The sequence below is a fragment of the Physella acuta genome, unplaced genomic scaffold (assembly GCF_028476545.2).
Source record: "Physella acuta isolate Inbredline_101_S28 unplaced genomic scaffold, ASM2847654v3 ptg001054l, whole genome shotgun sequence".
In the NCBI taxonomy this organism is placed as follows: domain Eukaryota; kingdom Metazoa; phylum Mollusca; class Gastropoda; family Physidae; genus Physella; species Physella acuta.
In genome coordinates this window covers 146-72234 of record NW_026732571.1, presented here as the reverse complement: position 1 = coordinate 72234, position 72089 = coordinate 146, and the positions used below count along the sequence as shown (strand labels likewise).

General features: G+C 35.5%; 2 protein-coding genes across 2 annotated transcripts; both read left to right on the top strand.

Moving 5' to 3' along the window:
• The first annotated feature begins 35436 nt into the window (after positions 1 to 35436).
• On the top strand, positions 35437 to 55185 carry LOC131955088 (protein PRQFV-amide-like). Its single transcript, XM_059319045.1, has 2 exons — positions 35437 to 36856; positions 54388 to 55185. The coding sequence occupies exons 1-2, from the start codon at positions 35455 to 35457 to the stop codon at positions 54408 to 54410; spliced, it is 1425 nt and encodes a 474-aa protein (XP_059175028.1). The 5' UTR covers positions 35437 to 35454; the 3' UTR covers positions 54411 to 55185.
• Positions 55186 to 62999: 7814 nt separating this feature from the next.
• LOC131955089 (uncharacterized) lies at positions 63000 to 71021 on the top strand. Its single transcript, XM_059319046.1, has 2 exons — positions 63000 to 64572; positions 69909 to 71021. The coding sequence occupies exon 1, from the start codon at positions 63348 to 63350 to the stop codon at positions 64554 to 64556; it is 1209 nt and encodes a 402-aa protein (XP_059175029.1). The 5' UTR covers positions 63000 to 63347; the 3' UTR covers positions 64557 to 64572; positions 69909 to 71021.
• Positions 71022 to 72089: the final 1068 nt, after the last annotated feature.

Here is a 72089-nt window from a genome sequence, read left to right as displayed (position 1 = left end):
GATAGAGGTAGTGGTTGGTTAGGTAGTGGATTGGGTAGTTGTTGGTTAGTAATTTGTGGCATATGTTGGTTAGCATATTGTGGCAGCTGTTGCTTAGTTAGTGGATTCTGGTAGTGGCTGTAGTTAGTTAGTTAGTGGATTGTAGCAGTGATTGGTTGGTTATTAGATTGTGGTAGTGGTTAGTTAGTTTTTGGATTGGGGCAATAGTTGGTCAGTAAATGTATAGTAGCGCGCTAGATTTTTTAAGTTAAATTAGTGGGTTATGACTGTCAATTTAATAGAACGTATTAGTAAGCGGATGTTGTGTGTATGTTAACAGTTAGGCTCCTATGTTGTTTCCATAGTAACACTCTGATTTGTTCCGCAGTATTAAACCGAGTATAAATTATTGTGGGCTGACGATAAAAAAGGAAGGAACTATTTCATCTAATTTAATGACCACGTTATCAAAACATTTGGTGAGAAGAAAGACGCACAACGAGAGCTGCGCAAAAGGAAAACTGCGCACAAAAAAAAGTTCTCCTGGGAATTTTTGTTTTCTTAAATCAAGCATTTATAGACATTAATATTGCGTTACTACATACACACTGTAGCATAATAAAACATATTGCCACGAAATATGACAAAATTTACGCGTATGAATATAATTAGTTTGTATTTGCGCATTTTTATGTTGGTGCAGTTTTCCGTTGCGCAATTTTCTGATTTGCGCATTTTTCTGGGAACCGCTAAAGTTCTGTAGGCAGCGACTTAGTACCGACTTTGAGTTCTCCCGTGTCATGCAATAATTGCTCAAGCGTGACGATAGGTTTGCTCGAATCCTGCTAATTATTACAGGCATGTTTGACTGGGGGTTACCATACAGGAGGTAATTTTATCGAGGTGAGTTCTAGACTTATAAACTTCCGGTAGTCGTGCGTAGCCTGAGGGTGTCATGGGTTTAGCCGATACATTTAAAACATATTTATATTAACTATATCATGCTAAAATCATACTACCACTCATACCACCCTACTACTGTTCTTTTTAACTGTTTGATGCATCTTAAAACCGTGATTTCGACTTACACATTTTAAAATTCTTACCCTAACTCTAACCCTAGTTCCTTGAACATTGGTAGTAGCTGTGTGCGTAAAGGATGTTGGAATTATCGTTGTTTATGAACATTTTAATTATTTACTTCATGTTATTTTCTTCTTCTTCTTCCTGGTTTTTAATTGTAGAATCTTAGGGATATCCTTAAACATAATTAAGTGTTACGTTTCAAAATATTATGCGAAATATGGCCCGTTGACGGTGGCTATAGCCTGCTTGTCTTTATGAGTTTGCTTCCATATGGTACTTCCACATCAAAAGAACCTGCAAGGCAGAAGTTGTTTAATTTTGGAGTTTTCTTTACTAAATGGGCTATGGAGTCTCATCTTCCCGGGGGATCCGAACCCAGGACTTTTGGAGTTAGCAATTTTCCAATGTCAGGTAAATTGGGCTGAATAAAAAAAAAAGTATTTTATTTCGCGTTGTCAGTAAATTCTAAAAACTGACGAGAGACTAACTCCTGGACAGGAAGTGCCGCTTGTCTGAGATCGGCGTCAGACAAACGTCTCAAACCCCGAGCTTAGGTGCGAGGTTTGGAGTCATATTACGTGTGACGCTTGTTAGTTTTGTATCGAGATGACGCCGAATGGGTTAGAGGATGTTGAGCTGGGGCTGATCAAAGATACCACGGGTCAATTTATTGACTGGCACCGTGCTGTGGACTGGTTCTGCTGATTACTTCATGGCAATTATAAAACGGCTATCTTTGTTGTCAGATACATGATCGTTACATATTTCTGAGAAAATATATATATATATATATATATATATATATATATATATATATATATATATATATATATATACATACATTATATATATATATACATTATATATATATATATATATATATATATATATATATATATATATATATATATATATATATATATATATGTTTAAATATATATATATATATATTATACATATATATATATATATATATATATATATATATATATATATATATACCTTTATACGTATATATACACACATATATATATATATATATATATATATATATATATATATATACATAAATACATATATACATATATATACATACATATATATATAAATGCATACATATACACATACATATGTATATATATATATATATATATATATATATATATATATATATATATATATATATATATATATATATATATATATATATATATATAAAGAAAGAGAGATATAGTATATGTTTGTATAAATACAACAGGCGAATATAGATTTCCAATACTAACTAATAGGACATAACTGATGAAGGAGGGGATTGAATGAGATGAAGACAACGACTGGAGACATTGGGTCGATGCCACGTAATCTTATTCGGGCCCCAATTAACGAAATCTGAAAGGAAAACATTAGTAGCGGTGCTCTCCCTTTGTCTTTCCCTCGGCCAATTGTTTTCATGCTAGAGATTACATGGTTTGTGGGGGAGGGGGGATTGGGGAAGGGGATGAAGGTTCCAACGATTTTTTAGTCACGTAACATGCGTCCTTTGACCTTTGTTTTTGAGTCGATTTGATACTGCTGAGAGAGGAAAAGGTAGAGTAGAGGTGTGAACTTAGGAGGTAAACAGAATCCGCCATCATCTGTTCCCGTTTGTGCCCAAGACACATGGGGTAGATGAAGTAGAGTTCAACTGGGCCCTCAGCATATGAAGGGAAAGTGTGGTCAGCACTTTACCCAGCTGCATTTAGTTTCCCTCTAACGTGAGTTAGGTACCCATCAGAGCTGGGTGGACTCAGGGACGTTCTACTGATTTGAACCCCTATTCGAACTCGAGACTTTCGGGTTAGCAGTTTAGCGCTGGACAGTTTTGAAAAATTTAGATGAAATGTGATATCTCTTTTCAAGCGTAATTTGATTTAAATTAAAATAAAGTGATATTTATACAATTATCTTGTAATAATCATAATTTTCAAAAATTTACCGATTTGTTTGTCTGAAGGATAATTTTAAAAACTCTACTTCCTTTGCTCAAATACAGCTTTAGGCATCTGCTGAGTAACTACATATATTTATCAGGAAATTTAGTAGGCAAACACTCAAAAAATATTTTATTGATTTGCTAGAAATTGAATCTTTTAAAATTATAAGCATTCTTTCCACTTTTTAAATAAAATTTATTAAATTCTTTAAAAAAAACAACGCTTTTAACCCTTAATACAATATGAATAAAAATGATATTTAAAAAAAAAGAAAATAAAAGAAAATAAGTTTTAATCCTGCTATTACTCCACAAAATTTAATATCGCTTTTCATTTTTCTTTATATCTTTTAAAAAAGATGTGGTAATGTATTTTTATCAATAAAAATTCATCAATTTAATGAATATTAAAAAATAAACACTATATAAATAAATAAGTAAATAAATAAATAAATAAATAAATAAATAAATAAATAAATAAATAAATAAATAAATAAATAAATAAATATATATATATATATATATATATATATATATATATATATATATATATATATATATATATATATATATATATATATATATTTATCATTACGGTATATCATGACTTGTAATTTACAGCCATTGCCCACGGCGACAATAATGTATTGTTAAAGCTGGCCACAGATTAATTAAAGTTCTAAATTAAATCAAGTTGACAGGGGACATGATTTGTAGAAGGAGAGATATTTTTTGACGGAGGCTAATTTCATTTGTCTGGAATGTTTTATTGTTTTCTCTAGCAATCGAGTTGTATATTTTAATTTTATTTCGTCTTTTTGTTGTGGATTCAATTTTTGTAATAATTAACCTTTGAGAAAATTATCCTTGCGTTTATTTTACAATTGTGTTGTACTTTAGTGTGTTAAAATAATGACATAGTCGAGTTGTTTAGATCCCGTTCACATTTGGTTTTATTAAATATCTAGAGAAGCAATAAAATACAAGAACGAGTGTAATCTGAACACGCCCACAGCTTTTGGTTTTTAAATCGCCCTCAACCGATCGTGAACAACAAATCACAATTTTACACTTCTTTTCTTCAAGATTAAAAATCGTTATGTTCTAATACTATCGTTAATCATTTTCACTCACAATATTATTATTTTTTTTCTTGTATGTATAGTTAGAGGACGTGTTGAAATATCATATATGTTTATGTATATAGACGAATTTATGTAGGCCTATGTGTATTTGTATTAAACGAGAAATTAAAATGATCGTTATGTACGTGAATCAAGCTTCAAGCATAAACAAAATTATAGCATGATTTCAGACCACAATTACTTTGGGGCAGATTAAATAAGTTTGTCTTATCTGGCCAGAATGTTTACTTCACTTTCCCCAATTGATTCCGGGTACTTATTAGAGCTGAGTGGAATCGAAACGAACTCGATGCTTTTGATCTAGTAACCATACGCTCTACCTCTCGGTTTCGCGATTACATCTTATGTAATTTCGTACTTACATATTCTGATGTAACTGTAATTTGGAAAATATAAAAAAAATTCTGTAGGTTATGTGAGGTGTAAGTATAGTGAATAAAATCCATGACAATAAATATGAAAATATGTATGTTAATTTTTAATGTTGCATTTCTTAAAAAGTTAGTCTATAAGCAAGAGGCCATTAACTTCATGTTATAAGCGTTCACATTAAGTTAGTATATCTGTTTACTTCGTTACAACTTTGTCAAATTATTCGATGTATAATTGTCGAACAAAATAGCGTAGTTTTTCACACTATTATTTGCAAGGGTTACAACACCCTGTTTCATCGAAATAAAGGGGAGAGAACTCCAATTATTTTATTTTTATTTTTTGTAAGAAGTTTTTGTTAAAAGGAAATTGAAAATTATTTGCCAAAAATGTCTATTTTGATTTAGATTTTTGATGGTTACTGAGCATGCCCTAGTATTAAATGAAGTGTAATTTGCGTCGTCGAATTCAGATTTTTTTTTAATAATAACAAAATAAAACTCAAATTCAATTTTAGGAAACAACAGAAATGACAGTTTGTTGGTTTTTTTTGTTCTATTGTTGCCCACACACGAACAAGTGCCTAAACTCTATTCGACTTTCAAGCGAATTGAACACTGTATTGGGTTGTGTTGTGGAGAAACAATTACCGCCCTTGATTTAAGAGGGACTTGCTCCATTGCTTCAGGCGACTGGTCTTCGTTGATTCGTTGGGTGGCCGGAATTAAGGCAGGTTGTTGTGGGTTGGTGGTACAGAGCTAAGGCGGGTTGGTGTGGGTTGGGTGGCCGGAGCTAAGGCAGGTTGTTGTGGGTTGGTGGTACAAAGCTAAGGCGGGTTGGTGTAGGTTGGGTGGCACAGAGCTAAGGCGGGTTGGTGTGGGTTGGGTGGCCGGAGCTAAGGCAGGTTGGTGTGGGTTGGGTGGCACAGAGCTAAGGTAGGTTGGTGTAGGTTGGGTGGCACAGAGCTAAGGTAGGTTGGTGCTGAGGTTGGGTTGGGTGTCTGAAGTTGTTAAATAGTGCTATTTGTTTGTTGTTCTGTGGGGGCGTGGTAGTTGAGGTACTTTGCTGTAGTGCGGTACTTTTGGTAACAGAGATAATTTGTATAAGTGTGGTACTTTTGGTATTAGAGGTACTGATGTTAGTGTGGTAGTAGAGGTACTTTGTTGTAGTGTGGTGCTTTGGTCGTGGAGGCAACATATGTTGTTGCTAGATCTTGTTCCTAGTACCGCATGTTTTCAGGTAGAGAAGCATTCCAGCTGGCTGTCTTATTAAAACTCCATTTCCTATTGTTATATTGACAAGATTCGCATGATTCTCCTAAGACACCGTCTCTAACCAACCACACCGTGATATATGGCACCAATACAGGCTTGTGGAGTGGAACTGTAGAGTCTGGTTCTTATAACCTGATAGTCCAAAGTTTAGATCCCGGCATCTTCATATATAAAGTCCCTGAATTCTCAGTTTATTGATAGGCTCAACAGTGGTGCCCCAACTCACTCAACAAAGGTAAACAAGTGCCTTTTCAAACCTGACGGTCTACGGGACAAGTGAAGTAGAGTTCACTTGTTTCTGTGACCTCGGCATGTGAAGAGGTAGTGTAGTCAGCACTATGCCCAGCCGCCTTTACTTTCCCTAACGTGAGTTAGGTACCCATCAGAGCTGGGTGGACTCAGGGACGGTTTACTGACTTGGACCTGGATTCAAACTCGAGACTAACGGGTTAGCAGTCCAGATCTCTACCACTAGGCCACTTCGTCCCATAACTCAACAAATGTTATGGGATCAATTAGGTTAGACTGGACAAACAAAGCAGAAAGAAACCTTCATATAATAGTGTCCTCGTGATCAGATGCTACTGCTATTATGAATACAACACCAATTTTTTTCTGCCCAGTCTACAATCAGAAATCTAAAAACTTTTTTTTTTAATTTAAATTATAATTTCCTGTTGCGGGTTTTTGTTTCGTTTTAGTAAATGATTTATATTTTTTATTTTTAAATTCAAGTGTCAGGATATTGATATTTTTTACTGAAAGAACTGCACTTGTAAAATAATAAGACACGAGAAATAAAAAAAACTTCGGTATTACGATATTAGAGGCATTGAACTGAATGAAAAATGTTCGATTTATCAAAAGAATTAGAGAGAAATGTATTAATTATAGATAAATACACACTTCAGATTGAATGGTGTCTGAATAATTAATATGATTCAGTTGTAAGCAAATACTGGTGGAAAATGAATTGCTTCATATCAACATAGTGGTTGTATGTGCCTTTGTTATACGTCAAGGTCTTTGTTAATTGTCTAGGGATTATATTGATTGCATAGTATATACCGCTGTGGTTTAAGAATTTCAAAACAAAAGAAATTGAACACCATTCTCTGTGGGATATTTTTATTTTTTGGTGCTAGGTGTTAACAAAATCTCCGTCAATATTTTATTATTTAGTGCAGTGGTTTTAAAACTTTGATCACTGCCTTCTTCTTTGATGACCCACGAATTCGTGGCGCTTTTTCTACTTGCTCATTCCTTAGTCTAATGTTATTGGGCTTGCCTCCAACCTAATTAAGTATTACGTGTCAAAATGTTATGTGCCATATTGTAAAGTACATCTATTAAATATATTTCATTATATATATATATATATATATATATATATATATATATATATATATATATATATATATATAGTATCCGTAAATAGGCTTGAAAAGCTGATTCCAAATATTTCAAAAAATTTTATGCCAGAAAGAGTATTTTTCAACCAAAATTGAATATTTATAAGGTTCGTGTAATAAATACAAAATTACTTCCGGTTTCGTTAAGGCATGAAATGTTCAAAGAAATAATTACTAGTAATGTAACAATAATTTAGTAAACACTTTTACTTTTAATTTGGATTAGTAGAGTCAGGGTGTTGTGGTGATTGGGGATGTTATATTATTTAATATAAATACAATACTAAGCTAAAAAAATTGTTGTAATTTTCATTTTTACTCTCCCTACCATTCCGCTTGACTTCATGGAAAGGTTGATGGCGGTTATTGAAAATATTTAATTTTATAAAATAATGTAAAACGGCTTTTTAACGGCTTATATTCAGAACAAAAATATAAACACGAGTGTAATAGATAGTTCCCAAACAGCTGTAACTATAATTTTATCGTTTGCAATATTTTTTAAGATTTAAAATATGTTGTATGATTAGATAGACTTTTCAATGCTATTGTAAAAATATCATAAGCTCCATAATGCTACTTTGCGATACCTATGCGAAACCTTTTTTTTTTTTAAATATCATGCGGGTCTTATTTCACTTCCAGAGATAGAAAATATTTGAGTGGTGTTTTAAAGCGGGTCAAATCAAGTACCAGACATCGTTGAATCTCTGGAGGAACGACATGTACAGGGACCTAGAGCAGTGACCTAATGGTTTTCTTGCTGACCTTTGGCCCCTGGTTTAATTACATTTACCGTTTGGATGGGTTGAAGATAAAGCTAATTAGTCGGATTCAATCTAGATTTGAACTCGAGATTTTCAGGGTTTTCTGTTGGTTAATTGGGTCAGGGTTAATTATTTTAAAAAGTAATTATCATTTAGGTTCAAGTGAAATGAGATAATAATTAGTGTTAATTGCGATTTTATAATTAAAATTGTCATTTCTTGGATTTGTTTATAGCTTAAAATTCTTGAAATTGAAGTATAATCCAACTTATTTTAATCTGATAATGGCTTAATACTTAATCATGCTACCGCAATCCCACATCCATTTAAACATGCTTGAAACATTTTTGGTAAAAATTTGACACTACTTGACTCCATCTTGACAACATATCATCAAACCTGACAATACCTTGACAACAGCTTCACAACAGCTAGAGAGGCCTGGCACCATCTTGATACCATTTGAATACCTTATAGACACGACCACAACAAAGGCGAACACCATCACGACACCTTTTCAACAAGTCTGACACCATCTTGGTACTATCTAAACACCTTGTAGACACCATCGTAACAAGCCTGACACCATTTTTGACACCCTTTAGTACAGCCCGACTCCAAAGGAGCTCCATGACATAATCTTGACACAATCTTGACACAATCTTGACACAATATTGACACAATATTGACACAATCTTGACGCAATCTTGACACAATATTGACACAATCTTGACACAATCTTGACACAATCTTGACACAATCTTGACATAATCTTGACATAATCTTGACACAATCTTGCCACTATTGTGGTAGCATCTTGACACAATCTTGACACAATCTTGACACAATCTTGACACAATCTTGACACAATCTTGACACAATCTTGACACAATCTTGACACTATTGTGGCAACATCTTTAAATTATCACCTTCTCATATTTGACACCTTCACGAAAGAATCTTGACACAATCTTGACATCACCACGTCCTAATCTTGACACCATCTTGACACCATCTCTACATTTCCGACTCGATATACTTTGTGTTAGATTATCGATTTTAAATTTTATTGGCTGCCATATCGAATATAAATTATAGATTATCAATGCATCGTTAGGTCGAATAGCTTGTATAGATTCTAATGCCATTGTTCGTGTTCAGTGGCCTGGGAGAGAAATTTTCTAAAAATAGAAACATTTCAAAAGTAAATTTGCAGTAAACGAAAGAAAAAATTTATATCAAGATTTACTAGTACTTTTTCTCGAGGTTAGAGTGAACAGTTTTTTGTATTGTCTAGGGTCGGGGGAGAACGGAAACGACTCGAGTTATTCGCCCTTGGGGTCGGTAATGATTAGTGTAATTACATTAACCTAATTGAACACGAAGCAGGAGGGAAATAGCCCAATATTTCTGCGCTCCTGGGACCCAGCGGGTACTGTGGGTGCGGGACTTATGATCCGGGGGGGTGGGGTAATGAGAAAACTGATGTGTCGATAGATCAAAGATCAGCATAGCATTAAGCTCTTGTTAGAAGGTTATGTATGTATGTAAATATATACATGTAAACATGTATCTATATATATATATATATATATATATATATATATATATATATATATATATATATATATATATATATATATATATATATATATAATATGCTTATAGATGTATATCATAGATGTAAAGCCTTTATCTTTCTATATATTTAATACATAAATATATATATTTATATTAATATATTCGTGTATATACATTTATACACACACACACACACACACATATATATATATATATATATATATATATATATATATATATATATATATATATATATATATATATATATATATATATATATATATATATATATATATATATATATACATCTATTTATATCTATCTTTTACTATTCCGGTAACACTATAGACTTTGCTCGATCAAGGAATATTGAGGCAAGCTTGACATAACCCGACAAAACTTGACAAAACTTGACAAAACATGGCAAAACTTGACAAAAATTGACAACCATCTGACTGCTGATGTCCTCAGTGTACTGTTGTATGTAGCTGAGGGTTATTGTACAAGCGGTAGGGGTGAGCTAGAGAGTCTGGGTTTAGGGAAGTTCCGCTGGCTTAAGCTCAAAATTTGTCTGCTGTAATTTTCGGGCTCTCCAAATTTGGTGGTTGAAGGTCGGAATTTTATTGGCCAAGGTTAGGTTGGTGGGAATTTTATTGGTCAAGGTTAGGTTGGTGGGAATTTTATTGGTCAAGGCTAGGTTGGTGGGAATTTTATTGGTCAAGGTTAGGTTGGTGGGAATTTTATTGGTCAAGGTTAGGTTGGTGGGAATTTTATTGGTCAAGGTTAGGTTGGTGGGAATTTTATTGGTCAAGGTTAGGTTGGTGGGAATTTTATTGGTCAAGGTTAGGTTGGTGGGAATTTTATTGGTCAAGGTTAGGTTGGTGGGTCAAGGTCGGGGTTTAATGGGCCTACGCTATGATCGGTGGGTCATGGTCGAAATGTTATAGGTCAAGTTTAGGATTCGGGGACCTACTTTAGGATCGATGGGTCAAGGTATGAGTTTAATGGGTTGGCCAAACAAGGAGTTAAACTGGCCAAGTTTGGGATTGATGAGCCAAGTTTATTAAGGATTCATTGATCAAGACTTAAACTTTGAGGTTTTTTGTGTACTATTCAGGTTCTACACTTAGAGCCTTAACACGAGCCAGATAAAGGTTAAAATCAATTTTTTTCAAAACAATAATAAAATGTTTTTTTTTCAAGCAAGTAGTACACATTGGTTAGATAACTAAATATAAGTAAAATACCAAATTAGAAATGACAGTTCAAGTCTGAGACAACGGCTTCAGGCGACACTTGTCTTAATTGGAACTTAATAACTACCCTCCCCATCATAGTCTGCATACTTAGGTCTGGCAGTATTCAAAGTCCAAAGGTCAGAAGTTGTCTAGACAAAGCACTACTCTACAAAGTGTTCAATGTATGACCTGACATTTATTGGTTTCCTGCTCCTAGGGTGTTCGCTCGTGGCTGTTATTAATATTTCAGTGGGCTGATCAAGAAAAAGGAAGGGAAGCCAAAAATTGCTTGAAATGAAAGCGGTTCCGCGAATAGGTGCGTTCTGTTTATTGATGAAATTTTTTTTTAGAAAATGGATTGGAGAAAGTACTCATAAATTGGATGCCTATAGTGTACATAAATTTAAAAAAAAAATTAGAATGCGTGACAATTGGCAATAAAATCCGGAAACTTTGTGAATGGAGCTATTGTGTTATGCCGGCTTTGGCAATGTATTCTGTGAATAATCTACTGCCTAGCAACCGGGCTTAGAACTCATAACTTCCGGATTAGGAAGCGCGTATTCTACCACTAGACCACACCTTCCACACTGTGGTACCAGCGTATACGAGTCGGACTCGAAAATTTGATTCTGGAATTTCAGAATAATTTTTTTTTCTGATTAAAATGGCAAAAGTAAGCCGCTCACTATAAGATAGATATTTGGTTCATTTTATTTTTTACACGTAATAATTCCTTATTGTCCACGTTTCTAAAGAACAACTCTGTTTTTTCTATACACAAGATAACAACACTTTTTCCTGTAATGGAGGCTGATTAAATGTTTGTAATGAAACATTGATGGGTTGATAAAAATAGCAATAATTCGGTAAACTACGAGTAGTAGACAAGTTGTTGTTTTGTATGCAGTTCGCCTGAGATAATGTGTTCTACCATTTAGCTATTTAATTTTTTTTATCGTAGTAAAATAATAGAGCTTTAACAGTGCGCGAGAAGTATGTAAATTGTTTTCCCCCATTCAGATCTATCTGTTGATTGTTTCTACCGTAGTTGAGTGCTCTTGTTTGTAGACAAGTTTTTTTTTCATTTGCAGACTAGTTTAAGTTTTCCTTTGATAGTTTGTGTTGTCCTATTTTGACTTAGTTTTAGAATTTATTTGCTTCCTTGTTTGTGTTTTTCTTTATGGATTACTTTCTAATTTATTTGCGGACTAGTTTGTGATTTTCTTTGCTGACTACTTTTTATAAATTATTTGCGTCTAGTTTGCGTTTTTCTTTGCTATTTTGGGTTGCCTTTGCGGACTACGTTTTAATTTATTTGCGGATTAGTTTGCGCTTTTCATTGCGGACTACATTTTTAATGTATTTGCGGACTACATTTTAATGTATTTGCGAACTTCGTTTTAATATATTTGCGGGCTTGTTTGTGTTTTTCATTGCGGACTACATTTTAATTTATTCGCGGGCTAGTTTGTGTTTTTCATTGCGGACTATATTTTAATTTATTCGCGGGCTAGTTTGTGTTTTTCATTGCGGACTACATTTTAATTTATTCGCGGGCTAGTTTGTGTTTTTCATTGCGGACTATATTTTAATTTATTCGCGGGCTAGTTTGTGTTTTTCATTGCGGACTATATTTTAATTTATTCGCGGGCTAGTTTGTGTTTTTCATTGCGGACTATATTTTAATTTATTCGCGGGCTAGTTTGTGTTTTTCGATGTTCCTGTTGTCGCTTGCGGACACGTTTTTGTTCCAATTCACAGACTACTTTTTATTCTCAATGATGGACTGCTTTTTCTCTAAAGCAGTGGTTCTTAACCTGTGATCGATCGAACCCCAGGGATTCGTTGAATCAGTCTCAGGGGTTCGGCTGAGGTTAAGACACACCCGACTCATGATTTGCGATCGGCTTTTGTCAGTGGGGACGATATAACTTATAATTTTGTCGAGCAAATAAAAAAAAATGAAAGTGGTTGGACGAATGTACAAAATGGATTCACATATACAACAAGATAGCAGCCAGCGTCCTAACTGTATGATTTGCAATGTCAAATTTAGCAATTCTAGTCTAGCGACGGCAAAACTAAGAGAACAATTCCTTATGCTGCATAGAGATGTAAATTACAATAAAAACGCTTAGTGAATTATATTTTCTGAACAGCGGAAACTACACTAATTTGTGGTATTTTAATGGTTTTGTTCATTGAACACAGTGATGATGAAGTACGGCTCAATTTGTGCATCGGTAAAATATATATTTATGTTTTGAATTTTAAAAAATACAAGTTTTCCCGTAGAGTCCGTTGAATGCAAACTTGGAGCTAGAGGGTTTACGTCATCTCATTTTCGCCGTTCGTGCCCAAGACACAAGGGGCAGATACAGTAGAGTTCATCTGTTTCAATTACATCGGCATATGAAGGGATGCTGTGTTCAGCACTATGCCCAGCCGCCTTTATTCCATAACGTGAGTTAGGTACTCATCCGAGCTGTGTGGACTCAGGAAAGTGGTAGTGAATTGAACTCAAGACTTTCGAGTTAGCAGTCTAGCTCTCTACCGCTAAGCCACGCCGTCCCGTTGGAAGGGTTCGGTACCTCCAAACAGGTTAAGAACCACTGCTCTAAAGTACACATCACTGTTAGGGTGGGACCTCTCTCTGCAAGAGTTATCCTTTCATCACAACGCTGTGTTGACATCACAATTGAATCCACTGTCATTGTTGACCCTGGATAAAGTACGGACCGTAGTTAAGGCCTTTGGCATTCGTGTAAATTGGACGCGGCTAATGAGAGAACAGTTGTCTCCGTGTAGAAAAAAAGGCTGCTCAGAGATGAAAAGTGGTGGCGTCTGTGTATCAGTAAATACAATGGAGTATGCGGGGTGGTTGTGGGATTTTAAAAAGAAATTATAGAACAATTAGATCTATGTGATACTTATCATCATTATCATCATCATCATCAAAAATACCATCATCATCATCCTATTCATCATCTTCCTCTTTTTTCCCTTTTTACTGACCTCGGGATATAAAGGGATAGTGTGGTCAGTACTATACCCAGCCGCCTTTGCTTTCCCGAACTGGAGTCAGGCGCTCAGTAGAGGCGCGTGAACATAGAACTAGCTAAATCCAGCCATCAAAACATTCCATACCATGGTCTATAAGCTACAGTGCTGTTGTCAGGATCTAGACTAGTTAGTGCCAGATAACCGTAGACGTTTGTTAAATTATGTTCATTAATTTTTTTAAAGCTTGTTTTGAATAGCCGTCAAAAGCTGTTTTTTTTTTACAAATATCAGGTATACTGGGATTTTTTTGTTTGTAAATGGGGTTTACTGATATAAAAATTGCTTGGTATCTTTGTGATTATGTAATTAGTTCTGCTGCTCCAAGACTAACGTATCTCATTGTTAGTAATTATTTTTTGTGTGTATACAATATGGAGCAGTTGTATATGATTTTCGCTTACAACTAAATGCAATTTAGACAAAAACTTAAACTTTGAAAATCAAATTAAATTGAAACAATTCTCAGATTTCAACTTACTATTTGTTTTTAAAGAATTTTCTTTGTTTTAATATTACAGAGTAAAAAAATTCACAAAAAGCATACAATTTTATAAGTTAGATGTATAATTTTTAAGACAAAAATGCAAGATCATTTTTAGGTCTGATTTTCGTTTGTCTCTTCTCTAAATTAAAAAATATTTTTTTTCAAAAATATGGCAAGCGATAAAATTATAGTTATATTTGTAAAAATTAAAGCCGTTTATTGATTTTTATATTTTCGTATCGAATATAAGCTGTTGAAAAGCAATTTAGAATCATTTTATCAATTCAAATATTTTCAAAAACTGCCCTCAACCTCTCCTTGAAGTCAAACGGAATGGCCAGGGAGAGTAAAACAATAAAAGTCAGAACAGTTGTTCTCCATGATAAAAATTCATACTAGTGATCTATGGTGTATAGCGTAGTATTGTATTTATATTAAATAATATAACATCCCCAACCACCACAACACCCTGACTCGACTAATCCAAATTAAAAATCAAAGTGTTGGTAAATTACCATTATATTACAAGTAATTATTTCTGACTATTTCTAGCCTTAATACAACACGAAGTAAATTTGTACTTATTACACAATTGTTTTTATATATTCAATTTTTGTTGAAAAATACGCTTTCTGGCATAAAAGCTTATGAAGGATTTGAAACTAGCTTTTCAGGTGTATAGACTATAGACTTTTTTTTTCGCCCCAGACACGTAATTTATAGCGTCAGTTGTTTGTTCGCTTTAGTATAACAGTTTTCATCATCGGCTTGTGAGGACTGATACAGATTTACAATAGTAATATTTCTTTCTTATTTGTAGTAGTCTGCTTTCATTCATTTAAGATGGTTTACTTATACATAGATCTAATACAAAACGTCTAAATATAAAGAAAAAAGAAAAATTAAAAACCAACCTGAAACTGAAAATGCAAATGTGTAATTAAATGATGATTCAAGGGATTTTTTTTCTCGGCGTGCGTGGTGGGCTGAGGGGACGAGGGGGGGGGGATTTGGGTTTTTAAGTAGAGCTGAAACAAAAATTGGGATTACCGAGAATTAAAATTATACACATTTTAAGCAATCGGAAAAGTTATGTTATTACAATGAGACACATCAAAGCAAACATTCTTCCCTTTCAAACATCTATATCTATACAGTCCTCAAACAGTTTTTTTTTATTAATTCAATTGTTTTAAACATTTAAATCAGTACTAATAATATATTTGATAGATTTTACACAGCATCAAAGACATGAACAATGAACATCAATTGCATATATAATAATCAAAGGGAGAAAATATAATGGCATAGACTATAGCAGGGGTCGGCAACCTGCGGCTCGCGAGCCGCATGCGGCTCTTTTGATATCAAGATGCGGCTCTCCAGCTCCTTGAACAAATACTAATAATCTTAATAAAAAATTAAAATATTTAAAATAAAAAAAGTGTTAGTGGCTCTTTAAAACCAGGGAAATTTTGAAAATTGTAACTTTTGGCTCTTCCGCTTCAAAAGGTTGCCGACCCCTGGTCTAAAAGACTATTTTTCAAGCCTTACTTTGTAGGGTAACATAAAAATTAATGATTGACTATTGTATACACCAAGGGCCGGCTACCGGCGACTCACGAGCTGCACGCGGCTCATTATAATTATTTGTGCATGTAACTAGAGACCCGCATTTTGACATGTAAAGGGTTCGTGGGCCGCCGGTAGCCGACTTTGGTGTATACAATAGTCAGTCAATCATTAATTTTTACCCAAGCCAGTAGTCTGAGTTGACCGTGTTTAGGGTTGCTTGGCTATGCGGGACACCTCCTGAGCCGGTGATGTCCGTAAAGAAAGAAAAAAAAAGTTATTGGCTCCTAAACTGGATTTGGGATAGTCGTATAGTTATATTATTTGATTACTAATTTTATCATAGCAGAGCTAAATAAAATACTTTAATATGTTTAGTGCGAAATATTAGTAATGCTTTTTAATTATAAAGATTCTTTCATATTAAAAGCTATTTATCTCAAATAAAAATTCAAAAGTATATATCTAATCCTAATCAAATGCCAAAATATTGAAATAAACATGTTAGTGGCTCTTTAAAAACTGGGAACTTATGTAAATTGTAACTTTTGGCTCTTCCCGCTTAAAAGATTGCCGACCCCTGGACTATAGGCGAAATGCAACACAATAAACACTTTACATGAATACCGTTTTGAAAGATCCCCTTGTATTCTTAGATTTGAAATGTTTTTTCTATTATAGTTTACTGTCTATAAATGTAGCATTGGTTGAGAAATTTTAAAAACTATTTCTCAAGTTGCTTGTAGTACGAACATGAGCAAATCTCACGGGCAGAGCTATCGTACGACGGGGACTTTATCGTAATTATTTATTGACTGGTTTCTCTAGTTACTTCGGTTGAAAAAAATAAAATCTTTAGGTTATCTCCCCTACTAAAAACTCGGCCCGGTATTATCTCCCCTGACTAAACTCCCATCCATCCGTCGTTAAGACGATTAGGGCAGGGATAATTTATGCTACTCGACGTCACGGCGGGATTAATGACAAACGGTCGTTTTCACACGGTCGGTCGGAGATAACGGGCGTTTCTTGTGGCATTTTGGTGACGTCACTAGACGATAAATCAATGGCACCCAGATGACTAGTTAGGACAGGGGACAGTGTCCACGTTACGTCCACGTAGACAGTGTCTAAGTTACGTCCACGTAGACATTGTCTAAGTTACGTCCAGTCGAGACAGGGGACTGTGTCTAAGTTACGTCCAGGTAGACATTGTCTAAGTTACGTCCAAGTAGACAGTGTCTAAGTTACGTCTACGTAGACAGTGGCTAAGTTACATCCAGTCGAGACAGGGGACTGTGTCTAAGTTACGTCCAGGTAGACATTGTCTAAGTTACGTCCAGGTAGACAGTGTCTAAATTACGTCCCCGTAGACAGTGTCTAAGTTACGTCCAGTCGAGACAGGGGAAAGTGTCTAAATTACGTCCAGTCGAGTCAGGGGACAGTGACTAAGTTACATCCATGTAGACAGTGTCTAAATTACGTCCCCGTAGACAGTGTCTAAGTTACGTCCAGTCAAGTCAGGGGACAGTGTCTAAGTTACGTCCAGGTAGACAGTGTCAAAGTTACGTCCAGGTAGACAGTGTCTATATTAGTTTACGTAGACAGTGTCTAAGGTACGTCCAGGTAGACAGTATCTAAGTTACGTCCGTCCAGTTTAAACACGGGATAATGTGTTAAGACAAAGGGCCTTATCTTAATCTAAAAACTTGGGTAACTTTGTTCATTTGATACTTTACAATTAATTACAGTTTTGTTTTGCAGAAATTTTTTCTACGATACAAGATGAAGGGGGTGGCAAATTGTTATGTTAGAAGTCCATTCTCACTTATTTGATTAAATATGATCTAGGTACCCAAACGAGCTGAGTGGACTCAGTCTTCTTACTGGGATCTTTTGATTGAACCGTCAATATAGCCGACATCACAACTTTTCATTGAAACACATGGTATTATACTTTATCAGACTTCACCGATTTTCTAGCTATATTGGTACTATACTTAGACTTCACCGATTTTTTTCTAGCTATAATGGTATTATACTTAGTGAGACTTCACCGATTTTCTAGCTATAATGGTATTTCAACCTAGCAAACTTTACCGACTTTCTATATTAACAAAAGACAACTTTAAAAAAATGTTTCCGATAACGGTTTCCGTTAACTTCTCCTCGCACTCTCTATGTCTATAACATACAGCCACAATTTCCAGACAGTTTCCGCATGTCATGGTGCAACTTCCGAGTCTATTCTAGAAATCAAATTCGTCTGAGACGGGCGTCACGTGATAAGAGTAAATAAGATAAACAATTGTGCTGAGTTGGGTGAATTTTTTAAACAACATTGTTTAAAAAATCACAAAATTGTGAAATTTGTATTAAAAAATTAATATTTCTCATAAAGGTAAACTCTATTTACTATTTAAATACCGAATGAAAGAGAATTTAAGGGGAATTAACTCACAATAAAAAGTCGAAGCTTTTATTTTTATTTATTTTTAATTTCATGTTTTCATATGAATAACCGAATTCTGCAAAGGAAAAAAAAAAACAACATAATGTATTTTTTTTAAACAAATAGTAATTAAACACTTTATGACTCTATTGAACATTTATATAATTTTTAAAACAGTATGATACGATTTCACTCTAAATGATAACAGTATCGATATTTTTCTAATTTTGCTTAAGAAATGTGATTGGTACCGGCTGACAACGATTCCAGTTCTGGAATATTGCATGTTCCGCTCTCTTTTAGCGTTGCTCGAAATTAATATTTGCACATAAAAACAATAACAAAAACAAAGGAAGAGGTTGTCTTCATTTTCCCATAGCCATTTTTAGCATCCCAAATCACGTGATTTGTGCAATTTATTTAGTCACCAAAACAAGGTAGTTTGTTAAAAACTAATTAGAGCACTACACCATCGACACTGCAAGGAACAACATGCTTGGAAAGTAGAAGTTACAGCTGATGAATTGAATTATTTTTATCAATTAATCAGCTTTCAAGTTAACTATTTTTATAGATCTGTACAATAAAGAATTGCTTTTTACATTTCTAATAGAGTAAAAAGAAATAGAAATATTTAATATTTGCTAATTAAAAGTTTTAATTTAATCTCGAAATTAAAAGATTTTAATCAAAACTTTAAAAACGACACACGTTTTCTTATGTCTGTTGCATTTTTATTTGAAAGACAATGATTTTTTAACGTATGACTGAATTCTTTAAGTTACCGACAGCTTTACATACATGTAGCATATATATATATATATATATATATATATATATATATATATATATATATATATATATATATATATATATATATATATATATATATATTTCTGGGTGACACAATTTAAATTTTTCTCATGTTAAAACGTTTGCCTCTGAAATCAGATCACTCGTAGAATAAACTCCCTTGTATTGTTATGTTTTGACTGACACACGCAGTGACACGGATGGGACTTGCGTCAGTGTGTAATGTCATAGTGACACTTGCGTCACGCTCTGCTGAGCAGGTTAATTAATACAGTTGATACCAAACCCCCTTGTAGCCGCATCCACTGGTGTGGATAAGATTTTTGACGTATCCACAATTCCATGTTAATCCCCCCAGCGACTACTGTGATTGTGATATTTTTGTTAATTTATGAACCTGCATATTTTTAATCTCATCTCTTTCATAAATTTCCCATTGGTTCTTGTGTGTTTATTCAAGACTTGTTAACAAAAAAATAACAAATAGAGGAAAACCTTAAATGATTTAGGTTAGTAAATATAAACAGAAAGTTATATTTCGACACCAAGGGTAGACAGAGGTACAGAATATAGTCCAAGTAGACGCAGAGCAGTTAAAAAAAAAACAACAAACGGGATCCGTACCTACCATTCCACACGGCACCAAATCGCCTCGCCTTCCATGCATCAAGTCAGACGTGTAACCATTTCAGCCAATCATCTCTATAAAAATAGAGCTTTCATGGCCGACTTGATCTAGATTTATATTTCAAGTCAATGAGAGAAATGATAGTCATTTTAAAATTTTGTTTGCTGTTAAGTATTGTTTATAACCTGCAATCAGAAGTTCTTATAGTTTTCTCCGTGGGGTGGAGGAGAGGGGTAGGGCTTGAAACTTTCGGGTGAGGGCGGGGGGAACCTGCAACTTTCGGGTGGGGGGTCGGGGGGGCTGAAACCTTTTTGGGGTGTGGGGGAGGCTTGTAACTTCCGGGGACGGGGTGGGGGTGTTTAAAGGTGTGGACACTGGTAAAAATATAAAGTTCCTATTTACATTCTATTTCGTTCGGGTGGGGGTGGGGTGGACTTGCTGTGTATTAAGTTAAAGTAACAAATATAATTAGACGGACAATCATTGAGGGTCCATTAATTGAAACATTTCTGATCATGTCGAAGTTCCATGAATGAAAAAAAAAAAATTATTATAAAACTTAAGGTCAATGCCCCCCACAGCTTAAATTACCCAAGGTATAATTAACCAATCAAACAACCTCTAAAACAATGGCCGCCGCCATGTCGAGATCTTCCGGAAGTGGCGTAATTCTGCGAGTCTTTGATGCGCGCGCGATGACAGCTGCGCTAATCCCGTGGTTGTGTAAAGTGTTCCAGTCATTACTGCAGACAGCAGGAGAGCTGAGAGATGCCGGGTCTTGATTGACAGCTAGATTCTCGGTGAATCGAATTCGGGGTCAATTTTTTTTTTGTAAGGTTCGAAGGTCAACCTCTTCGTGATTGTTGAGGTGGGGGAGATAAAAAGAAAAGTATAGGCAATCAAAAGACAAGAATTTCTTTTGGTTTTTATGTTCTTGTTAAATGTGACAATTTGTAAAAATAAAATCTTTCATGAGGTTATAGATATTGTATTGTAAAAGTAAAATGAAGTGTTTTTATAATGGAGTGGAGTAAGCCTATACAGCTAAATTAAGTTCAGTTACTTTAATTCTGTTTGTATCCTTTATAATGACGATGATATAATGGATTGGAGTAAGCCTATACTTCTAGATTAAGTTCAATTACTGTATCTTTGTTTGTATCCTTTATAATGACGATTATAGAATGGAGTGGAGTAAGCCTATACTTCTAGATTAAGTTCAGTTACTGTATATTTGTGTGTATCCTTTATAATGACGATGATATATTGTTGAAAGGTCACTCTATTGTGGAGTGGAGTAGGCATATACTGCTAGATTAAGTTCAGTTACTTAAATCTGTTTGTATCCTCTGTATCCTTAATACTGACGAAGACATTGTTGATACGTCACTCTATTGTGAACCTTTGTTCAAGGTCTTAAAGAAGTTGGATATTTCCCATATATTTTATGTACCGTCTTGACTGCGTGGCCTAGCGTTAGAGAGCTAGACTGTTAACCCGAAAGTCTTGCGTTCGAATCCGGGTTCAAATCAGAATAACATCCCTGTGTCCATCCAGCTCTGATGGGTACCTAACTCACATTAGGAAAACAAAAGATAGCTGGGCATAATACTGACCACTCCCCTTGTATGCCGAGGTCATTGAAACAGATAAACTCTACTTCGTCTGCCCCATTTGTCTTGGGTACAAACGGGAAAAGATGATGAAGCACTGCTTGATTTCAATTAGCGAAAGTAAAGTGTTGCAGTTGTTTAAAACAGGCTCCGTGTTTATTTAGCTATTGTACAGGTGCACAACCTATTTTCGTTCATTTAGCTAGACAACAGATTCTATATTGCTCCTGTTCATTATTTAGGAATCGCAATTTGTCGTGTTAATCATACATAGAAACGACATTACTGCACGTGAATTTATTTTTTTCTAATTTTGTTTTCTTAAGCTCTTAATTATAATCAAAATGGCCACGAGTATTTATTTGTTAATAATTCCGCATTCCCTTGATCTAGGTTACCATATTTTTAAATTTATACTTTGTTCTATTCAAATTTTTTTATTGATTGATTTCTTTCTGGTTTATCCCTACCATAACATTAAGTCGAGTGTTGTTTTTTTTGCTTTGATATTTGAAAACAAGCTAAATACACCATATGGTTAAGGCATACGGCTGCTAACTTGAAGGTCTAGAGTTCGAATCCCGGGTTTTTGAGTCCACCCAGCTGTAATCGGTAGCAGACTCACATTAAAGATGGCTGCGAATAGACCTGACTACACTATCTCTTCATATGAAGAGGTCTAAGAAAAAGGTGAACTCTACTACCTCTGCACTATGATTGATAAATGGTTCGACAGTAAGTTTACTTTTTTATAAGGTTAGGGTTAATAAAAATAGAAACTAATTTGAACACTTCAATATGGCATACACCGACAGCAGTTAATATCACAAAATACGGATGTAGATGGAATATGAAAAAATGGTTTAAAAAAAACGCAAAAAAAAAAATCTTTTATAATAACGCGCTTTTAAATTCACAAATCCAAGATACTTTTTGTAAAGATTTTCTTTACCTATAATCATCATCATCATTATCACTGGGCGCCCCTTAGCGGAAGAGGCATCAACAAATGAGCGCCTTTCTGTGGGAAAGTTAGGCCGCCTTCCTTCAACACTTTCTCCATTGATCTTCTTTATTTTGACCGCCCAAGTTTTCTCTTGCAATGTTCTAACCGAGTGCAGTCTTACCTATAATAGCAAAAAAGGTTAGCATTAAAATAATAATCTGTATATTTAGAAGCTTTCAAGGGCGGTAACAGCTAGTATGATAGCATAAATGGGACATAACCTTATGTTTTCCATGTCTCACTACTAGAAGAACTCAACACCTTTACTTAGTCTTGATTTTAATTTTAACTCAAACCCACACCAGTTGAATTTTATTTTCGTTGATATTCTTACGCTAAGGGCTGTCCTTTGTGCATGGTAACCATAGCAACAGCCAGGAGAGAGATTTCAGACTAATCTTGATAGACTGTTGTGTCAAAGATATTTTATATCGCTAAGGACACGGGATTAATTTGTAATCTGATATTCAATAAGGATCTCACAATTACGTTCAACTTCGCGTGAAGGGAAAGTTGGAAATAAAATATTTTACAATAAGCTTGTGTCAACTTTATTATTTTTTTTTAAATATTGGAAATAAAATATTATGACATTGTTATGCAAACTATATAAAACATTTTTTTTAAAAATATTGTAAAATTGTTATGCAAACTACATAAAAATATTGAAAATATATAATACGAGCCGGCCCGCGGCATAACATACGCCGCTATTTAGTTGTTTCTACTTTTCAGTAATTCATAATTTGTGAATTCGACAGTACCAACGCTGACACTGAAAATTTTTCTTTAAAACACTATAAGTAGCTCGTTAAGGACCATAACCCCCCACCTTCCTTCCCCCCCCTCCCCCCCCCCCCCCCCTACGTTTAAAATCGTTGGCTCTGCTTGTAAACATTTAGAGTGAACACAGCTCACTAAAACCATGTAGGGGTGGGGAGGTAGGGAGAGCGTTTGCAGCTTGTTTTCTAACGGCTCGAAGAGGAGAATTATATATATAGATAAAATTGTTATTCAAACTAAATAAAAAACTATATAAAAGTATTGAAAATTAAATGATATAACATTGTTCTGCTAAATATATTGAAAATAAAATATTATCAAGATGTTTTGCAAACTAAATAAAAATAGTGAAATAATATGTTACAACATTATTATAGAAGATGTGTTAAAAATATTGAAAATAAAATATGTTTAAATATGTTTTTTCCAATTTAATAAAAACAAAATTGAACATAAAACATGCTACAATTTATTTGTAGCAAGTTAATCCAAATATTCCTTGTCTTACTAATATTAAAACCAGCTTCAATACTGTTTTAAAAAGTTCTAAAGCGAAGACTTGCTACAGTATAGGTTCTTCAAAAATTTGAATGGGTTTCTGTAACATCTAAAAAAGGTATCCTTTATGTTTGGTTTTCATTATCATCCTCATCATTATCAACATCATTATCGTCATAATCATAATCATCATCCTTCATGATTATCATAACATAAAAAGATAACCCAGGCTTTATTTACTAAAGTGAAATCTATTTCAACAAAGTAACGATGGTAAAATGTTGCTCTTTAATGTAAAATCTATTGCAATAAAATAACGATGGTATAAAGTTTCCACTCGTTCAAGATTGTTTTAAGTGACAAATTTAAGTTAACCTAAAAGGTAATGCTCATCTACATATAGAACATAGCACTGTGCTGTGTACATGTAATAATCATCTACATATAGAACATAGCACTGTGCTGTGTACAGGTAATGATCATCTACATATAGAACATAGCACTGTGCTGTGTACAGGTAATGATCATCTACATATAGAACATAGCACTGTGCTGTGTACAGGTAATGATCATCTACATATAGAACATAGCACTGTGCTGTGTACAGGTAATGATCATCTACATATAGAACATAGCACTGTGCTGTGTACAGGTAATGATCATCTACATATAGAACATAGCACTGTGCTGTGCGCATGAGATGAAAACAGAAACAAATATTTGACAAATGAGAATAGATGTGCTTGCATTTTCTGGCAAATGTCAAATGTCATATTTGACAGTTGTCTGATACGATAAAACCATTGTTTCGTTTTGCATATGAAAACCTTTCGCAAGTAGAGATATATTAAGTCAGCCAAACGAAATCACAAGATACAGATACCTTAGATAAATAAACTTTGATTTTTAAAAAGTTCTTTAGAAACATATAGGCCTACCGAATATCTAAATATATAGCCTACATATGTATTATTATATATATGGTATTATACATATACAGATATGGCATTATTGAAATATCACTATAATTACATCTACATTTAACACATTTTTACTTTCTCGTATATACGAAGTATAGAGAAAGTATTGTAATCGTGCACAAAAATCACTTGAAATTTTAACAATTTTCACCGTATTACACCTCAGTCCTTCATCACATCCGAAGTATAGTGGACTTATTTTAATCGGGCAAAAATTATCAATCCAGATTTATCAAAATTAAAAGGTTTTATGCGTAATCCAGTCTGAAAAACTGGGCTTTGCAATTCTGTCCGTATGTCTGTGTGTCTGTCTGTCTGTGTGTGTGTGTGTGTGTCTGTGTGTAAACACGATTACCTGAGTACCGTTACAGCTAGGTTGATGAAATTTCATATATAAGTATTTTATCAAAATCGTAGATCCGTATCAACGTTTGAGCGATTTCCGATAACCGGAAGTGGTACTTTTTCTACTTTGAATTTTTCAAAAGCCTATAACTTGAGTACTATTTCAGATAGATAAATGAAGTTTCACATGTGAGTAAAAGATCTAATTTTCTACCTTCTGTTAAATTTTGAGTAATTTCCGTTAACCGGAAGTAGTAATTTACGCTGCTTCCGATTTCTCAAAAAAACCAATGTAGATTTTTAAATTACTAATAATATTGCGTACTAGTATGCACTTTTTTATTTGGCGTTCACTTGGTGTTCAATTCTTTTGTCTACGAGATTTTATTCTATTTTTAAAACTTTAAGTATTTAAAATGGATTAAAAATCATGTCTATAGCCCGAGTTCCCATCCCTTGTTGTTTTATATAAAATTCGAGAAAGTTTAGGGGAGATCACTCCCGGTTTATTTAAATTTCTGTTTCAAAAACAAAATAATTTTACATTAAATATTGATTTTCACATTACTTTATTTACAGTTAATTAAAGGTGAAGTAGGAAATCAAGGGAAACAACCTAAACTATTTCCTTGAAATTCGATAAAATATAGATATATTTTAAAAAATCAAATCAACATAAGTAGCATTATTTATTTTATTTACTACAAAATTTTATATTAAATTTGCAAGAGAAATTATACATTTCTTAAATTTTAAAGTTATTAATTGACACTAGTTTTAAAATCGAAAACATTAGCTATGTTGAATACTTAACTTTTTAAGTGTTGAATCTACAAGTCAGACATCGTTTCATTGGAATTACCTCTCTGACTAGTTTTAACTCTGCTTCTCCGTTATTTCCCAAAATTATTTTAAAAAAAAATGTGGAGGTCAAAGTATAAAATAAGGGTCGATAGCAATCGATACATAAGTAGCCATCTATAACGTATTCCCTGAAACTGATTCGGCTTCATCCAAAGGCTAAAATGTGCTCCTTCCTTAAGCTAATTATAATCGCTCGTCTCAGTCTTAGGGAACGAAGTGGTCGTATAGTAGAACTTAGAAGGCTAACCCGAAAGTCTCGAGTTCGGATGCGTGCACTAGAGTGGAGGACCTCCCTGATGGGTACTTGACTCATGTTAGGGAAACTGAGGCATCTGAATATAGTTATCATCACATTATCCCCTTGTATGCCGAGGTATTAGAAACAGATGTATATTGGGCACGAAGGGGAAAAGATGATGATGAGGATGAAGGTAATACGAATGATGAGGATGATCAGCATGATTAGGATGATGTCTATGATGGGGATGATGATGATGATAAGAACGATAATGATGATGAGAATGAGAATGCTGATAATGACGATGATAATGATTATGATGTCTTAGAACCATAAATTTTTTTCATCCAAAAACTGATAGCTGATAACATCTTATCCAAGTCCATACATTCCCCCACCCCACCACACACCCCACTACACCCCCCTCCCCTTCATCTCACACAAGTAACAGCCGATAAACCACTCCGAGTTTGGCACATTCTAGCCTGTAATCCATCAATCGTTCATCTAAATCCTGGTTACATGACGTAGATGTGACGGATCATCTAAATCCTCACCTGCTACAGCATCGATACTACGATCAATTTGGGGATTAGGAGTTGAAAGGTGAATGGGTTAGGGTTCAAACGGTCTTAGTGTCAACTATAGGACAAACTATAATTGGACCTTGATCACATTGTCAACTATAGGACTTTCATGACGCAAACCTTGATCACATTGTCAATTGTAGGACAAACTATTATTAAATCTTGATTACATTGGCAACCACAGGACTTTCTTAACGCAAACCGTGATCACACTGTCAATTATAAGACTTTCTTGACGCAAACCTTAATCACATTGTCAATTATAGGACTTTGTTGACGCAAACCTTGATCACATTATCTATTATAGGACTTTGTTGACGCAAACCTTGATCACATTGTTAACTTTTGGACAAACTATAATTAAATCCTGATTACATTGGCATCCAGAGGACTTTCTTAACGCAAACCTTAATCACATTGTTAACTTTTGGACAAACTATAATTAAATCCTGATTACATTGGCATCCAGAGGACTTTCTTAACGCAAACCTTAATCACATTGTTAACTTTTGGACAAACTATAATTAAATCCTGATTACATTGGCATCCAGAGGACTTTCTTAACGCAAACCTTAATCACATTGTTAACTTTTGGACAAACTATAATTAAATCCTGATTACATTGGCATCCAGAGGACTTTCTTAACGCAAACCTTGATCACATTGTCAATTATATCACATACTAGAAATCAAAACTTGATATTGAAAAAAAACCTTAAATAACAAGGGTATTTAATTCAAACAATGTCAAAAAATGGGTTATCTATGTATGACGTGACATACGGGGGGGGGGGGGGGGGGTAGACAGGACGTTATGCTACTTAAAGAAAGTTTTAAAAAATGTTGGATGGTGACTCTAGACCTGACCCCAAACCCCACATCCACACCCATCAACCTATCAAGTTCACCTCATCACAAACCAGCATCGACGACCCACTAAACGACCCTGTAAAAGAGAATACCAAAAACACACCGTCTATTGAAGTGCTTATAAAATATTAAAGCTGTCCGACTGATTGTTTCTCGGACGTTCGCTTTAGGTTAAAACACACGTTGTTGTGTTTTTATCGTGGTGTTACAATGGTATTAGTGTGTTTAGCTAAGGATGCCGCGGGCATAACAACTGTTATTTGAAAAAATATATTTATCGAGTATAGCGTACTGTATCAATAAAATGACAGTTTTTAATAATTTTAAACTGCTGGATTTGAAAATTGTAGTGAGGGTTGTTCAGGGAACATAATTCTTTTTGTCAAGAAAATTTCAAGTGCTCTTATCATAGAGTAAACCTGCACCTAGAAAAGTGTATAGTGTTCTTTGTAAAATTGTTCAACTTTTTTATTGGGATAATTTAAAAAAAAAATTTAAAATTAAAATAAAAAGTGCAATTTGCTATGGTTAGTTTACTTTATAAAGTGCATTTTATTTACTATAAAAGTAGTTATTTTCCTTTTCTTTGAGAATTCTGTTATTAAAATTCGTTACAAAATCTGAATCTGAATCAATTTATCAGTTTTATTTTCAATCTGCTTTTTAAATTATTTTTTTTCATAACTTAGCCTTGCCTTAAATTTTAATTATGATTTTGGTTAAATTTTTAAAAATTGATTTTTCAAAAAAAAAAATGCGATTATATAGTTTATGCCTGAGGTTAAAACTAAGCGGAAGGAAAGTTGAGAAGTATACACTTGAAGTAGAATCTACTGGAAGCGATATAGTATTGATGGCATTATCGGTTCTTAGATCAGTAAGAGAGAGATCAATATCGAGGGCCTATGAAGACAAAGCCGCACGCCGCCATATACAATAGAAGCAGCTTGCGTCTTGTGAAAGTATGACGTGGAATATTTCGCCTTAGGGCGCCCGTATTTCCGATCGTGTTCCGCGGATGAAAAATTTGAACAATGATTGAATTAGGGGTTAGGGTTAGGTCAAAATTAATCGTCCGATGCTGGTATTACTTTTGTAGTGGGTGGGTTGTATTGTTTTTATCGATTTAAAGATTTTTTTTTGTTTTCTAAAATAAAAGATTGGGGATATTAGACTTGGGATTATTTAGGATACATGAAGGATGTTGTAAAACATTTTATTTTATTTTGTTGACTAAGGAGAGAAAAGGAGTTTGTTAAAGCAATTGATCTATTTCTCTAGTTTTTAAAAAAACGAAAAATAATTTCGCGGCAAATTATTATCAATAAATAACGGATTTTGCTTAAAGAATTGGGCAGTCTTGTTAATAGGTTTTGAGGGCGTTTTAAAGGAAATTCCGGTCGGTATTTAAGAATTAGGATTTTTAATTATTTTTATTCGTGTTGTATGTAGAAAATTGCAAGAATGGCACAATATAAAGTAACAGGACTTTCTCAGTGTGTTGGTAAAGTTAAAGGATATTCACAGGTAACTGGTTAAGTCATCAGGACAGTCCCAGGCAACTGGTTAAGTCAACAGGACAGTCCCAGGTAACTGGTTAAGTCAACAGGACAGTCCCAGGTAACCGGTTACGTCAACAGGACAGTCCCAGGTAACTGGTTAAGTCAACAGGACAGTCCCAGGTAAATGGTTAAGTCAACAGGACAGTCCCAGGTAAATGGTTAAGTCAACAGGACAGTCCCAGGTAACCGGTTACGTCAACAGGACAGTCCCAGGTAACCGGTTAAGTCAACAGGACAGTCCCAGGTAACCGGTTAAGTCAACAGGACAGTCCCAGGTAACTGGTTAAGTGATCACTTCATGTGTAAGAGGTCACCAAAAGTGCTTAGGTTAACTGACAGGTATTGTGTCTAGCTCACGTGACTCCCGTCCGACCTCCCGCCCCCTTGTCTTACCTGACCGGATGAACGTCATAAGGAATTCCACTCACAAATTTTGACGTCTCTGACCGGGTGACATATTTTTTTCTTAATATTCTGCACATGTATTACCTCCCTTTTATTCGCCTTGTTTTAATTTCCATGATTGTGATAACAGTTAATTGATAACAATTTGATAAAATCTAGTACAAGCCCCGTCATTTTGTTAAATTAATATAATTTCATAGAAAATGAAATAAAATCTATCGGCTGGGATTTTTTTTCTTCCTGATTTAATTTAAACAGGAACGATAACTCGCCCGAGGAGTTGTATTTTCCCTTGGTCCGTCCTTTGTAATCTAAGGGAAAAAAAAACAACCGGATTGAACGAAATAGATGACGTGAGAGAAAAATGTTAAATAAATTTAAATAAAAAATAAAAATAAAAAATAATAGAAAAAAAATTGTATATTGAAATTTGTTACGAGTAGGCCTACACATAAGTTTTGCATATGAGGTTGCGGATTTTGAACTTTTTTTTTCGATTTTTGTGTGGTGCCTACTTCTCTGTGTGGGGCTGTGGTGCCTACTTCTCTGTGTGGGGGTGTGGTGCCTACTTCTCTGTGTGGTGGCTGTTTCAATGATCTCGGCATTTGAGGGATGGTGTTATCAACGCTACGCACAGCCGCATGTGTCAGGTACCCATTAGAGCTGAGTGACTTAGGGACGTCCTACAGACTTAATGCCGAGATATGAACTCGACTTTCGAGTTAGAAGTTGTATGGTGTACCATCCGACCACGCCTTCCCTGTTTTGGTCTACGATCAGACCTACTTTTGACATATTTTTAACCATGTTTTTAACTAATCTGATTTGTGTTTTAATTAACTGTCGGAGTAAGCAAACATTTTAAAAGTTCAACGAAAAATGTATTACAGTTAGACTTATAAATCTAGAAAGTGTTAAGTAAACTTTCTCTTTGAAAAAATATCGTCTACGTAACATACCTAGTGGGACACTCTCCTGACACTCCAAAACACAAGATATGACTTAGACAAACCAGACCTAACTTATACCCTACTTGACTTAAATTAGACCTGACTGCCACCAGACTTCACTTATAACAGACTTGATTTATACCAGACTTGACTTATACCATACTTGACTTATACCATACTTGACTTAAACCAGACTTGACTTAAATTAGACATGACTTAAACCAGACTTGACTTAAATTGGACTTGACTTAAACCAGACTTAACTTAAATTAGACTTGACTTAAACCAGACTTGACTTAAATTAGACTTGACTTAAATTAGACTTGACTTAAACCAGACTTGACTTATACCAGACTTGACTTATACCAGACTTGACTTATACCCTACTTGACTTATACCCTACTTGACTTAAATTAGACCTGACTTATACCAGACTTAGGGGTCGGCGTGGTCGAGTCGGTAAAGCTCATGGTTGCTAAACCGAAAAGTCTCGAGTTCGAACCCCCGGGCAGATGAGGCTCGTTAGCTGGGGATAGCCACACTTCTAGGAGAGACAACTCCAAAATTAAACAACTGCTGCCTTGTAGTTTGTTCTTGGTTGGACAAAAGCTATGGAAGCAAATCCAATAAGAAAAGCAGGCTGAAATCGGAGTCAATGGCCTCAATGGCGCATAACCAGTTGACACGTAACACTCAATTGTGTTGGAGGCGTGGTCGAATCGGCAAAAAGCTCATGGTTGATAGATTCGAACAAAGTCTCGAGTTCAAACCCACTGGCAGATAAATCTCGATCCCCTTCAACACTAATAATTAAGAACGAAGAAGAAGAATACCAGACTTGACTTAAACCACACCTGACTTAGACCTGACTTAGACGACCGTTCATCGACCCATTCTTTGATAATGACAAAGAAAACAAAGCTAATGATAGACGACGTGCAGCAAGCCAATGAGGAAGAAAATATTTCACACGCAAAAATCTTCTCAGCTTAAAAATTTGATTCGTGCTTGACAATAATTATGATGTCCCTATAATTGAATGGATATTTCCGATTTTTTGTTTTATTTTTAGAAAAAGAAAAAATTCCCCATATTTGAATAGGAAAAATTGTTTGATTGCTGTTTTTTTTTTTTAAATTTAATATTACCAAATTTAATGAAGTTTTCGCAGACAAAAATAGAGATCTAGAAAGGCTAAATATACTGATAGACCTACTAATAAACATACTATGTGTATAGTAAATTTTAAAAAACAACCCTACAGTAAAATAACAACGACTAACTTATTAAACAAGATAATCTTCTTCTTCCTCGTTCTCAATTGTAATGTTGGACGTGGTTTCTACCAGCAATGTTACGTATTTCGTATCAATAAAGTATGCCCTGTATTTCGTTCATTGCGATTTCAGCCTGCTTTTCTTTTTGCATTTGCTTCCATAGCCTTTCTCCAACAAAGAACAAACTACAAGGCAGCAGTTGTTTGATTTTGGGGTTGTCTCTCCTAGAAGAGTTGCTGTCCCCAGCAACCGAGCCTCATTTTGAAAGGAAAAAATTGGTTGAAATTTAAGAAATATCTTTTGATTTTTAAAAACCAAAATTTCGTATTAAATCTATATAAAAAGAATTTAAAAAACAAACAGTTATCAACAAGTTGTTAAAGCTACCCACAGCCAATCGCATTGATTTAGCACTATATAGAATAGTCAAGCACCCACTATTGAGTTTATCCAGCTCTAATGGGTACCCGGCTCAAAAATAAGGTCGGCTATTCTTGTAACGGGTCATACAATATATTAAATACCCAAGTTCAAAGGTACACTCTACTCCACCTGCACGTCAAATCTTTATGGTGCACTTCTCATTTTTTTACCTTCGATTTCTTGTTGATTTCAAATTTAATTACCTAATTAGAATTAATTGGCAGGTAAAACACGTGTTTTTTTGTAGCGCCACGACAGCACAATAACGCATTCCCCCCCCCCCCCCCTCCAGGATGGTAATGCTGGTTTAAATATCACTGACAGGTCAGGACATCAACTCGTCAGGCTATATTATTTTGGTAAACATTTTAAATTAGTTATACTCAGTAAGTTGTTACTATTTGGTTTTGATGGAAGGCAGGTATTTTTCGAATAAAATGTTTTTCCCTATATTTATTAAGTGTGGAACACATTTTTTAGATACAAACTTTTTGCCAACGATCAGATGGTCTTGTACGTCCGTGCTGTTAAAACCAGTCGACAACCCGAGTGTTTCTTTCTCTGGCGAAGTGCTGAGACACAAAGGGAACTAACCAATGGGTAACTCTGAGCCGAGGATATCTCGGTGATAAAGAACGCCGGAGTAATTGCCCCTTAATAGCAGTCTTCTGCGTTTGGGGATGGAGTTATCGACAGGGGGAGGTTCGAATTTGTTTCCGGTTCGGTATGCGCGCGCATAAGGCCTCCAGGCATGCGCGTAACTCTACAATTTGACTTTGTGGGGGATTACCTGCCCTTGGTATGTCTATTCTCGTTCATTCATCCCCCCCCCCCTTTTTTTTCAACCACACACAATAATACCTAAACACAAGAATGCTAGTAATTTTACCAATTATTTTACCAAGATGTAGGAAGCAATTTATTTTCATAAAAGTACTTCAGTTTTTAAATTTGAAGCAATATTCCTTCTTGAAACACCCACCCACCCATACTCACACACATAAGCAACCACTCCTCCCCCACCCCAGGTTCTAAATAAATGAGGGAAAAAAACAGCGTGATCATCAATGAACTTTCGTCTCCTTGTTCGTCCTGATAAAAAGACGCGAATAAAACTCATCGATCTGTCTTGGCCAGTTTGATGGCCCACAAATTACTAATCGAACCACCAGAAACCAGAAGTGATTGGGTTTTTTTTTCTTAGTGCGGCCATCTTGGCCAGACCTGCCGTCAGGGCCATCGTAAAATGGCCGTAAAACAAGAACAAGGTTAATCACACAGATTCTAGAGTTTCATGTATACAAGAAGTGGGATATACAGATATATATGAATTAGATTAGTTTGATACAATGAACGTTACGTATATTTACGAATATATCATTTCACAAAAACGCATATTTATTTTCTATATATCGAATGATTTGTGGTTTGACTTTTAAATTTTCTTAAATAACTAACCATCGGTACCCGTTTCACGTGAATTATAAGCCTATATATTTTAAAATGTACTTGTTTGTGAAAAATAATATATGAAATAGTTATTGGTCAAAACGCAATGTGCTTTACTACACGCTGAACGATATTAGTGACAAAGCAAAGAAATAACCAATTAGCTAAAAAAACATAGCATAGGCACACACTGATTAATAAGTGACTTAAATGATTCCGTTAAAAAATCTGGCTATTCAATGGTCATTATGTTTTTTTAAGTAATTTGCATTAGTTTGACTGATAAAATTGTATATATTTCATAGCGTACGTCTTGATGAGTAGATCTATAGATCTAGATCTAAATCAAATTTGAATGAAGTAGTTCCTTTCTTTATAGTCTAAAATCGGAAGATTCACGTATAAAAAAAACAACAAAAAAACATTTGTTTGACTTGGTGTGTCTCAATCCCGCACCATCTGCAATTCTATAGCTAAACAAACAAAGATTTCTATAAAATAATTAAGGTCTGAAATAGTTTAATATAGAAATTCTTATTGGAATAGATGCTAGAGTTCTAGAGTAGATAGAGTCTAAATCTAGATCTAGATCTAGGTCGTAGCTTCTAAATCTAGTCTAGTTTTGTGCGTAGATTATCTAGTCTAGATCTAGAATCTCTAGATCTAGAACTAGAGATCTAGAATTTAAATAGATAAAGTACATGTTATAAGTTTAGTTCGAGAAAATTGTATTGTATTGTATAGATCTAGATTTCATAGCGTACGTAGATCTATTATATTTGAATGAAATAGTTCATTTCTTTATTTTATTCTAAACTCTGAAGATGACGTCATTAGTTTCGTGCTCTTTCCCTAGTGAAAACCTTATGCGACGTTATTGTTAATTGCGTTCTTGTCCCAAGTATAAACACTTTTCCGGTTGCATAATTAAAATTGTTTTTCTACATTCGAATACGCCTTTATTTTTTCTTCTTTAAATAAAATTGTGGTTATACATTTAAAACATCTATCATATTATTTTCAACAAAATTCCGTATCAAGTTCTCATGTATCGCTGAAGATTCTGATGTGATATCCTGCGAAAATATTTTGCGGACAGAGAGAGAGAAGTTCGCACATGGGCTTTTATATATTAGGATGTAAGGGAACATACTTTTTTATCGCACTATTATACGTTATTATTCATGTTCATTCGGTGCGCAATAGTTTTAAATCATATAACTATTTATTTTAAAGTAATAAAAATGTTTCAATAACAAGCTTTTATGTAATAAAGTAATAATGCACTAAAAGGAGAAAAGATTTTCTTCAAATATAAGAAAACACTACTATTTAAATAACCATAAAGAAAAGCGTGGGTCTTTTCTCAAATATTAGTAATGGTATTCACCAGATAATAAGGTGACCCAAGTTTTTCTTTATAGAATTTAAATAGTAGTGTTTTATATATATTCAAAGACAGTTATTTATTTTCTCCTTTTAATGAATTATTACATAAATGCTCGTTATTAAAACGTTTTTTTGCATTTTTTTTCTACAAAGTACATGCAGATCTGGTGATTCTTTGCTAGTGTCTTTAAACTACCGACCTTAAATAACAAACTCAATTGCGCAAATTTTTGTGCGTTATTTTTGGGTGCGCATTTTTTTCGATACGTATTTTTTTGGTCATCGAGAAATACAGCCGTTAATTTAGTCGTCAATGTAATTGATAATCAGTATTGTTTTTCATCTCCACAGAAAATTGAGCAACATAAAGCAGAATGTACTTCGTAAAGAAAATGTTTTTAGACTCCAAACAAGTTCTCAGTGTAACTGTTCTTCAGTTCTTCATCCTCTACGTCATCAAAGACTCGTCCCTGGCCTCCAAGTCTCCAGAGGTACCACAGTCCCACGCCCGTCCAAATGTAGCTCCTTCAGGGACACTAGGAAGTGTATCACAACTTAATTCACTTTCACTTCAGAAACGTTCTGTTTATAATTTGGAAGATGTTAAAGACTTAGATTCAAATAAGAAGGAAGAGTTAGATTCGACGGAATGGAGCAAAGAGGAGTTAGAACCTAATATGGATAAGAAATGGAAAAGTATGGCGGTTTGGGGAAAACGAGATGCAGATTCAGAAGTCGAAAAGAAATGGAAGCAAATGGCAGTTTGGGGAAAACGAGATATGGACCCCGAATTGGAAAAGAAATGGAAGCAAATGTCCGTTTGGGGGAAAAGGGATATGGACCCCGAATTAGAAAAGAAATGGAAGCAAATGTCCGTTTGGGGGAAAAGGGATAGTGATTTAGACATGGAAAAAAAATGGAAACAAATGTCCGTTTGGGGTAAAAGAGATATGGACCCTGAAATGGAAAAGAAATGGAGGCAAATGGCAGTTTGGGGAAAAAGGGATATGGACCCCGAAATGGAAAAGAAATGGAAGCAAATGTCCGTTTGGGGAAAAAGAGATATGGACCCCGAATCGGAAAAGAAATGGAAGCAAATGTCCGTTTGGGGGAAAAGGGATATGGATCCTGAAATGGAAAAGAAATGGAAGCAAATGTCCGTTTGGGGGAAAAGGGATATGGACCCGGAAATGGAAAAGAAATGGAAGCAAATGTCCGTGTGGGGAAAAAGAGATATGGACCCCGAAATGGAAAAAAAATGGAAACAAATGTCCGTTTGGGGGAAAAGGGATATGGACCCGGAAATGGAAAAGAAATGGAAGCAAATGGCAGTTTGGGGTAAAAGAGAGGATATACCTGAAACCGAAAAGAAAACGGAAACTGGATCAGTGCGTGTAAAAAGAGAAAGTAGAGGCTCAGGAAACGGATGGAGAGCCTTGTCCGCTTGGGGTAAAAGGTCAACAGACTCTCAAATCGATAGGTCAACAGACTCTCAAATCGATAGGTCAACAGACTTAGACGTTGAAAAAAAGTGGAAAGAAATGTCCGTTTGGGGAAAACGTGAGAAAGAAGACCTCGAAAAGAGATGGAGGGAAATGGCCGTATGGGGAAAGAGGAGTAACCCACGCGCTTCTTCGAGAAACTGGCAGCATTTACTAAACATTTGGGAGAAGCGGCCAAGCTGGAGTACCGGCTTCAGCAGCTGGGGAAAGCGATCAGGAACAGACGACCAGTTCGATGTTAAGGACTACCTGCTTCAAACAAAGTTAAACACAGGTGCGTGGCAATACTTTCTCGAATCTTTGATGTAAGCTTTTGTCTAACGTTATTTCATTTCTAGAATTTGTCTCCACCTATTGTATCAATTTATTTATCCCCATTGTTTTCCGAGAATTTTTTTTAGTTTAATTAATAATAATGATTCTCTAGATTTTGGTCTTGACCATTTGTGTTTATCTAACCCTATTTAATCTCAAAAATGTGTATTGGCCATTTTTCTTTATCTAACGTTATCTCAAAAACGTGTCTTTACCACTTTTCTTGACGATTTGTCTTTAAGTAACCTTATTTTATCTCAAATATTTATCTTGACCATTTGCCTTTTTCTAACCCTATATTATCTCAAAATGTGTCTTGACCGTTTGCCTTTATCTAACCCTATATTATCTAAACAATTTTTCTTGACCATTTTCTTGACCATTTGTCTTTATCTAACCTTATTCTATCTCAAAATGTGTCTTGACCGTGTATCTTTATTTAATCCTATTGTATCTCAAAGTGTGTCTTGACCATTTGCCTTTATCTAACCCTATATTATCTCAAAATGTGTCTTGACCGTTTGTCTTTATCTAACATTATTTTATATCAAAGATTTGTCTTGACCATTATTTTGTATTTGCCTTACGTCAATCTCTTTACTAAAAAACACATTACAAATCAATTGGTTATAGACGTTTGTAGAATATTTGTAAAATATGCAATAAGAATATAATTAGAGAATATAAATGGATGTTTTGAAATGTAGGTAAAACTATTCTTGAAAGTTTATTCAAATAGGGTCCTAAATTACAAGGTTTAAAAAAAGGTAGCCTACTTGTATGCGGTTCCATTTGAGTAAAGCTTATAATAAAAAATAGAGATCAAAATGTTTTCACACAGGATTTAGGATTGGTTTTTACAGTGGAAAATAGTCGGATACTGAAGGGGCTGGTGGGGGGATGGGGTGAATGGGACCTCAGACAGTTGGCGTCGGTGAGGTGTTTAAGGTAGGTAGAGGATGGTAGAAGCTGTGAGGATTGTGCGATGGACGGATAAGTAGTTGTTTGTGCACTTTACTGCAGAAATACGTGTAATTTTATGGACGGAAATGTACTTTTGTATGTACTTTATTGAAGAAATACTTGAAATTTAATGGATCAATCAATTCTCAAAGAGTGAAGAGGATAAAGGCGGGAGATGGGGTATCGGTAATAGCGTTGTTAAAAAAGGTGGGGGGGGTGTTCTTTTTGTTTAGCTTTTCTTCCGAGAAATCGTTATCCAACTGATAACAAGGTTGTCTAGTGTATAAATAAAATTGATTGCTTACTTTTTACCATTTGCAACATTGCTTACTATTAAGTTGATACAAGTTTAGTCAATACAGTGATGCTTACTCTACATTTAAACAAGCAGAAAAATATGCAATAATTTTAAATTATTTAGATTGTTTCGTTGCTTAGTTTTTGGTGATGTTCTATCTTTGTCGCATTTTTAAAGTCAAGTACAAGCCTATTAGGACGCCGTAGTCTTGCGGTAAAAAGTAAAGGCGGCTGGGTATTGTGCTTACCACACTATCCCTTTATATGCCGAGGCCACATAAACTGGTGAACTCTACTTCACTTACTCCTTATTTGAAAAGGGAACTTTACTACTTTTTGCAAGACTAATTTGTTTTATTTCATCTTCTGAACAGAGCTCTAATCCACCTCTCGCTAATTTCAGCGTCAGTGCTATGTAATTCTCCTGCTAAACGACTGCCTTCATCTGTTAAACGTACATTAAAAACCTTCAATTAAAGTAATAGTTTCAATGTGGCTGCTTTAAATTTGTTTTAAAGACATCATTGATACTTTGGCTGTCACTTAATATGGTTGCCTATCCCAGATGTAATCAAAACATCTAACTCCGCACAAGTATTACTTTCCTCATAGAAATAGTTGTTATAATGGCATCTTGTTCTTTGGAAAAATACAGATTTTTTACAGGGGAGGTAATTCGTATAGAGTATAAGTGTAGCAAGGGAAGTAACCCGTGGGAATATCTCACGTTACCGTGATGATTAAATGAGTTTACATGTCACTCAATTAACGTCATCATCCACTATCGAGTTTCTTGATTTCTCAGGAACGTGTTAGATTGTCATAGTTTTTTTACACCTGAAATTTTGTCATAGGTTTTTGTAAAACCTGTAACATTGTCATAATAGACATGAAAAGCTGGTTCCAAATGGTTCAAAAATGTTGCCAGAAAGCAAATTTTTCAACCAAACTGAATTTGCTATAACATTTGTGTAATAAGGAAAAAATTACTTCCGGTTTCATTAAGGATAGAAATAGTCAAAGAAATAATTACTAGTAATATAACAGTAATTTAGCAAACACTTTTATTTTTAATTTGGATTAGTAAAGTCAGGGTGTTATGGTGATTGGGGATGTTATTTTATTTAATACAAATACAATACTACGCTGTACAGTGTATAGTATACACCATAAATCACTATTGTATATTTTTATCATGGAGACATTTTTTTCTGACTTTTATTGTTTTACTCTCCCCTGGCATTCCGGTTGACTTCAAGGAGAGGTTAATGGTAGTTTTTAAAAATATTTGAATTGATAAAAATAATTCTAAACGACTTTCAACATGAAAATGAGTGTAATTGATGGTTCCCAAACGGCTTTAATTTTTACAAATGTAACTATAATTTTATCGCTTGCCATAATTTTAAAAAGATTTTTTTTTAAATTTAGAATGATTACATAGACTTTTGCTACTACTGTCTTCTGCCACATAATGCATGAAGAAATTCATTTTACAAAAATGAGTGATATCAGCCGAAAAAAGGGTGAAAACGTAAAAAGCATTTCATATATATATATATATTTAGAGAGAAAGAGAAAGAGAGAGAGAGCGAGAGAGGGAGGGAGTTAATGATCCTATCGCTTAAGGGGCACCACTCTTGATCACTTAACAATAATATAGCTACAATAATAGATCAAATTATAAGTTTTTGATTTAAGCTTAGCTTGAAACCGGCCAGACAGACAATGTCATTGAAATCTATCTCGTTGAAGTGTAATCAAGTAACCAGTGTACAAGAATATTGCAGACTACAAATAACCCGTTCGTTCAGAAGCTACGACGCTTTAGAAAGAATGGAGGTGGTTTACTTGGACGTCCGCCGAATCTTTTAAACCTGGTCATCCGCCTTCACTCCCCTAGTGAAATATTCATTTGCTAGCAAATAGTTCTCAATTAAACAATACTATAATAGACGACGTGCCTAGCGGTAGAGAGCTAGACTGCTAACCGAAGTCTCGAGTTCGAATACGGAACGTCCCTGAGTCCACCCAGTTCTGACGGGTACCTAACTTAGGTTAGGGAATCAAAGGCGGCTAGACAAAGAAAACACTATTCCCTTCATATGCCGAGGTCAATTCTACTTTATCTGCCACAAGTGTAAAAGGCACGAACGTGATTAAGATGAATAAAATAGACGAGCCGATCCGCGGCTTATCATATACCGCTACTTAGTTGTTTTATTTTCTACTTTTCAGTAAAACATATTTTGTGAATTCGACAGTACCAATGCTGCCACTGAATATATTTGCTTTAAAACACTATCAGTAGCTCGTTAAGGACGACAACCCCCCCCCCCTGCTTTCCCCAACCCCAACCCCTACCCCACCCCTACCCCCGTGAAAGCAGCATCCTCTTAGTTACCTCCCCTAAGTTTAAAATAGTTTTAAACTAAATTATCTGCCCCTAATAGCCGTACCTAAAACCCGCCTCTACGATTGTAAACATTTAGCGTGAACCACAGCTAACCAGACCATGTAGGGGTGGGGGTGGTAGGGAGCGCGCTTACAGCTTGGTGTTTTCTATGGTCTCCAAGAAGAGCATTATATATGTAGATTTTTACAAATAAGATAAATGAGATATTATAATTGTTATACGAATTCTCACGGTTTTAAAAACATAACTTGTGCTACAAATTACTTGTCTTATACGACGGAGTGACAACTCCAAACACAATAAAGCAGACGCAATAGATTGTGTTTTAGTTGTCACAAATACTGCCAATGTGAAAATATAATTTTTTTTGTAAATGGTAATTTTATGTCCCTATTGACATTGCTTGATTCAATTTAACTCACAGACTGACTTCTATAGTATTTTAGCTACAAATTTAGACTGAAGTCTATAGTATCTGTAGCTACAAAATAGTAGCATGTGTAAATTAATTATGAAAAGAAAATGACAACCTTGTTCTGAGAGATATTTAGTAGTCTGGGTTGGTGGTTTTTATGCGTACAGGTCAGCGTGGTCTAATATTTCACTTCGGGACAGAGTAATTTCAAAATGATCGCCGGAATTACGGGTTGAGGTTGTAATATTAATATTTTTAGTAATGAACATGATGAGTGACGAATGAGTGTTGTGTTGAAATAAAATAAAACAGGAGAAATGGTTGTCAGACAGACAATGTGACTGACCGATTTCAGGTCAGTCTAGAGGTTAAGGTCATTTTAAAGGTTAGAGACCTGAATCAGTCTTGGTGCAACTGTTCTTGGAATATAATTTTACAAAGAGACAGATGTACTGAAATATCATGTCATATAGATTTTAATTATAGAGTTTATGAATACCTTATTCACAATTAGAGCTATCAGTGACGGAAAGTATTTTCCTCTTGTTTCTTTATTTTACATGACAGAGATTTAGTTTTTGCCAAGATTAATCTAAAATTTTTAACAGTTAAAGAAAGCAGATGACAAAAGAAGTGCGCGTAGTTCGTCGTGGTTCTTAGCAACACGATTTATCTTGTGGCTTTATTGGAAGAAAAAAGAGGCAATTAGACTTATTGGGTCAATGATCTTAATAAACGTCTTCTTCTTCAACTTTTTAAAAGCTTTTATTTAATTTGCTTCCTCTGTCTGTCTATCCGTCTGTCTGCATTGAAACTGGCGAGCGAAATTTTGATCTTTTTTAATCGACCAATTTCTCTAAAACTTGGCACGTTGGTCAAAACCCGATGACAATGCAATCTGACATCAAATTTGACTTAATTGGGAGCTTAATTAATTTTTAAAGAATAAATTAAACTCTCCTTTATAAAGTACTATTTAGCTCGCTATTATACACACATTTTTCTTTTTCGTGTGGTGCGTGATTGTTTTTAATCATGCAACTCTATTGTATTAAACCTTTAAAAGTGCTGAAGAAAAAATACCATTCGGGCATTTTCCGTATTCGTGCAAGTGTCTTTCGGGAATTATGTGTAGACACCTTCCCTTCATATGCCTAGGTCATAAAATATGTGAACCCTTCTTCATCCGGCCACCCCTATTTAAACAAAATCTTTCTATTATCTCACTTTATGAAGAAGTTTGGTTCAGGATTGTTCTCAGTTGCCTCCTCTATTTAAACAAAAATCTCTCTTTTATCTCCCTTTATGAATTCTATAATCTTTCTGATTTAAAAAAAAATATATATATATTTAATACTTGTGTATTTGATCAACCGCTGGGGGCAACATTAGATCTTGTGCATCTTGTGAATCCGCCCTTCATGCCTGTAACAGTTACTCTCCATAATTAAATGATGAGACACTTGGCTAAATTATTCCTGCATTTACTTCGGTTAAACTCCGGTGATAAATTTGGGTTTGTTCGCGAGTTATCTTCCCATGTGATGGCGAGGCTCTGGCTGGAGGGTTGTGCTGTATTTAATTGGATGGATGCTTTCGGTAACAAAAAGATTGTTTCATGCTATTTTTGTTTTTTTAGATGGCGGAGGTTGGTTGGAGAGGGGGGGGGGGGGATTTTTAAACTGCGTTTTTTTTTTTTTTTTTTTTTTTTTTTTTTTTTGTGGGTGACCCAGGTAATGTTGTTTATGATTCGTGGACGGTTTTGCGTTTTTTGTTGTTAATATGCTACGACAATCGTCAAATAAATATTCATTTATTATTTCCAGATTGGATTCAGCAGGTTGGTTTTTGATAGGAAGAAGAGGGGTTGGGGTTTGTTCAGTGGTGTTTACTGCGATTGTAAATAAAGATCTTTTTGGATATTCAGCTTTTTTGCGCAGCAATCTAGAAAACAACAATTAAATTAGGAAGAATTATTTTTTGTGTAGACCCTTACATGTCGATCGAACTGATATTTGACAAGGGTAAATAACTCCGACGGGATAAATAATTGTCTTGTTTACTCAAGTTAGACGTTTTTACTTGTAATCGAAGTTGACAACTACGATACTTCCAAACATGTCAAATATTCAAAAAACATTTAAAAAATAATAATTATAAAAAATTCCCCGAAAAAAAGTTTAAAAAAAAAGACTCCCCCCTCCCCCAAGGTACGCCCCTGCCCCCCCCCCCCCCCAAACACCAACAACCCACCCAGGCATCCGGTGACAAACCTGACCTTCGTCTTTCCCGCCAAAACGCGGGCAAACGAGAAAGACAATCTGCCCTAATGGCCACCTAATCGCTTCCACTTGAAGCCAGACGAGCCGGACACACCCTGGCTAATATCGCCTGCTCAATTTCAGTCACTTAGAGGGTGAGCTTCGAGTTGGTGCCACGTACATCGACAGCGCTAAGAGGGAAATTGACAAACTAGACGGGGCGTCGAGTAAGGTGCTTGAGACGTTTGTGTTTGATACCCAGCTACCATGACAGCAGATCAAAGTGCTCCTAAACTCATAGAGCTAAAAGCGTCGTCAAATTTCAAAAATATTTTATAATTTGCAGAGCAAAATGCATTGTATAACGCAAATTGCCAAACTATTTAGCATGAAAATAAAATAGAAAGAAAAGATATTTGACAATTAACGAGGTGTCGTGTAGTCGTACCTAAATGGAAAGAGTTTGAATCCTGCTGTTTTTCAACTAATCGTTTCGAGATTATGAAATAAAGTTGTTTGCGATTGGATTTCGGAATCAGCTAAACCCATTTTTTTCTCTTTTTGACGTCACTTTTCTAAGCACTAGTGAACTTGATTTTTTTTACCTAGAACAACTAATTTCTCCGCTGGTGTAACTGTAATAACGGTTTAGCATTCATTTAAATTGTTTTTCAAATATTATCATAACTAAAATTTAAATTTGTGTACTGTATTTTAGCATTATGGATAATCACGGATTTAGTTGAGTTGTTCTTTAGAATTTGATGCCAATGTCTTCATGGTCTTCTTTGCCTTTTTCTTTTTCGCCTTATCTTTCTGTACACCATTGACCATTTAGAATATCCTGCAATGCTTTTGTATCTTTTACTAGTTTTTCCATTAATTTCTGTCTCTTTTCTGGTAGCAGGTTTCAGTATAACCGTATTTTGTATACTTCTACAAAAGTGTTTTCCTATTAAACGTATGAATTTAAGAGAAAGAATAAATATCGTGAAAAAAAAATCAGGCTTGTTTCAAAAATTGCGATGTTTGCTTGAACGACATTCAAAGATCAATTCGGCTGTTGACTTTCAAAAGACTAAGTAAATATAATGTTCTCACTCGCTACATTCTTACACCACAGTGAAGTAATGTGTAATCGTTTTTGTCAACTTATCAAAGATCACATCCTACTGTTGACAATGCTAACGTATTTGCGTTTAAAAAGTGGAGGGATGCGGGTCGTAAGCGGCCCGCAGGTTGGTCGACTGTGCACACTTGAACAAAAATTGATTAAATAGAACCCGTATAACAGGGAAAATTGCTGCTAGTGTCAATAAGGTTAGTTTAGTTCTGTCACATTATAAATGACAGTCAATGCGAGGCAGAAAAATGTGTTGTAGATGAAGGTAGAGCGATATAGTCACATTGAACAATGGAGTAAAAGTGACCGACTACATTAGTTTATGGAGTTAATTAGTTGTGTGTGCACAGCTAGCAAGCATGTTAGAGGAGACGCTGAATTAGCAGGCTTACAGGTTACAGACAGACAGATGGACAGGCATGCTGGCAGGCAGGCAGGAAGGCAGACAGACGAACAGACAGAAGAACAGACAGACGAACAGACAAACAGGCGAACAGACCAACGGACCAACAGACGAAGAAAAGAACAGACGAACAGACGAGCTTATAGACTGACGGACAGGCAAACAAAAAATGACTAGCAAACAGGTGAAAGATAAGTTAGCAAAACCGTTAGACCGAAAGAAGACAGAGTTATATCAGCAGGTAGTTATGTTTTCAGACATTCAGGCAGTTAAGTGAGCAGGTAGACTTACAGTATGACAGACAGTCAGGTTTACAGACAGACAGAAGGTTATGTTCGCAGGCTAAGACAGTTAATTAAGCATGTTAGCAGTCAGACTGACGCGTATTTTTTGCAGGCTGGCAGTTATGTTGCTGACAGTGAAGCTAGAAAGAAACCAGTCTAGTTTGCAGGCAGACAGCTATGTAGCAGGGAGACAGTTAAGTTACTAGACACATTGACCGGGGCTCCGCTAAGTTAAGTTTGACACCAGACCAAACGTCATATTAGCATTTCAAAACCTGAAGCTAATGCCATCCTTATCGACATACCTACTCGATAGGAAATGTCCAAAACGTCAGGTTGGGAAACTTCATCCCCCACCCTCAGCAGAGGCGTAGCGATGGGGAAGCAAGGAGGGGCATATGTCCCCGGGTGCCACCCTTAAGGGGCGCCAAAATGGGTTGTAAAAACAAATTAAAATGTCATTTTAGCTGCATTTTTGCAGTTTGAGGGGGGGGGGGGCGCAAATCAAAAAGTTGAAGTGGGGGTGCAAATTGAAAAGTTGAGGGGGGGGGGTGCAAATCAAAAGTTTGAGGGGGGGGGGGGCAAATTGTGCAAACTGAAAATTTGCTCCTGAGGAGGGCGCCAAATTGAAAGTTTGTCCCCGGGCGCCTCTGACCCTCAGTAAATTCACCCCCCCCCACACACACAGTCAAATCTTTAGCTCAATGGTAAAAAAAAATAATAATTTAAAAAGTCTTTTTTTTTCTTTCGCTAATTTGCTTCATTGGTTAACAGAATGCGTGTTTATGTGGAACCAGCTAATGGGGAGCGTGGTGACGGGTCCGGTATTTTAAATTATCCTGACACTCCGGAACCACGACGCCAACCGAATGTCATTGGGCGCGTCACGAAACGGCTAACACAGTCAGACGTCGTGATTCCAATTTTCTGGGGTATTTTTAAACTTATTGTTAACGGCTCCTCCCTCCCATCCTTATCCCCCCACCCCCCACACTATTTTTTATTTTATTTTTATTTTTAAACTTGGAATAGAAACAAAAAGAGGGTTAGCAGTAGAAGAAAAGTAGAACTTATATAAGTGTATTAATTAGGGATAGAATGTTTGATTGAAGTGAATTATTTAGTGTTTAGTTTAGTACTTATAGTTCATATTGTTCGATTAAAAGTGTATAGAAGTTGAAATATGGCATGGGTGAAGATGTAGTGGTTGAATTGAGAATATGGAGCAGTTTTCGTAACAAGAGTCTAGTTTGTGATTTTTGTAAATCTTGATTTTTTAGTTAGTTTGTTTTATTTAAAGTTAAGTTTGGGTCAGGGTGGTGGAGGGGGGTGGGATGGGGTTAATGTTAGCTTTAGTTTAAATGTTGGGTTAGATTTGAATTAGCGTTTGATCTAAAATATGGTTTAGACTATATTATTAGGGTTGGGTCAAAATTAGTATTTATACTACATAAACGGGGTCGCTTGGTCGAGTCAATAAAGCTCCTGGTTGCTTAACCAAAGTCCCGTGTTCGAACCCCGGGCAGACGAGGCTCGACTGCTGGAGACAGCAAATCTCCAAAATCAAACAACTGCTGGCTTGTAGTTTGTTCTTGGTTGGACAAAGGCTATGGAAGCAAATCCAAAAAGAAAAGCAGGCTCAAATCGGAGTCAATGGCCTCAATGGCGCTAAACAAGTTGACACGTAATACTTAATTTTGTAATTCATTGTGTTGGACTGGATTCCCAGGGAAAAGGAAGGTGGGACGCTTGTTCTGTTGTTAAACGGATTCACTACATGTACTGAAATCCTTTTCTCGTACACGTTCATTGGAACATGACTGATTAATTCACTAATCCCTAGTTAATCTCTCGATAATCTGACACATCTGATACAAGGACAGGCGGGGAATGTAATGAGACAGATGCTGTGATAATGGCGTTGTTTGCTGTAATTAATTTTGGTAATTAAATAATTAATGAAATTAATTGAAATAAAAAAAATAGATTGATGTAATTATCTGTGAATGTAGAGTTATCGGAATGTGTGTGTGTGTGTGGGGGGGGGGGGTATATTGAGAGTTATTACGGTGGAGTGGGGGGTAAGTGGTATTTGTGTGTATGTACCGGAAGTCTTAATAAATCACATACGGAAATGGGTAGATGCGACCGGAAGTTTGAGTTTGGAGTTTGTGATGACGTAATGATGTTGTTTTAGATTACTGCTTCCGTGGGGAATTATCTGCAAATATTTGTCAAAACTCGCCATACGTTATCCGAATTTATCGCTCAATTCATCGGCGGTTTTGGGAATTCCTGTGTGGGTTTCCGGGTATTAGATCGCTGTATGCGATCAAATTTTGTTACTAATTGATTTGTTGTATAATCATGGCGTTAATTAAACTAAGCCTTAAATTTTAGGATTGAGCTTTCTTGATTACGGTCATTTTGGTTAATTGTTTATTTTGTTGATTGGATTTTTTTTCTATTTTAACTAATACGGTTGGTTAAAAATATATTCATTGTTCTTTCCTAATCTAAATTTGTGTTGTATGCTAAGCAAGTATTATTTTTTTTAATTAAAACGAAGCCAAAAAAAAAATGATATTATTTTCCTGAATGTAAGTAAGCTAAACAAGTATCATTGTGTACTTTAAAACGAAACCAAAAAAAAACATAAATATTATTTTTCCTGAATGTAAATACATGTAGAGAGACACGTCTTCTAATGTTGATGAAATTGACCACATGAATAAAGGGACATTACAAAGAGACATTTGTAGAGACAGCTGTCGAATGTCAAAGGGACATAACCTCGAATTACTAAAATATCTCTAGCTAAAGTACAATTATATCTAGCGCGTACATCCAATGTTATGAATTGAAGTTTACGAACAACAACATCCGGTTTACACATTTATTTCGTTAAAAGACACGTAATTGAATAACAGGTATGTTATTCAGTCTGTCAAGGCTACTGTATTTAGCCAACCCGACAACAGAAATTATCACAATCCTATTTTTGACCTCGATAACCGAATTAGCATGTCACAATTCATAACAATATTGATATAACAATCGCTTTGTTTTAAAAAAATCACTTTTTTAAGGTATAAAATAAATTATCATCTAAATAGATGAAATAAATTATAAACATCTATTCGTAATTTAATAGACTCCAAATTCCTTTTTTTTTAAAAAGTCTACTTTTACGTATGAATGCTATATTATGTATGTTGCATGTCCCCTTGATGAGATTAATGTAATATCGTATGATCTCGATTCTTTTTTCTCCTGTCAGATATGATATTCTTGACATAATTTATCATCAACATCTAGCTAATTAGGCGTAATTGTTCTATCAATGCTAAGACAAGCGTTAATTAGTACCACGCGCGTTTCTGCTCATGAATTGATCTTTATCAGGAGTCGCAGTGTATAGTACAATGTTTGATTTGTAAATTGTTTTAGTAAATTATTTGTTTGTGTAAATAAACTGTTTTCGGTAAAATTCAGACGCAGTGTAAAGTAATTTTAGAAGTAGATGCTGGTTTAATATAGAATTTTGTAAGATTTAGTTTTAAAATGGGATTTTATAAACACAATTTGGATGACAAAGCTGGCATTTTACAACTTTAATAATTTTGACAGCTGCTTGGTCAGCAGACAGTATAGCAAGACAGCAGACAGTATATCAAGACAGCAGACAGTGTATCAAGACAGCACATATTATATTAAGACAGCAGACAGCAAACTCGATACCTTCGGGATAGCAGCCAAATGCTCTAGCGTTCGACCACGCCGTTCCAGTATACCAACAAGAGTCGTCATATCTCAAAAGAATGTTGATCATTTAAGGACGCACATCCTCAACAATATCATTTTGATCGCAGATCATTTTTCATTGCATATTCGCCTTACGAAATATGCTTTTGTTTAGGCTTCATGAGAGGGACTCCCTGATAGGGACCCCATATCAGAGAAAACATCATAGAAACCCCATGTCAGAGACCCCATAAAAGGGACCCCATGTCAGAGACCCCATAATAGGGACCCCATGTCAGAGACCCCATTATAGTGACCCCTATTTGAAACCCTAACTGTAGGTTTCCGCATTTAAATCTGCTGTATTGAAAACGTTCAATACCAAACTAAACAACTAGTCCCTGATTCGATGTTTAAAAAGTTTAATAGAAAAACACGTTTTAAAAATTCTCCATAAAAAAAACATCGTGATTAATTAGTTTAAGGCTGTGTAATTCATGTTTTAAAACCTCTCCTTCAAACAGCATCACTCACACGATATTAATTGACAGTTATTGTCGAAAAGGGAGTTAATTCCCAACACTAATGATCTCCCTTTTTACTTGTGTTTATTAATTGTCTCCCGTGCAGTAAGATCAACAGCCCCTCAACACACTCAAGAGAAGACTTGACAGCGTCTATAAGTGACTGTAAATGTGAAGTAAAGTTTACTTTTCAAACTTGACGGTCTATAGGGCAAGAGAAGTTGAGTTCACCTGTTTCTGTACTATGACCAGCCGCCTTTAACTTTCCCTAACTTGAGTTAGGTACCCATCAGAGCTGGGTGGACTCAGGGACGGTCTACCGACTTGAACTCGAGACTTAAGGGTTAGCAGTCCATCTCTCTACCGCTAGACCACTCCGTCCCACGAGTGACTGTATTTTATCATAAATCAAAGTTAAACATTTTGATGCCAGTTTAAAACGGCATGGTCAGGTGATAGAGCTCATGGTTGCTAACCCGAAATTCCCGAGCTCGAACTCTCGTTCAGATGAGGTTCGTTAGCTCGATACAGAAACTTATCCATAACTCGACATATCATTCCGGTTGCTCGTAATAATAACAAATAATAACAAATCCTTAACACAAAAGTCAAACCGAAGTTGCGCTCCTTTTCGACAGCTTCTACAATTTAAGTTGGTACCAACCGTGTTGCTTAGTTGTTGTTTTTTTTTGGACTATTCCGTAAAATGTAGAGAAAGGGATCATCCTTTGGACAATACCGAAAAATGTATAGAGAGATATTATTGTGCAAGAGCAATCCATGATATCTTTACTTAATGTTTTAGTACGCGCTACAAGAATTCAACTTCCCCTGTGAATTTATTGTCTCTCATTGCAAAATGAAGACATATATACATCAGTCTGATGATATGTAATACACGTATATAATATAACTAATACAACGTTGTGATTGAATATTAAAAACGGGTATATGTTTTTGTGAAAAGTTTCGCCCGTGAAATAAATATTGCTAAGTGGACAATTTTCTTGAGCTGTTTTCCTTAAAGCGCATGCGTCGCTGAGTTCTTTTGTTGACCTTAATAAGCATGGACCTATGCGTGGGCTGTAAGGGGAGAGAACTTTCACTGAGAGTAAGGGAGATAATTGCTCTTGATTATCTAGACCTAGTTTGTAATTATGAGGCATTGGGGTTGTAATTTTGTTGTTTTTATGATCGATCTGATTGATTTTTTTTTCTTGTTGCTGTTGTCGTGTTGTGTTTGAAGTTGCCGTCGCGGGTGTGGTAAGTTTGTGTTTTGGATGGAGTTGTCGATCTTTTCACGACACTGTGTGAGTGACCTAGATAGGGGAGAGGGGGGGGGTACAGCTCGTGCGGGTGTTGGGTGTGTGGGTTGTGTGGGGGGGGGGGGAGGAGGGGGGAGGAGGGGGGAGCATATCACGTGATCACGTGGTGTTGTTTTGACACAGATAAACATGTGCAAAACGTGACCAAGGGGTGGGGGAGGGGGGGGGGTGGAAGGTGGGGGTGGTCGTGTGGCAGAGTTGATATTGATTTAAACACTGCTGTAGTCGGTTCAAATACATGACCAAAAACTAGTGGCTAAAGAGATAGTTTGATAAGCGGTAAAATAAAAAGTTGAAACTTCATATGCTATATATATATATATATATATATATATATATATATATATATATATATATATATATATATATATATATATATATATATATATAACGTCTGTAAACAAATGAGGATGTATAATATCTGTCTTTGTATTTTAGCAATATGGCCTGACTAAAGTAAAGTTGACTTTTACCCCTCCCCCATCGTCACACCTTGTCACAAAATCCAGACTCATACAGCCAGTAACAAGACGTCACAATTCTCTTAACGCCAACCACCCCCTGCCCCCTCTGTTTTTTTTTTCGCCAAACCCAATCTTGATTTTTGAAGAAAAAAAAACATTGTTTTACATTTAAAATTTTTTAAACTACATAAAATGTTATTTTTCTGTACAAGGCTAAGTAAGTGTGAATGGTTATCCTACATTAGGAAACTGGTCAACGTAATAAAAACAAAACAAATTTCATGTTAGTTATCTCATTACCCCCTTTTTCTCTACCTATCCTTCCCAATTCCACCCCCCCCCACCCATCTTCTCCCCCCCCCCCCCCCCCTCTCGGTTGGCCTCTCGGTATAATTTACATAAGACTCTACAAAACACGGACCGACCAGGGGACTCTACTCTGTTATTGTTCTACAACAACCTGCCCCGACAAGGGAAAGAACCACTTTCCCCTTTGACAACACTTCCCGCCGTCATTAAGTCCCCTGAAAGCCTATGATTGGGGTGTTATTTGTATTGGATGTGCGTTTGATGACCTCACGGAGGAGGCGGGCGCGGGTTTAAGTGCTCACGTTACAAGGGGGAACATTGGTCATTCCTGTGGAATTACCTCAAGATGGCGCTAATTATATCTGGAAACTATTAATCACTGCGATAAAAGAACTGGTGATTAATTATAGTTCTATAGCGGGTGATTTCGACCTAAAATAAAACAAGATTTATAAAACAAGACTTTTTCTACAATGGATTCGCTGTTTCTATTTATTAAACTCCAACGTGTAATTTTAAGACTTTAACTTCTACATTTGTTTTTTATAAGTTTGAAAAAGTAGAATTTTAGTTGCTCTAGTACAGGGGTCTCCAAACGTTTCAGTCCGAGGGCCGCACTAACTATCAAATTTCAGTTCGGGGGCCAGTTTCTTCCAGGCATGTCTTTCATTTTTCTTAGCGAAGTTCCTCAGCCATCACCAGCAAACGGTTTTTCCTTTGACTAAAAGATCTCCGTGGGCCGCATGAGAGGACTTCGCGGGCCGTTCCGGCCGGCGGGCCGTATTTTGGAGACCCCTGCTCTAGTACATTAATTGAAATCTTAAAATACAAATATTTTTCATTATAGTTATTTCAAATGAATTTTAGCCTGTTGATCTTTCAGTATTTAAAAATATTTAATTTCTTTTTTTTTTTGAAAATTAATGGTAGATGAAAGTATTTAATACCATACAGTAATAAAGTAATGTGCACAAATATGCATTAAGAAAATGATAATGTGTTGGACCCCTAAACTTAAAGATGTGACATAAAAAATGCAACTTCAGTGCTAGAGGTCCCTGAGTGATACAGAATCATTGATGTTTTTCTCTGGAGGTGGGGGTCGCACTTGGTGTTTTTCTCCTGGGTGGTGGGACTCGCATTTGGTGTTTTTCTCTAAGGGAGGGGGGGGGGCTCGTACTTAAAATTTCGTGTGGGGGTAGAGGGATGAGAAGAAGGACACTGGTTAAGGTATGTATTTTCTATACTATACAAATAATTTTCTTTTCTATTTCGTGCCTCCCCCCCCCCCCCCCGCCTGAAAGAAACACTACTAGGATCTCATTAGCTGTAGCTTATCTCCGCTTGAAGCAACAAAACTAATGGGTCAAGGGTCATCATAGAAAAAACCTGAACTTAATACTTAAATCTTGACGCTCTAACACCCGACCAGACTGCCACCTTCTTTTTTAATTTCATCAATTAGTCTAGTCAGGGGCAATAACCTTTTCTCAAGAAAAAAAAATGTATTCTATAAATAGATCGTATGCGATAACAAGGTTGTCGCCCCTGGATTTTTAGTGTTTTCTCGTTTAACGTCGTTTTTAATACGACGTAAAACGGGTAATGTGTTATAACAAGACAATATGTTATAAAAATCGGAACCTGTAAAATGTTAGAGAACTCTTGTTTTTTTTAACAACAATATTACCTGTAAACTTTACTTTCTCATTAGTTTTATGGTTTCATGTGCATACATGTCCCTAATTATAATCGCTGCTGGTGACCTTTGTCAATTAATTATGCTAATTAAATTCGATGAAGTGAATAGGCCATGATTGTTTCCATCCACAAATCATTAATTGAAATAAATGAAGTTTGATGTTGAGGCTAAATTTGTGAGAGGTTAATTAAAATTGTGTTGCTTGTTTGATGCTTTCAATATGTATGTGGGTCTTTCAATGTGTTGGTCTTTCAATGTGTTGGTCTTTCAATGTGTTGGTCTTTCAATGTGTTTGTCTTTCAATGTGTTGGTCTTTCAATGTGTTGGTCTTTCAATGTGTTGGTCTTTCAATGTGTTGGTCTTTCAATGTGTTGGTCTTTCATGGTGTTGGTCTTTCAATGTGTTGGTCTTTCAATGTGTTGGTCTTTCAATGTGTTGGTCTTTCAATGTGTTTGATGTGTAGTTCTATTAATATGTTTGTTGGTGTGTAGGTCTGTCAATGTGTAGGTCTGTCAATGTGTAGGTCTGTCAATGTGTAGGTCTGTCAATGTGTAGGTCTGTCAATGTGTAGGTCTGTCAATGTGTATGTTAGTGTGTAGGTATATAGTGGGAAAGAACGAAGGGTTTATGAACTCGGACTGATCATAATTGATTTTTTTCAAGTAATCATTAATAAACAATAAAACATCGTTTAATCAATTAATTAATTAACAAAATGTTTACTAGTGGCCAAGACAGTTTTATGTCTACTGGTCTATTTTGTGATTGCTGACAGCGCTAGTTCAGTGTAGCAATTGCCCTTTCAGACCTAAGACTTTGATGGAGGAGAGTTCACATGCATTTTTTAAACTCGGCATATGAAAGAATGAGGAGACCAACTCAATGCCCAGCCGCTTTATACTTTCCCTGTGTCCGGTACCCATCACAACTGGGTGGACTCATGGACGTTAATAATAATAATCACGAATATTGACCGAGTTCCGAAAATAGACATTCAGACTAGCAGTCGAGTGGTCTAACACTCGACCACGCTGTGTCAAGGCTTAGAGAAAGGGTTACTGCATTTTCTAGAGTTTTCAGGAAACATAAACTAGGCCTTTGCTGAGGGATTCGGCCATTTCAGAAGTTTCTAGATTCCGGCCTTCGTCTTCGTACTTAATTCTTTTATTGCAGAGGATTTATTCCAACACAATTAAGTATTACGTGCCATATTGTTATGCTTGACCCCTTTTAACCTAAATATTCTATTTTTATCCCCAGCTCCTGAAGAGATGATGACGTAATATGGACGCTGCCCGAGGGTGATCCTGTCGGGAACCACCCCTCACACAGCTGCCACGGCGGTGATACCAGCCCACTAAACTGCAATAACTACAACATATTTTAACACAACTCGATTGGAAGTTTTATTTTTGTTACTTACCTCCCTTGTGTTTTTGTCATTCTTTCATTAATTTCAAATTTTGAAAAATAAGATCGAAAGATGTATTGAAATCTGAATTAGGTGAATTCTTATTAAATTTTTTATACGAGAGTTAATCAAGAAAACATTTAACAAATGTTAGTGGTTATATTAAGTTCAACATTTTGAACAATCTTTAATAAACGAAGGTTATTAGTTGGTGTGTACTTAATACTTTTACCCAAATCATGGAATGTAGGGTCCTTTGTTGTTATAATTTTAGTTTTAGTAAAATCGTTACGGGCCTGTGGTTAACTATTTTTATTGTAAGTGGTTTATGAAATAATAAAATTTATTTACACAAAAAATAAAAAATAAAAATTCCGTTTCAAATTAATCCTAATTATAGCTGCGATTCTTTTAATTGTTAAAGTATTTAAAAAATTAATTATCATTTAAGTGTTTCCAAATTTTTACATTTTTTTCGATAACAAAATACATTTTTTTGTTTTCTTTCATTTTTAATTTTGACATTTGATTTGATCAAGTTGTGTTAGTTGTTTCAACTGGTTTGTTCAAAATATTTTTTCTGGATTTTGGGCAAATTTTGTCTCAAACACTACAATTACTATTAAAACATGTTGTCTGAAGTGATATTCTTGTGTTTGTTTTCTTTTTCCGTTTAGTTTAGCAATGTTCATGTATTCTGAATAGTGTTGGCGACGGTGTCAAAAATGTTTCTCGCAATTAATTAAAGATTTTAAAAAATGCATTTAAAAGTTTTAATAACAAGCTTTTTAAAAAGAAAATTAATACAATAGAGTTGCGTTACTAAAAACAATGGCATACTAAATGAACACGAAAAATGTGCGTATACTAGCAAGGTAAAAAGTCTTTAGATAGAAAATTTTAATTAATTCTTTAAAAATTAATTAAGCATCCAGTTAAGTATTTGATGTCGGACTGCATTGTCATGGGGTCTTGACCCACGTGCAAAGTTTCATAAAAATTGGTTAGTTAATAATGGTCAAAATTTAGCTCATCCGTTTCGACCCATGATGAGGAAGCAAGGTAAATGAATGTAAATAAAGTAAAAGCCACACACGTTTTTCATCCAATCATCTTAAGAACAATGATTTGTTTTAGATCCGCCTCTTTTCAAATATGCTATAGGATACTTAACAAAAGCAGTCCGCAACCCGTAAAGAGTTAAAATTATGGGATGGAACTAGCTTGAACCCTTCAAGACGGCTGGGCAAAGTGCTGACGACACCTTCCCTTCATGTTCCGAGGTCAAGAAACATATGAAGTCTACTTCTCTGCCTAATTGATCACTATGTCTAAATAGGATTCTTCCTTTATTTTTTTTTGCACACTCATCCATGTAAAAAGGGTCATTACGTACCTTGATGTAGGTAATTTAGAGTCTACCTGGTATTGTGAAAATCTAGTTACAAATAGGATGTACTAAAATGTACTTTAGAACAAAGTGTGTATGAATCTAGGTGGAGTAGATTATACCTGGTATTCCTTGAATCTAGTTACAAATCAGATGTACTAAAATCGACTTTAGAACCAGGTGTATATAGATGTATGTGGAGTAGAGTTTACCTAAAGCACTAGTCTTTCTAGAATCTAGTTTTAAAGCCAGGTGTAACAAAATGTAGGTGAAGTAGAGTCTAACTTTAGTAATGGAATCACACTTAAAGACAGGTGTGTCTTCATATACGGGACGTGATGTATTCCAGGTTTACTGCGTTTATTTACCACAAAAGCAGGTTTGTACGATTCCACTTTCAAACCAGGTGTATTAAAGGTTTCCTTAGTAACAGGTGTAGCATCTTCCTCAAGGCATAGGAAGGTTGTATGTATATGAGGACCAAAATTGTTTTACGATATACAATGATTATCTTTCCGGAACATTTTCTCAAAAAACTTCTATTCCAAAGAATTTGATTAAGAAAACGTGCCTTAAAGGAATGGCAAAAAAAAAAAATTATCTGAAAATGTTGGCCCTCGATTTTTCTCAAAAAGTTGGTCCTGGATTCATCTCAAAAAGTTGAGTACAGAAATTTGACTCCGCTCAAACTATAGAAAAAGTCATTAACGGCTTTAGCAATCGCAATTGGAAGAAAACAAAGAAATGCAAAGTTAAAAAAGCTTTGGAAGTTTACGAGATTGTAAAAATGCTTTGTGTTGTTAACGTGATTCTCAAGCAATTTGAGAAGAGTTTAAAGTCAGCGGCTGAGTCAAAGTCTGGATTCGATCTCTGATCACTCACGTTAGCGGCCGAGCGCTTTTCAGCTCTGCCACTACACCACTGACATAACACAATTCATCTGTTTTTATATTTCCCTGTTAATTGTCTATTAGGATTAAAAAGGAAGTTGAAGAAAAAAAAAAGAAAGAAAGAAAAAGAAAGAAAGAAAGAAAGAAAGAAAGAAAGAAAGAAAAGAAAGAAAGAAAGAAAAGAAAGAAAGAAAGAAAGAAAGAAAGAAAGAAGAAAGAAAGAAAGAAAGAAAGAAAGAAAGAAAGAAAGAAAGAAAGAAAGAAAGAAAGAAAGAAAGAAAGAAAGAAAGAAAGAAAGAAAGAAAGAAAGAAAGAAAGAAAGAAAGAAAGAAAGAAAGAAAGAAAGAAAGAAAGAAAGAAAGAAAGAAACATTTTTAAAACATCAAGAGGGGTGTTGTTATGGGGGGGGGGGGGGGGGGGTCCTTGAGGGTTGAAGTTAAGTTTGAAGATTAGGGTAAAGTCAAATTTATGTTAAGTGAATGTCAATATCAATGCCAATGACAATGCCAATGTATAGTTTTTAGGTTTAGGTTTAGTTTAGGTTAAGGTTTAGGTTTAGGTTTAGATTTGGTTTGGGTTTAGGTTAAGGTTTAGATTAGGTTTAGGTTCAAGTTCAGGTTCCAAGTGTTATTGATAAAGATCTTGAGAATCTCTGACACGTAGATGGATCTGGGCTGTGTGACTCACCATCCCCCCCCCCCCCACACACACAGACTGCTATACATTATGCAGTTTTAAGCATCCACATCATTTAAGCCATCTATATACTACTAAAAGTCAAGTTTGTTTACATGTTTGAATATTTATTTGTTTGTTTGCCTGATTGACTATTGTGATATGTTCGACTCTACCGGGACAGCTGTAAAATAGTATGTAGGTAGAGAATAATTTTTTAATGCAGACAGACTGTTAATCACAAATTTATTTAAAGACGTTAATTAATTTATTGATTTATTCATTGTTAAATTAACCGTATTTTTTTTAAAAATGTTAATACTTTGAATAAACTTTTGTGGGGATAGTGACGTCCCTTGATAGTGACGTCAGAGTTTTTTGTTGACTCTTTAGTACAATAAAATGGCGGCGTCTATCGAAGAAAATTGTGTTCCCATTCCAAAGTTTAACGCGTTCTAAATCTAATTTTCTGTCGGTCATAACTTTAACAATACGTCCGTTTGCTGTATTTATTACGTTCCAACACTTATATCAATTTTCAACTGTCTTTTTTCATTTAGTTTTACAATAAATTTCTCTAGATCTAAAGATCAGCTGTCGAAGGAAATTTATGAATCTAGCCTAGATCTAGATCACTAAACTCAATGTAAATTCTAAATCTAGACTTAATGTAAATTCTACATCTAGAATCTATTTCAGGCCTTAATACATCTAGAATCTATTTCAGGCCTTAATTATTTTTTATATAAATCTTTGTTTGGCTAATTTAAGATAAAATTTAATTTGAAAGTTACTACTTCTAGACTAGACGCTCGAAATCAAGTTGCATCAAAGTATAGTATAAAAATTCATTTGTGACGTCAGGAGTAAATAGCTAAGTTTGTAGGCGTAGTCCGCTCTCATGCGAGTGGTACAGGTTCTAGACCAATATGTCAATGATATTTTTTTTCAATTTTTTTTTTTTTAGATGTTAATGATAAAAAATGATTTTTTTTTTTCAATTTTTTTTTTTTAGATGTTAATGATAAAGTTGCCTATCTGAACTTGGCAGGATACAGGGCAGGTTGAAGTAGAGTTCATCTGTTTCTTTGTCCTAACCATATGAAAGGATAGTGTGGTCAGAGACATGCTCGGCTGGAATCGTTTTTTAAACGATAAAAACATGTTGTCTGAGACTTGGCGGGACACTGGGCAGGTGAAGTAGAGTTGAGTAGGTCACATGTGACGTCAGTATATGAAAGGGATAGTCCGAAATCGGTGTTTTTCGGATGTTTTTAAAAAGATAAGAAACATATTTTTGAATGTGGGCTCTGTTTTTGTGACGATAAGTGACACTGCAGTAGCGTAGCGAGGAGGGGGGGGGGGGGGGGGGCGGCGGGGGGGGGGAGGGCGGGGGGGGGGGGGGGGAAGGGGAGGCGGGGGGGGGGGAAGGGGAGGCGGGGGGGGGGGGGAGTGAAGTGAGGGGGGGGGGGGGCGGGGGGGACGTATGTTGGGGCGCCAAAATGGTTTGGAAAAATAAATTGAAAGGTTGAGGGGGGTTCAAATCGAAAGTTTGAGTGGGGGGGGGGGGGGGGGGAGGGGGGTGCACATCAAAAGTTTGAGGGGGGGGGGGGGGGGGGGGGTTGAAAATCGAAATCTTGGGGGGGGGGGGGGTTAAAATCGAAAAGTTTGTCCCCCGGGCGCCGGGAAGGCTCGCTATGGCCTCTGAGTGACAGACGTGATGTTTTTTGATGGATGACCCCCCGAAAACCCACAGTTATCCAAGGGATGACGGGTATTCTAGTAGATCCTTAAAGTTACAAGCTATACTAAGCATCTACGTTAACTCAAATTTTTCAACACCATGATTCTACTACCCCCTCCCCTAGCTATAATAATCTTAGTCTGTTATTATTAGCCCATATCAGACACCCACGCCGACATGCTAATCACACAGTCTTTGCATGCTAACTGTTATAATCCCCTTCATTTTGTCACTTAATTTAGTGTTGTAGGATTACATTAGCAAAGAAATAGCCTGTGATTTATCATGGTCGTTTGTATAACACTAATTAAACTGTTAAAACAGATTTGCGATGGGTGGAGATTTCTATCTATCCCTTATGGGTATAGCTAACAAGAGTATGGTGTAATACAATCCTTAGTACGGACAGCACTCGATTAATCTAATCCCATTCTTAGTGTAGCTAGCAGTTTTCGAAATGAAAAGCCATAACACGTTCTGCCCCTTCGTTTTCCCTCCTACTAAAATCTTGTGAGATCATAAAATTGTACAATGATTCCAAAGGCTAAACACATTAGAATGAGAGCAAATTTGTTATGCAACAGTGCTTTCTATCTAGCACCCGTATAGCCTGTGATGATATGGTGACTAGAAGCTAATGGCCTAGGCCCTTGGCAGTAACTCTCAACTAGAGACCCATACAATAGATGTCAGCTAGAGACCCAGACCCAGAGAGTAGCTTTCAGATAGTGACCCAGAACATGGACAGTATATGTCATCAAGAAGCATTAGATATAAGAAAATGCCTTAACTTACAAAAGCAATTATAGAACTAGGTATTTTTAACAGTAAATTAAAATCTTGTTTGACGTGTCTAATCCGAAAATTAAAGTCGTTTGACCTTGTGAATGTGATATACATATCCACGGGGTTCAAAAGTTAATAAGATCGCCAGGTATATAGTTGTCATTTAAATATGTAATCTCGTGTAATTTAATTTACTTCCCAACTATTCAGTCACCATCTCCAGCTATATAGTCTCAAACTTCCAGTTCTAGTTTTCTACTCCCAGCTATACAGTCCCCATCTCCCTGATATAAAGTCCCCATATAGCAGCTATACCGTCTCCATCTCCCAGCTATGATCTCCATGTCCCATCTATACAGTCTCTATCTCCCAGTTACATAGTCTCCATATCCCAGTAATACCGTTTTTATATCACAGTTACACACGGAATTTCGCCACACAACTTAAGGGCTTATTCGGTGGGTGACTGAAATGTTATTCTAATAGGGTGGGTGGTGGCCACAACTTCCTCTACGGGTGACTAATTCTAATAGGTTATGATGTTCTTTTGTAACGCAATGTGATGTTGTGATTTGAGTGGTGGCTTATTTTCTCTGAGTGGGAGGATTTTAATTGGTACTGATTACTTTTGTACATTAAAAGTCAACACCACCCCCTGACACCACGTGGAATCACGTGATCACCACGTGGCATCATGTGATAGCTCAGTCACAGCTTAAAAACATTAGAATCGCATTTGAAGGTCAGCTTGATATCTTGGTTTTGAAAAGTTTTGATGCTTCTCATCTGAAGGTATGTCGCTTTAAGCTTTTATTGTTTACACTGGTTTCTTTGGGCGTATGTTGAATAAACGTACATTTTTAATGAGGTTTAGTTGAAGTTACTTACTCCACTTGCTCTCTCTCTCTCTCTCTCTCTCTCTCTCTCTCTCACACACACACACACACACTCACACACATGCATGCACACGTATTCACACTCACTTACAAACGACAAAAATATCATTATATCTTTGACAAATTAACTCAAACAAACGACATCACTGCAAATACCTACAGTATATTGCATACATATTTTGGAAGATATTAGTCGACTGATCATATTTATATTGATTCTAGCTGTATACCCGTGCTCCGCCACGGAAAATCTTTTTAAAATGTAACAACTTGGGAATAGAACAAAACAAAACAAAACAAAACACAAACACAAACACAACACAAACATAACACAAACATAACACAAACATAACACAAACATAACACAAACACAACACAAACACAACACAAACACAACACAAACATAACACGAACACGAACACGAACACAACACAAACACATCACTGTCTGCTTGACGTAACCTCAATGGTCGGCGTGGCTAGGGGCGAGGTCAGGGAGGGGAGGGGGAGGACGGACAGACCATTGCCAAAAACCGGACTCTAAATTTACAAAGCAATGTCGGTATAATCCCCACCGGCAGGTACTGGAAGCGTGAAGGGGGGGGGGGGGCTAACTTAAATAACAAAAGTTGCAGGGGATGGTGAAGCTTGGAAAGAGGAGAGAATGGGTGGAGACCCTCTTTTCACCCCTCCCTCACCCCCACGTTAACACACCGCCGTTTGAAATTTACAAAATAGAACTCTTTTCCCCCACCCCACCTCCTCGCTCACCGCAATCTAGGAAAATAAATGTAATCCTAAAAAACGTAATGTACCACCTTATGTACTAATGTTTTGATCTAACACACTGCTAAGTCCTATCCAACACTTCCTCTCCGCATCTTTCGTATAGCTTTGATACATACATTTTCATGTTTTACATAATCTAATGTTAAAAAAAAAATAAAGTCACAGAAAAAAGTCACACAAATCTTTTAATAAATATTTTGATTTAAATTGTTGATAATCGTAAAATTGTGGGTGTTTATTGATGTAGGTTGTAGTTTTTTGGTAGCATATTTATAAACGATAAATGCATTATGGTTTATAACACTTATAATTAAAAATACTGTAACCTAATTTAGAAAGCAACCACAACTTTTGTAATGAATTTAATTAAACGAGCCGACCCGCGGCGTATCATACGCTGCTATTTAGTTGTTTTATTTTCTACTTTTCAGTAATTCCTAATTTGTGAATTCGACAGTACCACTGCTGTCACTGAAAATATTTGCTTTAAAACACTATCAGTAAGTCGTTAAGGACGATAACCCCTCCCCCCCCCCTCATTTCCCCCCCCCCCTTCTCCTTGAAAGCAGCCCTCTCTTAGTTACCTCCCCTAAGTTTAATATCGTTTCAAACTAAATTATCTGCCCCTAATAGCCGTCACTAAACCCGGCTCTTCGATCGTAAACATTTAGCTTGAACCACAGCTCACCAGACTTCCTAGAGAGGAAGAGAGGGGACTGCAAGGCGCGCTTACAGCTTGTTTTCTAACGTCTCCATGAAGAGAATTATATATATAGATAGGCCTATAATTTACGTGAAACGGGTACCGATGGCTAGTAAAGTTATAATGCACTAAAAGGAGAAAAGATTTTCTTGAAATATTAGAAAACACAACTGTTTAAATAACCATAAAGAAAAGCTTGGGTCTTTTCCTAAATATTAGTAATGGTATTCACCAGATAATAAGGTGACCCACGCTTTTCTTTATAGAATATAAATAGTAGTGTTTTATTATATATTCAAAGACAGTTATTTATTTTCTCCTTTTAATGAATTATTACATAAATGCTCGTTATTAAAACGTTTTTATGCATTTTTTTCTACAATGTACATGCAGATCTGGTTATTCTTTTCGAATGTCTTTAAACTGCCGACCTTAAATAACAACCTCAACTGCGCACTTTTTTGTGTGTTATTTTTGGGTGCGCAATTTTCGATGCGTATTATTTTTTGGTCATCGTGAAATACAGCCGTTAATTTAGTCGTCAATGTAATTAATAATCAGTTGTTTTTTTTCATCTTTACAGATAATAGAGCTATAAAAAGCAAAATTTACTTCGTAAAGAAAATGTTTTTAGACTCCAAACAAGTTCTCAGTGTAACTGTTCTTCAGTTCTTCATCCTCTACGTCATCAAAGACTCTTCTCTGGCCTCCATGTCTCCAGAGGTACCACAGTCCCACGCCCATCCAAATGAGACTCTTTCACGGACACTAGGGAGTGGGAAAAGAGAAAGCAGTGGCTCATGCGACGGATGGAGAGCCTTTTCCTCTTGGGGCAAAAGGTCAATAGACTCTCAAATGGATAGGTCAAAAGACTCAGACGTTGAAAAAAAGTTGAAAGAAATGCCCGGATGGGGCAAAAGGTCAAAAGACTCAGACGATGAAAAAAAAGTTGAAAGAAATGCCCGGATGGGGCAAAAGGTCAAAAGACTCAGACGATGAAAAAAAGTTGAAAGAAATGCCCGGATGGGGCAAAAGGTCAAAAGACTCAGACGATGAAAAAAAGTTGAAAGAAATGCCCGGATGGGGCAAAAGGTCAAAAGACTCAGACGATGAAAAAAAGTTGAAAGAAATGCCCGGATGGGGCAAAAGGTCAAAAGACTCAGACGATGAAAAGAAGTTGAAAGAAATGCCCGGATGGGGCAAAAGGTCAAAAGACTCAGACGATGGAAATAAGTTGAAAGAAATGCCCGGATGGGGCAAAAGGTCAAAAGACTCGGACGATGAAAAAAAGTTGAATGAAATGCCCGGATGGGGCAAAAGGTCAAAAGACTCAGACGATGAAAAAAAGTTGAAAGAAATGCCCGGATGGGGCAAAAGGTCAAAAGACTCAGACGATGAAAAAAAGTTGAAAGAAATGCCCGGATGGGGCAAAAGGTCAAAAGACTCAGACGATGAAAAAAAGTTGAAAGAAATGCCCGGATGGGGCAAAAGGTCAAAAGACTCAGACGATGAAAAAAAGTTGAATGAAATGCCCGGATGGGGCAAAAGGTCAAAAGACTCAGACGATGAAAAAAAGTTGAAAGAAATGCCCGGATGGGGCAAAAGGTCAAAAGACTCAGACGATGAAAAAAAGTTGAAAGAAATGCCCGGATGGGGCAAAAGGTCAAAAGACTCAGACGATGAAAAAAAGTTGAAAGAAATGCCCGGATGGGGCAAAAGGTCAAAAGACTCAGACGATGAAAAAAAATTGAAAGAAATGCCCGGATGGGGCAAAAGGTCAAAAGACTCAGACGATGAAAAAAAGTTGAAAGAAATGCCCGGATGGGGCAAAAGGTCAAAAGACTCAGACGATGAAAAAAAGTTGAAAGAAATGCCCGGATGGGGCGAAAGGTCAAAAGACTCAGACGTTGAAAAAAAGTTGAAAGAAATGTCCGGATGGGGCAAACGTGAGAAAGAAGACCTCGAAAAAAGATGGAGGGAAACGGCCCCATGGGGAAAAAGGAACAACTCAAGCGCGTTTTCGAAAAACTACCAGCATTTAATAGACAAGTGGGAGAAGAGGCCAAGCAGGGATACAAGCTTTAGCAGCTGGGGAAAGCGATCAGAAACAGACGACCAGTTCGATGTTGAGGAATACCTGCTTTAAACAAAGTTAAACACAGGTACGTCGCAATACTTTCTCAAATTTTGATGTAAGCTTTTATGTAACGGTATTTCATTTCTAGAATTTGTCTCCAATTATCAATTTATCAATTTATTAACCCCAAATGTTCCCAGATAATTTTTCTAGACTATATATAGTGTTTAATTAATAATAATGTTTCTATCGATTTGTGTCTTGACCATTTGTCTTTATCTAACCTTATTTTATCTCAAAAATTTGTCTTGAACATTTGCTTTTATCTAACTCTATTTATCTCAAAAATGTGTCTTGAACATTTGCCTTTATCTAACCCTATTTATCTCAAAAATGAGTATTGGCCAATTTTCTTTATCTAACACTAGCCGTCCCGGCCAGGCCCTGCTCTGGCTTCTGTGAAAAACCTTTCTGTTAAAGACCATTACCTGTGTGTTTAGTAATCATCATAAACCCGGCATTGCCCACCCAAACCACAACCAACCAAAACAACAAAACGCAAACATAACGCTAACACAATTACAAATACAAACGAAAACAAAAACCTAACAACAAACCCAACCACAACCACAAACACCAATACAAACACAAAGAAAAAACAAACAAAAAAGCAAACGAAAACAAAAACCTAACAACAAACCCAAACACAAACACCAATACCAACACACAAAAAACAACGAAAAAGCAAACGAAAAAACAAACCAAATCCAAACGCAAAACCAACCAAAAACACAAATACAAACCCAAACAAAAAAACACAAACAAAAACGAAAAAAGAAAGAACAAAAACGAACCAAATCAAAACGCAACCACTAACGCAAACCCACCTAAACACAAAGAAAACACTAAAGCGAACATAAACGCCCGGGGCGGAATCACCTGTTTTAGCTTAATGAACGACTATAGTACCCCAACTTATTCATAGTCTTTTGCACTCACTTAAACGAACGCGCCTGTTTCAATTTAATGAACAATTTTAATACTCCAAGCTTATCCGTAAAATACCTACAACATTTGCACTTGATCAATCCCCGTTAATTATGTAATTATTTTTTTTCCCAACACCAAAACAAAGTAATTAAAAAGTAAATTCTTTTCCACAAATGCAATGGTTTTATAAAGGGAAGTAATTGTGTTTTCCTAATTTATCAAAGGGAAGTAAGTGCTATAGGACTAAATAAAGACATAATTAGAATTGTTGTAAAAGATGATATTTTTTTAAAACTTGTGTTTAGTGAACATGCCGACAATTATTACTATAATTTGAAAAATGAAAATTATTTCCCAACACTTTCAATAGTAATTTTTTAACTCATAAATTTAGACAAATGCGCACGATAATTGTCTAACACTTAAATCCATCCAAGACCAACGACAAACATATGCGTTACATACAGAACTGAGCTTTATATATTAGATTATATTATCTCACAAACGTGTCTTTACTACCTTTCTTGACCATTTGTCTTTATCTAATCCTATGTTATATTAAAGATTTGTCTTGAAAATTTGTCTTAATCTAACCCTATTTTATCTCAAATATTTGTCTTGACCATTTCCTTTATCTATTTTATCTCAAAATTGTGTCTTGAACGTTTGTCTTTATCTAACACTATTTTATATCAAAGATTTGTCTTGACCATTATTTTGTATTTGCCTTACGCTAAACTCTTTACTAAAAAAACACATTACAATTCCTTAGATTATAGACGTTTGTAGAATATTTCTATAAAACGTCTTTAGAATCGTGGGTCAAGCACTGACAAAGCCATCAGCTAATAACGCGTAGCAGACTGTCAATCATTAATTATGATAATTACTCTAAATCTTTGTCAACCTCTACAAATTAAAACTATTTAAATATAATCTAATACTTGTTTTCCTAAACATTCCGATATTAAATAGTTTTTAGAACTTATAACTCAATATTTTGAGACGAGAAACTATTCAATACGAATATAATTAAAGAATATTAAGGCGTATACGGGATGTTTGGAAATGTTGATAAAACTAGTCTTGAAAGTTTATTAAAACAACGTCATAAATTACAAGATTTACTGTAGAAATACTTGATATTTAATGGATAAATCAATTTTCAGAGCGTGAAGAGGATGAAGGTGGGGTATCGGGAATAGCGTAGTGAAGAAAATTCGGGTGTCTTTTTTGTATAGCTTTTCTTCCGAGAAATGGTTATCCAATGGGTAACAAGGTTATCTAGTGTATAAATAAAATTGCTAACTTTTAACCATTTATAACATTGAAATAGTTCTAGTATGATTCACGTATTTTAAACATGCCAAGAAGTTCGCAATGGTTTAAAAATGTTTAGACTGTGGTTTCGTTTTTGCTATTTCAAATTCTTATGTAAACAAGAAAACAGAAAATAGCTCAGTTGTTTTTTTAAGTATCAGGGATGTTCCATCTTTGTCGTATATTTAATGTCAAGGTCAAGCTTGTTTGGTAAAGGCTGCTGGGCAAAGTGCTCACCACACTATCACATCATATGCCGAGGTCACTTAAACAGGTGAACTCTACTTCATTTGACACGGGATTGAAAAAAGGACTTTACTACATTTTCAAGACTAATTTGTTTTATTTCATCTTCTGAACGGAGTTCTAATCCACCTCTCGCTAATTTCAGCGTCAGTGCTATGTAATGCTCCTGCTAAACGACTGCCTTCATCTGTTAAACGTACATTAAAAACCTTCAATTAAAGTAATAGTTTCAATGTGGCTGCTTTAAATTTGTTTTGTAGACATCATTGATACACTGGCTGTCACATAATAGGGTCGCATATCCCAGCTGTAATCAAAACACCTAACTCCGCACAAGTATTACTTTCCTCATAGAAATAGTTTATAAAATGACGTCTTATTCTTTGGAAACAAAGATTTTTACGATTTATTTAGGGGAGGTAACTCGCACAGAGCATAAGTGTAGCAAGGGAATAAACTCGTGGGAATATCTCACGTTACCGTGATGATTAAGAATGTGATCATTTAAGGACGCACATCCTCAACGATAGCGTTTAAATCGTGTATTATTTTTCATTGCAATGTCGTCTTACTCACCCCCCTCCCTTCTACGAAATCTGCTTAGGTCTAGACGTCATGATAGGGACCCCATGTCAGAGACCCCACAATAGAGACCCCCATGTCAAAGACCCTATAATAGGGACTCCATTTCACAGACCCCATTATAGTGACCCCCTATTACAAACCCTAACTTTAGGTTTCTGCAATTAAATCTGCTGCATTGAAAAACGTTCAAACCAAACAAAACAACTATTCCCTGATTCGCTATTTAAAAAGTTTAATTGAAAAACACGTTTTAAAAATTCTCCATAAAAAAACATCGTGATTAATTAGTTTATGGCGGTGTAGTCAGTGGCGGAACTAGAAAAAAAAAGGCTCCCCCGCAATTTTTTTTTTAAATAGCCTATTACCTGAGTATTTTAATCTATTTCATTGCAATGTATAACCACTCTGAGATAACGAACCAGACAAAAATAAGTCCGAACTCATTTCGGGCCAGCAATAATCGTGTTTTATAAATGTTGGTATTTTTTTTAGCATAGATACGTTTTATTGTTTAAAAAAAAAAGGAGAAATACATATATTTTTATCATTTCCGTTTCTTTTATAATATAATAGAGCACATATTTTGAAAAATCTGATACAGGATTTGAATCAAGAACAATACATATAAGTCAGCATTCACTTTCAAATAACTTCTAAACAACTATTTTATAAAGTCACTTAGAAATATTACACATTTTTAGGCCATCACAAATGACAATTTACACATTTAGAAAAGTGGTCATCACAATTTGTAAAAATCTCATTTTTTTCACGATTACAAGTCTTTGTCTATTCTTCGTATATGCGAGAAAGTAAAAAAAAAAGCTAGCTGGTCAAAATTATATAATCAAGTAAGCTTGATTTGTGCAATGGTTTCTCGCGTTATGTTTATTTTTATAATTTTTTGTATTTCTATTATTAGTTTTGAATATATTCATTTTTATAGCTATAAGTTTTAGTATACCTTATTTAAATAATAATTAAGAGAATTAATTGCTTTTTAATTTACATGGTACAAAACTATTTAAATGAGCTTTATGAGCACCCGTGTTTTAATCAAGGGCAGTAAGTCATGGAAGTATTCTGAAAGTTTGCCTATCTTTCAAAGTACAGCTCTTGAAGATTTGATATTTTTCTACGCAACAGTGTGTTAGTTACTGTAGAACAATCACTGATATAGTAGACCTGTTTGTTTTTTACAAAACCACTATCAAGGTGCACGAAAAACATTATTTATGAAAAGAAAATTCATTGTTTTTTTGGTCGGAATTGGGCCCCTAAACGTCGTGCCCCCCCTCCCATGCGGCACTGTAGTTCCGCCCCTGGGTGTAATTCATGTTTTAAAACCTCTCCTTCAAACAACATCACTCACACGATATTAATTGACAGTTATTGTCGAAAAGGGAGTTAATTCCCAACACTAATGATCTCCCTTTTTCCTTGTGTTTATTAATTGTCTCCCGTGCAGTAAGATCAACTCTCCCAACACCCTCAAGAGAAGACTTGATATAGGTCTTTGAGTTACTGTAAAAGTAAAGTTCCCTTTTCAAACCGGACGGTCTATAGGGCATGTGAAGTAGAGTTCACTCGTTTCTGTGAACTCGGCATATGAAGAGATAGTGTGGTCAGCACTATGACCAGCCGCCTTTACTTTCCGTAGCTTGTGTTAGGTACCGATCAAATTTGCGTGGATTTACGGACGGTCTACCGACTTGAATTCGAGACTTAAGGGTTAGCAGTCCAGCTCTCTACCGCTAGACCACTCCGTCCCATTAGTGGCTGTATTATGCCATAAAATAAAGTTAAATATCTTGTCGTTTTCCTCGTGTGTGGGGTGAGGGACGGGAGGACGGACACTAGTTAAACTTTGTATTTTCTATATAAATTATAACAGTGAAATGTTGGTGGATTGTATCTTGGGAGTGTGTTTTGTTGAGAGGGGAGACAGTGGCTGTACGCATGCGCGAGAAGGACAAGTGAGAAAGGAGGCAAGAAGATAACGTAGCTTGGCTGAACATGCGGCCTGTGTGAAAACGAAATAAATATGAAAAACTGTAAAAGAAGGCTTGTCTTTTGATTTCGTATGTGTAATATAAAAGGTAGGAGAAAGGCCTGTGACATAAATCATCTATTTTGTTTTCTATTTTGTGTCTCCTCCTATCCCGTTGAGAGTGGCCACTTCGACTTCGCACTTAATTCTTATATCGCAGTGGATTTCTTCCAACAGAATTAAGTAGTACGTGACCCCTTTTAACCTAAACATTCTATTTTTATCCCCAGCTCCTGAAGAAATGATGACGTAATATGGACGCTGCCCGAGGGTGATCCTGTCAGGAACCACCCCTCACAGCTGCCACGGCGGTGATACCAGCCCACTAAACTGCAATAGCTACAACATATTTTAACACAACTCGATTGGAAGTTTTAGTTTTATTTTATTTTTGTTACTTACCTCCCTTGTGTTTTTGCGAATGGCGTGAAAAAAAGTGTATACTATATTCGTTGGATTAATTAATTCTGTTGTGATTTTGATACAAGTGTGCCAAAATTGTTAAGTTATTTTGTGTGTGTGTGTGTAAACTTGCCCGGCCTGCACACCAACTGAAATTCTGCGTTTATTTAAGATTGTTCAAAATGTTGAACTTAATATAACCACTTACATTCGTTAAATGTTTTCTTAATTAACTCTCGTATAAAAATTTAATAACATTTCACCTTGCTCAGATTTCGATACATATTTTGATTTTATTTTTCAAAATTTGAAATTAATGAAAGAATGACAAAAAAATTTTTTTTTTACACGCCACTCGCAATGGACGAAACTAAAATAGAATTCAAAGTTTGTCGGTAATTAACATGCAGTCTAGTCGAGGAACGTGATCGTGATTCTGCATTTGATTTCTTTGATTTCCTTGCGTAATATGGTGGTAACGCCACCTATCTCCAGTCGCATGGACCCAATTGTCCACCTTATAAGGATCGCAAATAACATTGTCTCTTCCACCTTGTTGCATGTGGGCGATAATGCCGGCAGCTTTTGACTTTGTTCTTTGATGATTATCTCACCCCTTTGACATATAAGGAGCTATGAAAGACAGCAGTGACAGCATGTCACAATATTTAGGTGTTTATCCTTTGTGTTTAAGACACTTCCGTAATCTCCAGTCGCTTGACCCGATGGTTCACCTTATAAGAATAGCAACTAGCACCGTCTCTTCTCTTCATGCCTTATTTCGATTGTTGTCAAGATAGAACACATATTTTGCGATACTATTATTTTTTATGCTTGTCGGCCTTATGGTTTGTCGGCCTTATGTCCTGTCGGCCTTTTGGCTGTCGACTTTATGTCCTGACGGCCTTATGTCCTGTCGGCTTTTTGGCTGTCGGCCTTTTGTCCATGTCGGCCTTTTGTCCGTGTCGGCCTTTTTCTTGTCGGCCTTTTGGATGTCGGCCTTTTGTCCTACACCCGTGCAGGCCTACCTTATACTTTAACCCTAATCATGGAATGTAGGGTCCTTTGTTATTTTAATTTTAGTTTTAGTTTTAGTAAAATCGTTAAGGGCTTGTGGTTAACTATTTTTTATTGTAAGTGGTTTATGAAATATTAAAATTTATTAACACAAAAAAAAATCCGTTTCAAATTAATCCTAATTATAGCTGCAATTCTTTTACTTGTTAAAGTATTCAAAAAAATTAATTATCATTTAATTGTTTCCAAATTTTTACATTATTTTTTCGATAACAAAATGAATTTTATGTTAGTTTTTTTTTTTTGTTAATTTTTGATTTTGAGATTTGATTTGATCAAGTTGTGTTAGTTGTTTCATCTGGTTTGTTAAAAATATTTTTTCTGGATTTTGGGCAAATTTTGTCTCAAACACTACAATTACTATTAAAACATGTTGTCTGAAGTGATAGTCTAGTGTCTGTTTTTCTTTTTCCGTTTTGTATAGCAATGTTCTTGTATTCTGAATAGCGTTGGCGATGGTGTCAAAAATGTTTCCCACAATTAAAGATTTTAAAAATACATTAATATAGTTTTAATATCAAGCTTTTTAAAAAAAAAATAAATAAAACAATAGAGTTGCGTGACAAAAAACTATGACGTAATAAATGAACATGAAAAATGTCCGAGGTAAAAAGTCTTTAGATTTAAAATTTTAGTTAATTCTTTAAAAATTAATTAAGCATCCAGTTAGGTATCTGATGTCAGACTGCATTGTCATCGGGTCTTGACCCACGTGCCAAGTTTCAGAAAAATTTGTCAGTTAGTAATGATCAAAATTTAGCTCATGCGTTTCGAATCATGACAAGGAAGCAAGGTAAATATAAAGCAAATTAAGTAAAAGCCACAAGCGTTTCTTATCCAATCATCTTCACATATTATAAAATCATCGGAAATGTTGGCCCTTGATTCATCTTAAAAATTTCGCCATGGATTCAGCTCAACAGTTGAAAATG

What these genes read in the sequence shown, in the direction of transcription:
- LOC131955088 (XM_059319045.1), top strand. Translation starts at nt 35,455, where the DNA reads ATGTACTTCGTAAAGAAAATGTTTTTAGACTCCAAACAAGTTCTCAGT. An exon ending in TCAAACAAAGTTAAACACAG is followed by an intron (nt 36,857 to 54,387) that starts GTGCGTGGCAAT and finishes TTTTATCCCCAG; the next exon opens with CTCCTGAAGAGATGATGACG.
- LOC131955089 (XM_059319046.1), top strand. Translation starts at nt 63,348, where the DNA reads ATGAAAAAAAAGTTGAAAGAAATGCCCGGATGGGGCAAAAGGTCAAAA.